The sequence below is a fragment of the Trematomus bernacchii genome, unplaced genomic scaffold (assembly GCF_902827165.1).
Source record: "Trematomus bernacchii unplaced genomic scaffold, fTreBer1.1, whole genome shotgun sequence".
Classification (NCBI taxonomy): Eukaryota; Metazoa; Chordata; class Actinopteri; order Perciformes; family Nototheniidae; genus Trematomus; species Trematomus bernacchii.
The window spans coordinates 4,783,239-4,855,327 of record NW_022987685.1 but is presented as its reverse complement, the minus strand read 5'-3'; the positions used below and the strand labels follow the sequence as shown (position 1 = coordinate 4,855,327).

At 40.7% G+C, this 72,089-nt stretch overlaps 2 protein-coding genes across 4 annotated transcripts in view; one reads left to right on the top strand and one right to left on the bottom strand.

Moving 5' to 3' along the window:
* Positions 1-23,112, top strand: part of LOC117487879 (glucosidase 2 subunit beta-like) — a 53,453-nt gene extending 30,341 nt beyond the window's left edge. The window contains exons 11-15 of the mRNA XM_034136628.1: positions 4,556-4,625; positions 5,401-5,490; positions 10,012-10,083; positions 18,716-18,815; positions 20,939-23,112. Coding sequence (XP_033992519.1) covers positions 4,556-4,625; positions 5,401-5,490; positions 10,012-10,083; positions 18,716-18,815; positions 20,939-21,076 — 470 coding nt within the window. The 3' untranslated portion in view covers positions 21,077-23,112. The remainder of the gene's footprint in view (positions 1-4,555; positions 4,626-5,400; positions 5,491-10,011; positions 10,084-18,715; positions 18,816-20,938) is intronic.
* A 19,868-nt stretch (positions 23,113-42,980) lies between these two features.
* Positions 42,981-70,884, bottom strand: elavl2 (ELAV like neuron-specific RNA binding protein 2). Of its 3 annotated transcripts, none has more exons than XM_034136456.1 (8): positions 70,627-70,884; positions 59,902-59,992; positions 58,981-59,233; positions 54,339-54,442; positions 50,042-50,195; positions 48,442-48,667; positions 47,830-47,868; positions 42,981-44,989 (listed from the first exon to the last, which is right to left on the bottom strand). In XM_034136456.1, exons 2-8 carry the CDS (start codon positions 59,971-59,973, stop codon positions 44,659-44,661), a joined length of 1,179 nt encoding a protein of 392 aa, XP_033992347.1. In that variant the 5' UTR covers positions 59,974-59,992; positions 70,627-70,884; the 3' UTR covers positions 42,981-44,658. The 3 variants fall into 3 exon arrangements, with proteins under 3 accessions (XP_033992347.1, XP_033992350.1, XP_033992349.1); XM_034136459.1 differs by having other exon boundaries at positions 58,981-59,230; XM_034136458.1 differs by lacking the exon at positions 70,627-70,884 and adding an exon at positions 69,816-69,904.
* Positions 70,885-72,089: the final 1,205 nt, after the last annotated feature.

Here is a 72,089-nt window from a genome sequence, read left to right as displayed (position 1 = left end):
CGGATAGGGTAATAACTTCATAATTAACTCGGTCTGAAAGCAGAAGTCTAGGGCAAACAATTGCAAGTCTCTTCAGTGAGAAAGTCGCGGGCCGGATTTGGCCCCCGGGCCTCGAGTTTGACACCCCTGACGTAGTGTGTTCTGTTGGTGCTGTCCGTGGTGCTGATGGAGGCTGTCCGTGGTGCTGATGGAGGCTGTATGGTGGTGATGGAGGCTGTCCGTGGTGCTGATGGACGCTCTCCTCTGTGGAGATGGAGGCTGTCCGTGGTGCTGATGGACGCTCTCCTTGGTGGAGATGGAGTGCTGATCCAGTAAATGACTTTACGCACCGTCAGAGTGTTGTCCGTGGTGCTGATGGATGGCATGAAACACACATTTAACCAAGATAAAAGTCAATATAATCAAAGAGAAGTTTGTACTTAGATAAAGAGTAATGTGCTTATCTGAGTGAGAGTAAAGCTGTTGTGTCCTCCATGCAAACACAGTCACAGTCCAGCCACTTATTTCTGTCTGTGTGGGTGTTTCGGCTTTAAGCAGCTCTAAACAAATTATCCCTGTACATATGGGCTGTGTGAAGCCTCCTCACTTTGATCTGATGCACAGAGATTTGCATCTAAAGATATGAGGGTGATGCTTAGAATAGAAAACATATAACAGCCGCGTGAGAGTGAGAGATATCTGCAAACAAGAGCCTAATTAAATCACATTAGTGGGCACAGGGGGTGTGCAATAAGCCCCCCAAGAGATGTGACGGGCATTGAAGCAATTTTTGGTAGAGGCCAAAAGTGGTAGTATAACTTCCTGTCAGTCCGTGCTGTCATTGGGCCCATAAATACTTTTTCCCATTGACATACACTGGGACATAGACGTCTGTAAATCAGCAGATATTGTGTTATTGTGAGCACGATAGGTCCGATGTTAATTGTTGGCTCCACAGGAGAGCTGAGGAGTGGCCTGCTGTCCAATGATCTTTCTCTGTTCCTTATTAAGAGGTTGATCCATAACCCCCCCCCCCCCCCCACCTGACTCATGTGTCTGTGTGTTTGTACAAGCACAGGAGGAGTGTATTGCCTCGCAAGCATTTTATGAGCTCCATCAGATTAACCCGTTAACCTTCTCAAATGCTGTAAGTGTGTTTTGAGCGTGTGCCAGCCCTGTGTCTCTGGTGATTTCTGAAATTGATTTGTGTCTCCTGAAGCTAACACAGGCTGGCAGCGCTCCAACCATCCTAATGAAGACGCAGGAGGAGATGCTCTCCAGCGTGCAGCTCCAGATATGTCGAACTCTTTTGTTTGCAAACGCTTATCCATCACACGTTTGAAAAAGGTTGTTCATCAGGGCTCCCTGAATTTAGTAGGAAGTAGTCAGAGTGCCGTACCTGTCGTCTCTGACACTCAGCACCGTCAGAGGGGAGCGTGTTGATTCGAACACGAGTCGCTTCCTTCCTGCTCTTACAGCGTGTTGCAGGATGACAGAGTTCCCTGAAGGGGACGCAAGGAGTCATGAGGAGGAGTCATGAGGAGAAGTAGGTCAGCTGCTGGCGGTGTTACATCATACATATTTATAAACAGAGTACACACACACACTGCACACTCATTCTGTTTATTCTGCTGCCTTCACATGGTAAACACTCATCACACATCAGCATAGTAGAGTAGCAGCTGACACACTCTGAGAACAACACCTCTACCCCTCAACACACACGCAGCTACAGCAGCAAACACACACATACACACTACAGGTTAAAGAAAGGAGAGGACGTGTTGATCAGCTGTGAGGTGCTGACAGGAGGATTCAGATTTAAAGTGGACCTATCATGCTATATTTAAATGATATATTGTAGGGCCATACCTATATAAGGTATATTTACACGTTTCTGTTTTCAAAATACCAAACAGATCATGCATTTTAGCCATGCCTCATTTCGCTCCATTTGCTCTTTCCAGCACTGTCTTTGCAGGGGGCTGATTCTGTGAGCTGCAGCTGACCCCCTGCAGGAGAGGATAGCGTGCTCTGATCAAGTCAGAAGAGGGGGAGAAAAATAGATCTCCGTCCTCCGTGTTTTATTATATTATTATATAGAGTCGTTATTCATTTGTTTTAAAGCTCAATAAATAACAAAGAAGACCTTTGACCGGGAATTTTCTAATTTTGTCCGGAAGATTTAAACTTTAACGGACATCTTGACCGGCATCTTGAACTGAAACTCTGCTGCACGGTCCCCTCGTTCCCTGGAAGAGGCGGAGAGGTGGGTGTTTGTCATCTGCTGGTGGACTAACCGGAGAGAATTACAGTGCTTGCCTCGACGGGGAGGGATTGCATTGAATTAAAGCAGCGGGAGCAAACGCTTGCCTCGGGGAGGGAGAAAAAAAGCCACAGGGGAGAATAAACAGAAGGGTAACCATGCGCGGGAAGTCTTCTTCACTGCTTTTGTGGCAGACTACAGCGCCACTTACAGGCCTGGCATATGTACTACAGCGTCTCCAGCGCTTTCGAGCGGCAATGGCCGGCCGTGGCCCAACCCCACATTCCCCTGATAGGTGGAGAGTTGGCCCAATAGCCGTAGCGCCACTGTCTGTCAGCACAGTGTTCAAATCTGGATCAGTTTTGATCAGATCCGTTACAGCCCCTTTTTTTAGAGATTTGGGTGTTTTCTGACACTTGGTGAGTTCCCTGGAACACCGGGGACACATATTCATGTATAAAAGACGTACAAAAGTGCATTTTGCATGATAGGTCCCCTTTACATTTTGGCCATAAAACCTAATAAGTGAATGTTCTTACATGTCAGAAAAATGGCCATCACAGATCACCGAATGATGTCTTTATATTTTCATCTTTGTTTTCTACCACAAGTCCAGAACCAAAATAGTATAACATTGAAATAAAATGGTGTAAAAAAAAGTAAAGTAGCAAATCTAGAAGTTTGAGGAAGCTGAAATGTTTGACAGTTTTTTGGCTAATGTCTCCTGTACAGCAAGGTCAAATACAATATGCATGTATCTGAATGTAGCAAGTAAATCACTTCTCTTATCTTCCTACAATGATACATGTAGGGTAATACCAGTTATGTGATGGCAGCTGTGCAGATGCTCCTGGAAAAGTCTCTGCAGCAGGCTCTGCTCAACACATGAGGCTCCTCCTGCCAGACACTGTTACTCACTCAGAACTAACACCATCAGACACTCCAACACAACATCATGCAGGGGGCGAGGTGACCTCCGTCAACTCCCAGCAGCCTCTGCACAAACAGCACAAACGCCTCAATGTTTATCCTGAGTGTTTGGATTCTGTGCATCCAAACGGAGTGGTTTCTTTAGGGGCCGATAATTATGCCGCAGGTTATTAATGCACCGTGCACCGTTTCTGCAAAGCCTCTGGTCTGAGTTAGCGATGGGTTGATAGTGTCATAAGAGGAGAGGCTTGACGTTGCAGACAGAGACTCCTGTATGTGTCTGAGCTGACGTAGCTGAAAGAATGTGAGGTTGGAGGTTTCTTCTTCTTTTCTTGGAGCTGAGAGATCGGCTGCTGTGCACAGGTGTGTGTGCAGTGTGTTCATCTCTTCTGTCGTATCGGGATAATATCAACTATTTTTCTGCATATGCACAACAATAAATAAAGCTGCAATGATAGAAGATGATCCACTGATAGTTAGTAAATTATATTGAAAATCTATTACTCTAAGTAATTTTTCACGATACAGAACACAATATGGATCTCTTTCTGGTTTATGGTGCATACCCTCCCTGTGTCATCCCTGCTGGAGGAGCTGCTGTACGCCTGGCTGCACCTCTTTACTATCCTTATATGCAACCCGGCTGCTGCAGGGGTCAGAGTTCAGCCTCTGTGGATTGTGATCTCCTTTTGTCTCCGCTCAGCCTGATGCTTGGGTCGGAGAGGGAATCTGTCTATGTGTGTGATTTTCTGAAGGAGTTCAGGGGTGGAGGGGCTGTACAAATATCCATTACAGCACATCTGCAGGAACAAGGTGCAGAGGGCGTGTGTGTGGGGGGGGGTCTTTTTGTGCAGCCACTAACATGCTAATATTTAGACCTCTGTGACAGCTCACACACAATATACACTTCCAATATCCTCCATTAGACCTCTGCAGCAGGTATGATCGTATGCATTACCCAAACATTTTATAATATTTCCTTTTTTAATCTGATGCAAAATGGAATTTAACACATGATTTCATAATTTGACCATCTAGAAAGTCTCTTGGATGGTGCAGACCTTCTTTAAGGAGGACCGTCCTTTGTAGCTCCGAACTGATGTATGGATGTTTTTTCTCAGAAATGTATAATAGTATAATAGTGTCCCATGCTAGCTGCAGCAGATGTTATGAGCTAAGAGGGGAGGTAATAACATGCTAACAGGGCGGTGCATGTTCACAGTGTTTCCTCTCACCCGTCACATCGCTTAGCAGGAGTTAGCCTGCAGGCGGACATGTTGTCATACGAGCAACAATCCTGTATTCAGAGCTAATGGTTTAGCCACACACAGCAGATGAGACAACATGCTCTGCTAATACCGTGACCTTCTGTGTGTGCAGCTGCAGAGCGGGAGGCGTCCAGTCTGAAGAAGGTGGAGGAGGCGTATGACACCATCAACATGGAGATCAGGTATGGAGGGATGAGACGCGTGGTTAGCTTCCTGTTGCTAATCCCTGAATGATAATAATGTTCATAAAGCTGCTGAGTAGCCGCTGTGCCCCGAAGGCCTGCATACTGTTCATTACAGTTCAGCTAGCTAAAGGTCAAGATACCACCCCCACCCCCCCCCAACCCCAAGGATGAATCCAACCGCTGTGTTTCCTCTCTGTCTGTCATCACTCAGCTTAGCGGCTTTAAAACTAGCAGGAAGCTAACGTATTTATTGCTCCACTCTACTCCTTATCCACAAACATGCACTTTGTGAGAATGCAAACACACACACACAACCTGCATTACCTTCCTGACCCGGAATCCCCCCCCACCTTATTAACCTGGAGCCAAACAGCCACCTCTTTAAACATGTGTTAACCCCATTAGCACCTCTGAGTTATGAATATGGAAATAAAGGCCTGTGCAGCGCCGCTGTTACCACAAAGGGCTCACTTCCTGTACCTGCCATTACTGGAGATAAGCAGATAATTGGACTGAGGGGACACAAAGGGGTTATACAGCAGCTGTCACATGACACACATCTAGAGAAATACTAGATTATTTTTCACAGAGGAAGAAGCTTGCAGTTTGCGCAGATACCTTTATAATACCTGAAGTTATATCTGTGTCAGAGGCATTTCCATCTGTGTTTCAGTGCCTAGGTTGCAGACGTAATTGTCTAAATGTTGGCATGGTGTCAGATATTAGCTTAAGTTTTGCTGCTGGTTTAAATACAGATGTTTTTTTTTTCCAGTGATCTTCGGAAGAAGCTGGCCATTGACTACGGTACAGACTGGGAGTTCCTGTTTCTGAACAGCCAGTGTTACCAGCTTAACGTTTATGAGTGAGTACTTCTTTGTTCATCTTTGCCTCTCAAAACTAACCCTTAAGCTGTCAACATGATGACTTCTCTCTAAGAGGACATGTTATGGTCATTTTCAGGTTGATATTAGTATTTGGTGCCTCTACTGGGACATGTTTCCATGCGTTAATGTTCAAAAAGGTCTTTAATTTGCACCTCTTTTCACCCTGTCTGTTGTGATTGGTCAACCGCTTAGAGATGTCCCGCCCCTTAGCCAATCGCGTTCAATGTGTTGGAAGCGCGCGTGTTCAATAGTGATTCCGCTATGTTCCGGATCCAATGGAGGTTGTTCAGGCATGGGGGGTGTTTGGGAGTTTCAGAGAAGCATCACAAAGTCTACAGAGGATGTTACTGTGAAAAACTCAATCAAAATCCTTCATAGCATCTCAGTGTATAACGTGATAGAGATTTAATCACCACAGAGAACTCCTCCTCCTCTGCGTCTCCTCTGTGTCCCTGCTGGGGAGAAGCTGCTCTCCTCAGGAGCGCTGCCAGCTGGAGCTCCACAGGCTGTGGGCGGCTGAAGACTGAAGGAAGTTATCTGCAAACACATCTCAGAGAGTTTCCCCGGCCCTCACACAGCAGGGTTTGCTTAGTTTGCCTTTTAGGAGGCAGAATGTTGAAAGGGAAGATGTTAAACCAGATAAATCGTATGCAGGCTCTGTTAGATTACAGTGGCAAACATTGTGTTCATGAATGAAATGGATGTTCAAGTGAAAAAAAGTCACAGTTAAAGAGAGGAAAGTCGAGGAAAGCTTAGAGCTACTGCTACAGTCATGCACGTTTAGAGTAAGAATAGAACATTGAACAGCTACTGAATGATCAAAGGAAATCATGTGAACTACTTTCTATAATTAATATAAGTGTGCCTCCCTGTGTGGCATTGAGCAGGAGAGCCACAGTTTTCTCAATTACACAATAATCAGACATCTTGACCAGACATTTCCACATATTGGACTCTTTTTTTAAATCGACAATCATAAATATGAATTTTTCAACAGACCCTTGGGGTACAGTCGCCCTTTTTTCCTTGTACAAATCAGTAACACAATGAAGCCAGTCCCATTCAGTGTTCCCTCTTCACCTTTCCATGGAAGCTCTTTCTGGAAGAGGACAGGAGAGGTTTGATCCCCACTTCAACATGGGGTTTGTTCTTCTCAGGACACCCCAGCATCGCTCACTAAGTCATTATATTAGGATGTTCTTTTGTTCTGCAGCGCTCCAAGGGAGTCCTGAATCTATTTTCCCCGGCGGGTGTTAGCTGTGCTGTAGCGCCTCTTGTCTTCTCTGGGCATCAGCAGGCGTTCCGTTCCCATGATGCTTTAGGTGCTCTGCCACACAGGCATGATCCTTCTCCATTTTAACACTATAATATCATAACATGAATACCAGGTATTTTGCACAAACATTTAACAAAATGTGCATAGCTAATTGAATGAGTGTTTTAAGAATGTTGTCCTTGGTAAATGAGTGTCATTTTTCTCAAGAGTTAAAGAAATTATGAAAAGAAGGAACTAGCTTTCTGTTTATGCCATTTAACACTGTTCAGTGTTAGCGTAAAAGACAAAGCTAACCAGGCTAACAGATGCATGCACGTGCACAGAGGAAGTGAAATCTTGTTTGTATGCGGGTTTAAATATATTTGTTTATGCAGAAAGTGTATGTATGCAGCTCCATGCCTCAGAGCAGGTGTCACACTCACGTTATCAGACACTGTTGGTTAACTAAAGAAGGAGCATTAGCCTTAACAAGCTGCTTTAGGACCTACAGGGCAATTTGAGGATGTTCTATATTTGTATTATTATCAGCTGGTTATTTAATGTGTTGGTCTTTTTCTTCATACGACATAGCAGATGTGTCTCAGCCTCAGATAGTTCTTTCTCTTTGTGATAAATCTAATTATCACCTTAGGATATGATAAAGTAGATCCTCCAACACTCTTTCTGTTGGAGCCTCTTTTAACACCTCAGAGGAGGAGAAGTGTAAAATATTATTCTGAGCCAGCGTGCTTCACACTAATGTGGGATCCTTTACATTAAATAGAGATATTATTTATGGCTGTATTAGAATATTCCTCTCATTGTTTTATAATACATATCACTTTGAAATCTTCACAGTCAGGCAGCCGAACTCAGTACGTGATTGATGCAGGATTAACTGGAGTACGACTGGTTTTCCATTCCTTGTTCTATAGGTATGTCAATGGTCTGCAAAGGCTAAAATCCCTACGTTTTTTCCAGAGGGGAGTTTCTATCCCACACAGATATGAGCCTCCTTTGTTTACTTATGTAACATAGTGACATCACAATGGAACACTTGCGCTTCTGTTGGCCAGAACTCAAACACATTGAATGTGATAGGCTAAGTGGCGGAACATCTCTAAATGATTGACCAATAACAACAGTCAGAACCAGCCAGTTGACCATCAGAGCAGACTGGGCTCTGGTTTGAGACAGAGGGTGAAAAGAGGGAATCTGCAGGACAAAACAATTCTTCTTTTACCGTAAAAAAACTCATAATGTAAGTAGATAAATATAAATGTGGTATTTAAATACTTTGCAAGCATATTTTTTATTTATTATTCTTTTTTGTTTAACATTCGTATTACTTTATTTGTTACATGTTAAAATAGTTTTTATAATGGAACTATTTTCTGCTCCTTTTCTACAAAGTATTCTTCTTACTTTCCTTCATGTATGTGTGGAGGAGAAATCGTCAGTAATAATGTTTGGCCTGCTTTCCGCCTCACTGCTCTCTGATGCTCTGAATCTAAATTGGCTTCCAGTTTTCGGTTTTGTTTCCAATACAAATTGATTCTTTGGAGAGGCTGCATTATTCTCTTCTTGGGTAATTTATGAGCATCCCAGCTATGTTGTTTCACAGAGGTAATAAGAAATATTTATATATATATATAGTATATAAATCTCATACTCTGCATACAGCATCTCCAGGCTGAAATATGATAATCGGTCAGAAACTTCAATCAGACTCAGTGAGAGCTGTTTACTGTGCTTCTCCATGTGGAAAATGAAGGTGGACTGGAGAATGGCCCACTTTAAATATGTTTTCTTTAAACTGGGTGAACTGGAATATCAGGAGATAAAGATAATGTAACTTGACACCAATCCTCTGCTAAAGTCAAACTCATCATGGCTGCAGTTTATACTCTTACTGTCGGAGAACTGATTCACCTTGATAAAGCACAGTCCCTGAGGCTCTTGGAGGCTATTATCACTAACATAAGAATAAACCTCTTTTTATTACTTAATAAAGTACAGTTATACTTTATAGTGGTGGTTGCAGAATTTGATGCTTTATAACAGCTGGATCCACACTGTTCCTTTTGTAGATCTGATTCAAGTCTCAGTTTAGTTGTTCTGGCCTCTTTCTTTATTGTCACTTTCAAAAGTGTTGCGTTCAGGAGCGGATGGGAGGATCCCAGCTGTCACCGTCTGATCACAGCCTTCTGTAGTTATTATAAAGTTTGATTGGTGACCTTTGCATGGTCCGCCCTCCCTGCACGTCATCATCTGTCACATATTTTATATAATGAAATATATACAGGGCTGTGATTCATGCAGCCCACTCTGCTGCACTCTTTATCCTCCGTCTGTCTTTGTTCCTCTGGATGTTCCTCAGCTCTACATCCCGTCTGTCCGTCTCCTCCTGTCACTCTGGTCTCTGATCAGTGCGTGTGTGTGCGTGTGTGTCCTCTCTGCTGGGTCCGGTTGCTTTGACGCAGTGTGAAAAGACGGACATCTGATCAGCTTCTGTCACATGTTGACGTATATAATCTGTCCTCACAGTTTTTAACCCAGAGACTCACTTCATGTTTCCTGCTACCGAGGTCACATGACCCTCACTTATAAATAGGGATACTTTCTTTAGTGTGTGAGTGTGTGTGACCATCAGTCAATGTTTCTGGATTCAGAAATGTGTTGCTGAAATTATTTTACAAACTTTTTATTTTTTAGAATGGCTTTACCCAAGACTACATAGAGCTTTTAGAGGTCATTCTATGGTACATGTTACCGTTGTTGTTTAAAGGTATAAGTATGTAACATTTCCACCTGAAAATGTGCTGGACCTCAATATTAAGTTGAGCTATTTCAAATATAAACGCTGCATTTCTTTTGTACGAAAGAGGATTAGGGCCACATGTGACATTTCTTTTCGACATCTGACCAAAAGTGATGTATTTTATTTCCGAGGAGAAAATCTGAATTCTGAGAAAAACATTGGGGATATATAAAGAATATTGCATGGAGTAAATATATATATAAATAGCATTACACTTCAATTATGTAATTTGATCAAGATATATACAGTGTGTGACGTTTGAAGACACTATGTGATGTTTCCTCAAACATCTTTTCATTTCTGTGCAGTTTCTGTCTAAAATCGTTCCAACAGTTTGCTGACGTTTATCGTCAAAGCCTGGTTTAAAGAGCATGAACAGTAAAGCACCCTGTATTAAAGCTCATGTGTTCCTCTCCTCTGCAGGTACACCTACAATCTGTGTCCGTTCAATCAGGTCACTCAGAAGAGCACCGCGGGGACCGAGGTCTCGTTAGGGTGAGTACCAATCAGCTGCTCCTCACACTCTCAGCAGCTCACCCCACACACAGCAGAGGGAGGTCTTTTCTAAACAGCTCCAGGAACCCAACACACACCATGCAATCATTTTCTTATTGATATTAATCAGATAAATTCACTTGCAGCACTGGAGAACTCTGACAGCTCTTGAGTCATTGTTACAGCGCTCATATGAAGAGTATTTGTGCGATAGATTTTTTTAAATTGTAATTCAATCTGCTTCATGTGACCCTTAATCAATCGCTAACAAATCTTTGTTAGCGTTTTAATAGCTTCTGATCAATAACAGTTTCATGTATGGCTTATTTTATATATTCTACCTGCTGAGTGAAACAGCAGGTAGAATATATAAAATCTCTGTGCGTTTACATTCCTTTATTTTAGGTAGCAATTACAGAAACTATTCACATTGAGACCTTTCAGGACCAATTTCTTTATGATTGGCTGCAGAGCGGGCACAGACAATGTAAAGGCATTAAGACGACAGAAAAAGTGTCCAAACATTTATTCTCTTGTGAGACGTGAAGCCATTAGGCCTGACTCGTCTCCTGCTGGCAGCTGAAGTGACACGTTAAAGATAATTCATCAGCAATTATCTCCTCCTGCTCTCAGATTGTAAATTAATTGGAGTCTAAAGTTGTTTTTGCGTCGCCACCTCCCACACCACCCACTCACTGGAGGAGCAGGAGGAGGAGTAGCAGCATGTTTTTAGCGCAGAAAGAGGAGAACAGCATGCTAGCTTTGAGTCATGTGACCCCACGCTTTGCTGCTTGTCACTCACCGTGTATGGCAAGGCGTGAGGACCAAACAGAGCCAGCGTCCCCATCTGAGAGCTGGTCACTCTGTCTGCAACTAAAAACAGCATTTGAATCTTTACTCTTAGTCTCATGAGGAACCCATTCTTATTTGTAAGCTTCTCCGGTTTAGCACTAGTACCAATGTACCAATTTGAAATTCACAGCAACACTGCGGTAATCAGATGGTTTTAGAGCATTTATTCTCTGTTATTGACTGTGTGCACAATGGCACAAAATCTCACATGACGACATTTTTTATAACTCAGTAGTGTCATGGCACTAATGATGAGCTACAAAAGCACCAACAGTCAGACTGCATATTAGAGCTGCAAGAGCAACACTGGCAAGAGGGGCAGACAAGTTAACCTTGAGACCCAACTCAATTAACCTGTCAGTGTGCTATTTAGCTAGCAAAGTTTAGCTATTCAGGCTAGCGAACGTTAGCTATTTAGTAGTTCCTCGTCTGAAAAACTGTAATTACAGTAATGAACAGTTCATTCAAAAGCTTAAAAAACGTTTATTTGGCAAGTAAAGGATGCTATAGGTGGTGACAATATGCAAAGTAATAGCAATAAGGCTTCAACTCAAAGTACCAAGACATGATACGGCAATGTGGAAGCACCCTAGAGCCGGAGGAGAATAAAATGTGTACACTTTCCTCGTGAAGTGTTAGAGACACGACTGAACACAACAGAAAATATTGTCGGTGTGCTCAGAGATGATTTAATGTAAAATGAATCACATGCAGACACCTCGTTGGTATGTTGTGGGTGTAGCAAGCGGCGCGGCACTGTGTCTGTGGAGGTATATATGGAGGGGACTAAAGTTCATTTTTGATCCTGACAGACCATCAGTCAGCGGGATGCATCCGTCCTCCTGATATCAATCTGCATGGAGGGAGGTGGGGGGGATTTAAACAGCAGCATTTATCACACCTGCTCCTCCTGACACCAGAAACATTCTTAATACTGGCTCGTAGTGTGTTGGTGCAGTATTAAAGGGAGGGTGTTGCTGAATTGTGATTACAACGTCAGTTTGTTAAGTGTGTCAAGGCTCATCAAAGTTAAAATTGTTCCCTCAGCGTTTCCTGCATGCGTGGTTCTGCAGCATTAAGTTTCCGAATGCTCATATGGAACAATACATCACTTCCTATTGTGGCCACACACAGCCATAACGATTTCATAAGGCCCAGCAGTCATACTGTATGCTCCCAATTATGTGTAAATGTAGATATTATACGCCTCACATTCACCTCCTGATTCCAGCGTCTCCGTTTCCCATTTAGCTTTCTGCTCGCGCCGCTTTCCTGAAATGGCCTCTGCAACAATAGCACGCGCTGCCGTAATGATAATGGAGTGGAGGAAAACGCTTGCATAGCGACAAACACTGTGGCACCATGACAGCGTCGTCCATCTTCATAATGTCCTCCACACACAGAGCTGCACAAACACACACATGTAAATCAGTTCCTGTGCTTATGTTCATATATAACACAGCATTGACTGAGGAAGAAACAGCGCTTGCATTGATTTCTCTTTGTCACATGCATTTCCAACGTGTTTTTGAGCTTATGGTAAATACTGTAAGAAGCTTGTAGAGTGCGTCGGCAGCCATTTCTGAGGTTTGTTGATGAGCAAATATTCCTTCAGATACCTTGTTGTGGTTCAAGGATTTTATAATTCAGCTTGGTTTCTTGGTTATTGTTTTTGTTTGTCAGCGCAACTTGCCGTATTTTCATGACATTTGGTGTACCTAACGTGTACATATAATGAATGACTGAACTATCAATGCTCCACTGCTGTTGTAAATTATTTTTTAGCTATAAATGATATCAAACCCATACAGTACAAATACATATTATTGTTAAGTATTTAAGTTGTTGGTTAAAGAAGTAAAAGGCAGTGGTTTTGGCTCTAATAAACATCAAATATATTTGTATTATATTTGGAAATTATTTTTCTCTTCAAAAACTGGCGCTGACAATCGATAATTAATATTTGTATTATGTTTTTTTGTTTCTTTCTTTTAATCCCTGCCTATAACATGGATTTCTTTTCATACTTGGAATAATGTGCAAATGTGAAACCATTTGTTGATACATAATGTCCTTTATTAGTTATTTATTGCATTTCCTACACTGGCTTGACAAATTAGAAAGACGACATCCCATATTGGTTTAACCTCACTGCCTGCTCACTGTTAGCAGCTGTTTATGCTAACAGTGTTCACATTAATATGTCCCATGCTCTGCTGCTGGTGAGAGGGTATTACTGCTGAGGGCTTTTTGTACATGTTGTGGTTGTTAGCAGGAAATGGCCTGAGCGCTAAGCTAATTGACAGACCGTGTACGCCCTGGGTTAGGGTGTTGGTAAAATAAAATGTATCTTAGTTAAATATTGTTTAGAAGATGTGTTCAGTGTAAAACATGCTTTTTGGTGCACACAAAGTCTTTCTATCTCACTCTACCCTTGAAATTGAATCACTGAAAGTCGGGGTAAAGAAAAGTCCTTAAAATGAGTCATATTAACAGAAATTAAATTATCAGAGTGTCAGCTCTAAGAGGCTTTAGAGGAATATTTTAACATTTTGGGAAACATGCTGATACAGCAAGGTCAGGATCAGGAGGTTTATCTGAGATTAGATTAGCATATCGCCTGGAAGCCACTGCTCCTAGTGCTTACACACACTGACATTTTTGACAACAAGATGAAATTAATAAGTGAGCCATGGTGATTTAAGTCTTAAAGAGGCCCTATCCTGCTTTTTGTGGTTTTCCCTTCCCTGTTATATTTGTGCATGTAAATGGTCTGCAAAGGCTAAAATCCTAAAGCTTTCTCAAGAAGGCGTTTCTCTCCCACACACTACTTTTAGACTAAGAGGAGGTGAAGGTGAAGGTGAAGGGTCGTCTAATAGCTTTTATTTTTGGGACCCCGGGGAAATCAGGCAGCCACGAGCTTGGGATCAGGGGTCCACATGTGTCTCCTCGTAAAGTTCAAGGAGCTCGACCTCCTGCTGTGCAGGGTCAAACTGTTTGTCGTTGTCCCGCCCCCACAGAGACGAGGACGATGAGGAGGAACAGGGTGAGCTAGAACATATCCAGGGATAAAAGTGGCATAATAATTCCTGCAGACAACAAGATTAATGAGTCAGACTAAAAGGAGGAGAGGAAGGAGGAGGAAGAGGAAGGGAAAGAGGAAGCTTTGAGTGTTTTGAGTTCCTCCACAGCTTCATTTTGTCGGTATTCAAACACAACATCTCCATCAGAGAGCTAGCCTCGCAACATAACACTAGGCAACCTACAATTTACACTGTAGCTATTATTTATGAGACATTTTTATTTTGTATTGTATATAAACAGTGTTGTCCACAGTCGTTTTCCCAGAATGCACTGGTGTAGAGAGCAGCAGTGATGGCTGCAGGCTGTCACTCCTCAGAGGGTTTCCTCCAACATCACACACTCTTTTCTGTGCTCTTATGGAAATATGTTCATTTGATCAATAACAGTCCATTCCTCATGAGAGACAGCATAAGAGCTTCTGTTGGTTCCCCTCCCTCCTCCTTCTGAAGATTAATCACTGTTTCATGTTTAGATAGAAGAAAAGTGCTGTGGCTAATTATCTCGATGGGAGGCCATTTTTTATTTCCCATCAGTCGCAGAGGGATCTGGGAGATGAATACTGTAGTAATACTGTAACATGAGCAGATTACAAATGAGACAGAGACACTGCAGCAACTTCTCACAAATACTCAAAAACCTTCAAAATACTTTCAAGGTATATGCTGCATGTTCACTACACATGTTGGAGTATAATATATATATTTACATGTTAATATTTATATAACACCCTCACTAACAGGGGGTAGGGGGAGGGGCGTTATCTTTTATATTTAACTGAAGGCAGGGCGGCGATAATGACTCTAGTAAGTGTGTTAAAGTGTGTGGTTGTGTGTGTGGGGGGGGGGGTTCACTGTGAACCCCTGATGGCCTTTCTGCTGGGTTGCCGTGGTAACGTGTGGTTGTTAATGAGGCAGAGAGCTGTTAGCTGAATACAGATGTGTGGCAGTGAAATATGAAGTGTTCACCTGCAGTTTGATTTAGCGCCTTGTGAAATGGCCTCACTGTCGTCATTGATTCACACTAATAATGGGCCTATACATATAAAAAGTGTCCAAAAACATTTGTTTTCATGTGTTTTAAAATCTGAAAAAATATCTAGTCATACGAAAACAATATTTATATTAAATAATAATGATAATGATAAATTAATTCAATAAAATGCATCCCTTAACATTTAATATTCAGGGAAACCTATAAAAATAATAATAATAATAATAATAATAATAATAATAATAATAATAACTATATACATAAGAATGATAATAATAATAAATACATTATATTTTATTACTTATTCAAGGAAAAATATATACTTGAAAAATATTATAAGATGAATATATTATCTGTCAACATTGAATCTTTAGGGAAAACTATAAAAATACTACAAATAAAGTAAATAATACAATAGAACTGAAATAAAAAGAACAAACTAATAGATGCAACGTTTGGCTTTATAAATCTTTCACAGATGCTTTTCTTCCATAAAGTGTTGAACTTGAGTGTAGATAGTAGAAAGGTTTCTTTTGGTATTGAGTATGTATGCAAACATTCTTCAATACATGAATGATTGCAGGCAGCTTCCTCCTGTGCATGTGAAGTGGAGTCAACTCTCCACACATTAGTCTGCTGAGAAAACACTGAAGGTAAATGTATATTCAGTGTTCTGCTGGCCATGCCTGCATTGTGTTCTCAGCTTCATGCGGTTCAGTGAAGACCCCCCCCCCAGCAGGAGTTTAAAATGCAGAGTGTATAATGATAGCTTCTGAGAGGTTGATTTGTGGCTATATACGAGGAGGGGGGTGAGATTATCCGTGGATCGTGGGGATTTATAACTCGGATTAATGCTGCGATTGAGTTGAAAACAGAATCACTGGCATCGCTTTAAATAAATAAAAGGGGCTTAAGTCAGCTGCAGCCTTCGTCAAGAGAAGCTAATCTGCTTTCTAATGCTAATTAATCACAATAAGCATCAGATTATAGAAATTAGTTCAACAATACAAGAGATAATTCATCATAACACCCCAAAAAAGTATTTTATGTGTTCAAAATATAGCATGACTCTTTGTTTAGTGTGCATGTGATGGTCTGCAGCTAATTTAATCACAACTCTATTTCTGTGTCAATAGAAATCTTACCGAGTAATTCAGAACATATTTAATGAGATTGACTCTGTAATGTGTGCAGGCCTGTCTACTATCTCACCCACAATGCAATGCAAATGCATGGATATCTGTGATGGAAGGCCAGACAGATTACATTATGAGCCAGATATCTGCAGGTTTAAAGCCTTTAAAAGGAGCATCACTATCATCCATCATTAGTCATTACAGGAAGTCTGCATGTGGTGAGAAATGGATAATATAAGATGCACTTTACCTGCCTCCCAGACCAAACTAATGGAATCTGGGTCAAATGAGAACAGAATCTACATTTGTGTCACTTGGATGTTAGATTAAGAGAATGCACTAAGGCCAGAATAACTGTGTTAAAGTGTGTGGTTGTGTGTCTCTCTGTCATTTGAGAGAAAAATGAGAAGCAAGTGAAAGTGTTTAAATACAGTTGCTATGTTCCTTTGTGTTATTGTATTAGACTGAGTCTGCTTGCTTTGTTCTACTCTACAATCATTTTGTTGACCAAACAGGACTTCAGCGGGATGTTCAGCATTAACAGGAGCCTCATGTTTTACATGTCACACACACTAGACAGTAGCCCAGACTTTTCTAGGACACTGACCGAGCTTTATACACGAGAGCAACCCGTCCAGTACTTCCCCTATATGTCACATTCACTGTCATGTGACTTGGCAGTAAATGTAGATTCTGAGGTTTTCACTTATCACATCATAATAATGAATGTATACATTTGATCTATAAGGAGCCCAATTACGATGGCCAGTCAAGCAAACAATAACATGATGTGATTAGAGATTGATGACTGGCAACGATGTGTAGTTAAATGAAAAGCTATAGACTGGTGGATCGATGGCTAACACTTCAACTGGTATTTCCTTGGCTTGTTAGTGTTTTATATTTCAATGCAGCCTCTACATTCACTGCTTTTACTTTTATCATTACAAATGTTTACTTTGATATAGCCTCATAAGCATCATTAGCTGTGAGGAAGTGTTTACCACAGATGTGGTATGTATTGACTGATCGAGTCTCATTAGTTACCATCTCGCCCTCTCTCTGTAGAGAGGCCTGATGCCACTGAGTAAAAGGAAATCGCAGCTTTTGAACTTTTTGTCGTTTGACGTACAATACACGACACAGAAGCTTTTAGGCATGATAATATTCTATTTTCAGCTTGGTGCCGATTCTCAGTTTTCACCGGAAAGTTGGGCGGGGCCGTCACTTTGTGCTCGCATCTAAAGTGCAGCTGAGCATCACGTACCTTCGAGCCAAACTGAGATAAACTGCATGGAAAAAAGAACTAATCATGGAGCCAGGGGGCTGTTTTCTGCACATTTAGGTTGACACAGGATCAAAGTGACATGTCAGAGTAGTGTTAATGCATCCTGCTGGCATGAAAGGATTAAGGATGCTTTTCAGAGTTGTAAATAAGGACCTGTTGAGGGCTGTATCACATATTTAGTGCAGGAAGGTGTTATCATTACTGAAGGTGATGCGCAGGGGATCAATTGTCAACTCCTGCAGCTCTGACAGGAATCCATCGAGGGGCCTCTGTCACTAACAAAGTGCTAAAACCCAATCACAGCAGCAAGGAGAAGGAGCACCTCGCTGAAATCAGAGTGGATTTAAAAAAAAGGGGAAATAAATGTTATGTATGTGTCCAATTTTGTATTTTTCTTCCCTCCGCCTTTATTCCCCCTATGTTTTGCACCTTTCATTTCTTATTTCTTATTTCTAAAGTCACAATATCAAATATACGACAAAGGGTAATATGAGATGTATTTAAATCCCCCCAAAAATATCATATAAGCCTCCTTGACACTGAAAGCAAAGATCTGTAATCTCTCAAGGAAAGGTTTGTGCACCCGAGACAGTTCTTAGAACAGTACATTTGATTATTAGCATTTTGCAAAAGCATTTACAGAATCTTTGGCAAACCATTTGGAAAAGGCTTCAGATCCCGTGCTTGCTCAAAGTGAAAATATTGATTGTATTATTTCTCCTCCGGTGCAGACAGTTGCGAGTCTATGTAGGGCAGGACATCAGTCAAATCTCCAATCGACCATGCACCACATGCAGAAAGATTTTCCCTCAAACAGGATTACACTGTTTTACTGAATCAGTCGTCAGCAGCAGCACGTCTGAGAAGCTGCTGAAGTTCAACTGAAGAAGAGAGGAAGTTATGTGGAGAAAGCTTGGTCACATGGCATCTGTCAGACCAAACTGTGGATATATAACTGTACAGCTGACAGAATATAGCGTCCGGACACAGCGCTGGCACTCTGCTCTGTCTCTCTGGGAAATGTTTGGTGAGAGCGTAATGAGCTGCAGATCGGCCTCTGTGGATACGGCTTCACTTGCCTTCCCTCGTGTGGTGCTGCACACACATTAACTCTGACTAATTAATATTTCCCCTCCATTGTTGAGCATGGTGCCAGGCTGGACGTGCTGCCAGGTCTTTGTGTTTTTTTTAATAACCAGACAAACTTTTTCTGTGCTCAGCTGCTGATAAAATACTTCATGAAAAATAACCTGACCCTGTGTTCCTGCTGTGTGTCTCTCAGGAGGTGGGGGATGTGGGCGGGGACTCCGAAGAACCCGTACAGTCAGATGGTGTATGAGAACGGAGAACCCTGCTGGCAAGGAGGCTCCCGCAGTACTACAGTAAGTGCTGCACACACACTCAGGGATAAACAAAGTAAGAGATACACAAGTGGAACATACACACTGACTGACAGATGGAAACAAAGTCCTTCATCAGAGCTCAATAAATATGTGATGCAGACCTCATTAGGATTTAAACTCATTATGGTTAATATGAGAATATTTTCTACAGGAAACACTGCTGTTACATGGATAATATTTAAAAAAAACACCCTAAAGTAATGGTTTTGATCGCTTAGCAAATGTAGAAAATGCTTGATTTGCCTTGAGTTTTTAATGCAATGTTATAAATGCTGCATGTGAACGGACTCTTACCGAACATTACACACTTGTCACAGGAGAACTTGTATTGCCATTTAGAGATTTATTAACAGGCTTGTTGTATGGATCCAGTTTGATATATCAAATTGTTGGTGTGTACTTCTCACTCTGCAGGGCTAAAGTCCTCCCTTTTTTCAGTCAGTGTAGCTTCTTTGAACACTCGTATGTCCTAAAAATGCATCTTGTGATCTCCCCCTAGCCTTAAATCAACATAATTTCAACCATGTCTCATGGTCCAAACATTATTTCACTTTTAAGAGACTGATATGAGTATGTTTTCTTAAGAAGAAAATCACCCTGTAGCTATGGTTAAGGGAAAACTTAAAGCGGCCTTTTTCAGTTTTGGTGGTGTTCCCTTCCCTGGAGTGTGTTGAATAGGTTTTTGTGAAGGCTGGAGCTAGAATCCAAAATGTCCCTCCAGAGGGGTTTTCGCCTCTTTTCCACTGCGGCATATACAGAGAGTTTATAACAACTTGGGCCTGGACAAAGAAACCTTACTGGGTATAAATCCAATGACAAGTCTTTATGTACACTCCTGAGACAGATGTGTGTGTTTTCCACATGTGGATTTGTTCCCACTCAGCATCCTGGCAGTGAGATGCTGTGTTCAGGGCCCGGTGATGGGAGCTGACATCCCCCCTCCCCCCCCCTCCTCACTTGCTCTCTGCTTCTGTTCTTTATTTCTCCGGTATTGCCTCCTCTTACAGACACTTTTATGAGATCCATTTACATTTTGTGTCAGAATTGTATCAATTTAATCATCTTATTTCCTGTGCCTGGCCCCCTCTGCACAAATCACAGTCTAATAAATGTCGTTTGCAAATATATGTACTCATGCCATCCAGGGCCCCCTTTGAAAAGACTCCAATTAATTCCTTTGATACGACCTCCTCACCGAGAGCAGGCGGCATAAATGAAGTCTCGTCAGAAGTCGGCGCTCATTATATTTGAGAAGCTGAACTCGTCTCTGGGTAGTGCTGCGGTGAGCGCTCTCCTCTCTTTACTCTCCGGCTGTGGGACCGCTGAGGTACTGTTTCACTGAGGGAAGTCGAGGTAATCCAAATTAAAGCAGCATGCAGCAAAGAGTCTGTAGGGAGGGGGAAGTGAACTGCTTCACTTATTAATTAAATTCAAAGTGCTGGGCTATGAGCTGCACTTATTGTAGCTACAGATATAAACCAACCAACAGTTTCCAAAATATAGGTCAGATTTTTGTTTGCCAAAAGAAACTTAGACCAGAGAGATGGCAAGAAACATGCATCACCATGAACAGTATCCCACTTATTACATGACTAAACACTCTTACTTCCTGTCTGTCTCCTTCTGCTCTTCCCTCCAGTGTTTAATTTCTGTCTGTCTTCTTCTGTAGTTTCTGTTAGTCTTTTGTCTTATCTTGCTTTTCCCTCTAGAGTTTACTTCCTGTTCTTCTGTAGTTTCTGTTAGTGTTTACTTCCTGTCTGTCTTCTTTTTCTCTTCCCTCCATTGTCTAATTCCTGTCTGTCTTCGACTGTAGTTTCTGTTAGTGTTTATTTCCTGTCTGTCTTCTTTTGCTGTTCCCTTTAGTGTTGACTTCCTGTCTGTCTTCTTTTGCTGTTCCCTTTAGTGTTGACTTCCTGTCTGTCTTCTTCTGTTGATTTCTCTGACATTTACCTCTTTCCCTCTCTTGCACTATTTTTCTTTCTTGCTCTGAACCAGCTGCAGTATGATCTGAAACTCAGAGAGCTAGTCTCTTCTTCTCCATCAGCAGATGAACCCGGCACCTCTCCTTCACCTCCTCACCGTTCCTCCTCTCTGCTTTCTAGGTCACACTGACATGCGGGACGGAGACAGCGCTGTGCGGGGTGAAGGAGCCTAGCAAATGCCAGTACATCATAGACTTCCAGACTCCTGTGGCCTGTCAGCCAGTGCTGAAGCAGCGGGGCATCCACAGTGAACTGTGACCCTCGGCCTGCATGTGCCCCCCCGGCTAGCCCGCGGTGACAGTCCAGGGTCCTAAGGGCCCCCGCTGACATCAGTGCTGTCAGAAATTGTATTCTTCCAACAAGCTCGCTGTAGTTAGAATATGATGATCAGGTTTCATTCATTGTTACAGCTTTACATTGTATTAGAATAGAGCATTTATTAATTAAAAACAGTAAAATCCTCCTGTGGGTTGACAATTACAAGATTACAATGTAAATAATTACATAAATGATGTGAAGCTACATTTATTGCAAGGCCCAATTACATTGCCACCAATAACCATTTTATCTATCCCCGCCCCTTTCCCCACTTCCTGTTAAAAATGAGATGTCTTTGTTCTTCCGGTTTAGCAGCATTGTAAAAAATGAATTTAAGTTGAGATAATTTACAGCTACACGGCGGTGATCGGATGGTTTTACAGCATCAATCCTCTGTTAGTGACTGTCAGATGACATACGAAAATGGCCCCAAATTGTATACAATTTGAATAACTCTGTCGTGTCTATGAGGACAAGTACCAAAGCATATCTGCCGGTCAGACTGCATACTAAAGCTGATGTGGACAGTTTATAAACTCTCACTGCCAGAAGGGTAGACAAGGTTCACAGTGTGTTGACATTTATAGAAACAAGATAACAAGCAAATGTTAGCTTTTTAGCGAGCGTGAAAGTTAGGGTTTTTGCTAGCAACCCGCTCTTTATCTATCTATCTATCTATCTATCCATCCATCCATCTATCCAGATGGATAGATAGGTAGCTGGATATCCATCTATCCAGATGGATAGATAGGTAGCTAGGTAGATGGATAGATAGATGGATAGATGTTATCCAGCTATCCATCTATCCAGCTACCTAGCGAGCTTTTGCTAAATTGGTGGCTCTCCTAATTGAAATGGGAATTTTTATTAAACATCCATCAGGTTAAACTTACAGTTTAACCGTCTACCGCTCAGGCAGTGAGAGTAATTATATATAAAAACATTGTTGACGTTTTCATTGTTGACGTTTTCTTTTTAAGAACCAAACAAAGCTTGCTGTACATTCTCAATTATATGTTTTTTGCATTACGTAATCACATATTGCTAATCAAAATAGTTAGTGTCAAGCCTGAAAAACGTTTATAACTTAATAACAGTTGATTCAAAAGCTGCTATTAGCAATTAAGCTTTAACCCGGAAGTAACCAGACATTATACAGGGTAAGGTGAATAACTGCTGTATCGGTTCACTTATGTTAAGTTAAAATGGCAGGTTAAAGAAAACCAGCAATAATCTTAGGGACATATTCCGACCATCAGGAAAAAAGCAATAAATATCTTCACATAAAATAAAATGCACTCCCTGCACTTCCTTCGTGCCATGCATGGAGATTTATTTGTCTGGGAGATTATACCAAAAGACAGAATTGAGGTGATCCATAATCTGCAGCCTTCACATTATGCAACTCAAATGTTCTTGATAATGATACAAAAAGCAAAACCCCTGCCTATTGCCACTTTAACTCTAAAAGGAGAAATTGTGTGTGATATTAAATATTTGTCCAATTGTCCCATGACAAATCAAACCAGCAAAGATGCTAGATGCTCTCTTTAGCTTAGCATAGAGCCACACGTTCTTTTTCATGATGCACATGAGCGATTTATTTTAGCATCTAACATTCTTTTTCACCAAATGTGTATTAATCTGTAGATGAAAGTAGTCTTCAACAAATGCACTATACTAGCAAATGCCAGTTTGTGTTACTAAAAGCTGCAGCTGTGACTTAGTAAGCCTCTTTTCAAAATATAACTTCATATTTTCAACTGTTTTTGACAGATTAACATCATCAGAAATAACAAATAATATCTCTTAGAAAAGTGAAATAGTATTGAGAAAACCGAAACAATTTGTTGGCTTTAGTCTTTGCTTGTTGACACGGGAACAATACAAAAAGAGGTGCACCAATGTAACTGCTGTATTAAATAACTGCTCATCATAAGCACAAATAAAGTACTTCATATTTTGGTATAATCATACTTGATTCTTGTCCTAATTGAACAGATTGCATAGCAAAGGCTCAGAAAGCGCCTGCCTTACTGGCCAGAATGGTGGACGCCCACCAAAACACACTCTTTTGTTTTTCAGCTCCCTCCTTTGAAGGGAGGCCAGTCCTCAGGGCTGAGAGGGAAAAAGGACACTCGCGTAGAGTCACATGCAGTTACTCCAGTTCAGTCCACAGTTACTCCAGTTCAGTCACGATACTGACGCTTGACACTCAGCTTGTAGCCTACATCTTTTTTTGGCACACAACACCATTTAAATGCATGAGTGAGAATTCAGTACATACAGTATGTACAGTTTCAGGCCTCAGTTGTTATTCTATGTGTACAACGGATTGTAAATGTTGTTCCTAAATATATTTCAGGCTATCATTTAATTGTATTTGCAGTTTTTTTTCGTATTTTTGACAAGCTACACTATGCTGTTTTTTGGGCATATTTTACACATACTATACAATCCGCTTTTTTTTGTTTTTATATTCTAAACTATGCCGTTTTGCTTTCATATTTTCATGTTTTTTGCATATTTTTGATGTACTATAGTATGCTGTTTTTTGGGAAGATTCAACAACTATGCCTTGTTTTTGTTTTTGTAACAAAAATGCTGTGTGTCCTTATTTTGCATATTTTCGACACTATGCTGTGTTTCAGAAAATATCGACATACTACTATGTCGTTTTCTTGCATATACTATTGTGGGGGAAACTTCTGAAGCAATTGGAAACAGGACTCAGAGAGACACGAGGAGAGCTGGAGCTTTGATGGCAAACACTGACGGTTTATTTGGAGCTTCGGCCGGAGAATTGACAAGACAGGTTGACACAGCGGTTGCCAAACCAATTCTCAAGAACTCTTCTGCAGCTCGAGGTTTTAACTAGTTCGGAGTGTAATAATCAACATTCTTTATCAGTGAGACTAAACAATTATGGACCCTGAATCTAACTAGAGCTCTCGTCCATAGAAAAGAATGTGCGCCAGGGAACCTACGTCCCTGAACAGGGACGCCTCATGGCGGCTTGTGCTCTGTCATAGACTGGCAACAACAATGCGCCCAAGCTGCTCCTCCTTAAGAGGTATAGCAGCAATACCCAAGGCCGTAGAACTATGCCATGGGAAAAGAGACAGTAAAGAGAGAAAACGATGAACTGGGTCGAAGGTTGAATACCTAAGCAAATTATTCCCTAACAACTATAACTTTTTTTTCTGTCATTTTTATCGACATGTGGTTTCGACACACCATACTGTGCGTTATTTCGACATGAAATACACGATGTTTTTCTAGAAGTTTTTCTAGCCTACTATCTCGTTTTTTTTTTTTTTTCCAACATGTTTTTGTCATTGTTATCGACATACTATATTATATACTATATGCCTTATTTCAACATAAAATAGGTCGTTTTCTTTTTGGCATTTTTTCGACATGCTATATTATGACTTTTCTGTCATTTTTAACGACATACCTGCCTGGTTTCTACACACCATACTGTGCCTTATTTCGACAAAGTACCATGGTTTTTTTTGTGCATTTTTTCAACATGCTATATTATGACTTTTATGTAATTTTTAACGACATACAACGCCTGGTTTGTACACACCATACCGTTCCTTATTTCGAAATAAAATACCATGGTTTTATTTGCATTTTTTGGACATGCTATACTATGACTTTCTGCATTAAGGCCCATTGTAAATTCAGCCTCATCTTTCATCACAGCACCTTTAGTTAATCTGCCAAAAAAGCCACATTATTGACCCGAAAGTACACAAAAAGCAGACTGAGACGCTCCTCAGGGTCCTTGACATGCTCCACGCGTTGACATTTTACCGATAGCAGTTACCGTTTTTAAACTATAGTTAGAAATGTAAGAGGTTTATTTCTCATTTCAGAACAATGGAAAGGCTCTCCTTTCACTGATTACTACACATCACCATGGTAACCTTTGATCTCTGGGCTCACACACACACATTACATCGTCACCTCAAACACAAACACAGACTGGAGTTTAATAGAAAATAATAGGCTGAGACAGTCTATCAAAAAAGTCAAATTTGATATAAGGGGGGACCCATATCAAAACATTTACATTTTACATAAGGGGGGACCCTTATCAAAACATTTACATTTTACATAAGGGGGGACCCTTATCAAAACATTTACATTTTATATAAGGGGGGACCCTTATCAAAACATTTACATTTTACATAAGGGGGGACCCTTATCAAAAAAGTAACATTTGTACATAAGGGGGGACCCTTATCAAAACATTTACATTTTACATAAGGGGGGACCCTTATCAAAAAAGTAACATTTGATATAAGGGGGGACCCTTATCAAAACATTTACATTTTACATAAGGGGGGACGCTTATCAAAACATTTACATTTTACATAAGGGGGGACCCTTATCAAAAAAGTAACATTTGATATAAGGGGGGACCCTTATCAAAACATTTACATAAGGGGGGACCCTTATCAAAACATTTACATTTTATATAAGGGGGGACCCTTATCAAAACATTTACATTTTACATAAGGGGGGACCCTTATCAAAAAAGTAACATTTGTACATAAGGGGGGACCCTTATCAAAACATTTACATTTTACATAAGGGGGGACCCTTATCAAAAAAGTAACATTTGATATAAGGGGGGACCCTTATCAAAACATTTACATTTTACATAAGGGGGGACGCTTATCAAAAAAGTAACATTTGTACATAAGGGGGGACCCTTATCAAAACATTTACATTTTACATAAGGGGGGACCCTTATCAAAAAAGTAACATTTGATATAAGGGGGGACCCTTATCAAAACATTTACATTTTACATAAGGGGGGACCCTTATCAAAACATTTTAATTTGATATAAGGGGGGACCCTTATCAAAACATTTACATTTTACATAAGGGGGGACCCTTATCAAAACATTTACATTTTACATAAGGGGGGACCCTTATCAAAACATTTACATTTTATATAAGGGGGGACCCTTATCAAAACATTTACATTTTACATAAGGGGGGACCCTTATCAAAACATTTACATTTTACATAAGGGGGGACCCTTATCAAAAAAGTAACATTTGATATAAGGGGGGACCCTTATCAAAACATTTACATTTTACATAAGGGGGGACGCTTATCAAAAAAGTAACATTTGTACATAAGGGGGGACCCTTATCAAAACATTTACATTTTACATAAGGGGGGACCCTTATCAAAAAAGTAACATTTGATATAAGGGGGGACCCTTATCAAAACATTTACATTTTACATAAGGGGGGACCCTTATCAAAACATTTTAATTTGATATAAGGGGGGACCCTTATCAAAAAACTTACATTTTATATAAGGGGGGACCCTTATCAAAACATTTACATTTTACATAAGGGGGGACCCATATCAAAACATTTACATTTTACCAGAGGTGGGAGTAAGTCCTACATGTGCAAGTCATGAGCAAGTCTCAAGTCTTGACCTACAAGTATCAAGCAAGTCCCAAGTCACTGTGGTGAGAGTCAAGCAAGTCAAGTCAAGTCATTGCTCAGGTCAAGCAAGTCAAGTCAAGTCATACGAAATTCTGATGAATAAGCCCAGTTTCCGCATTTAAATCAGTTAAAAGACAGTGGTTATGAAAATGGATTTAACCCACACTATGATCTTCATTACATACACAGTTAATCATTTGAAATCTAATTTAGACCGATGACAATCATATTAGATTAATATTAACCCTAGAACTGCAGACAATATAGCTAGGACTCAATCAAAAAGTCTGTTCAAAAAGGCAGAAATCCAGGTAAGAAAATCATATATGGCATTTGCCATTACACATATTTAATTTAAATTTCTGTTAACACTAGAACCGCCAACAGCGTCAGCACCTACATAGATATCATTTTCAAATCATTTAATTTGTTCCTCTTCATAATTTCCTTATAAACTAAGTAGGACGATTTAAAACTCAGTTAATTGGGTTAATTTAGAAATTGCTTCAGTTTATCATCATAACAGATCAAAAAGTTCATATTCATTTTACAATAAATCAAGGAATGATGCACTTCTACAAACAAAAACAACATAATTAAAACATTTAAACAAACTACTAAAAGTAGATGAACTACATTATTCAACAGTTTACAGCAACTTCTGATAACACAGGGGAAATAAACGAGGCATCTCTTTCCCTCTCTCTCTCTCCCTCCCTCTCCTGACAGCCCGTCAGTATCGGGGTTAGTCAAAATGAATCCCTTGGCGGTTCTAGTGTTCATTTACCGTTTTGTCTTCTCTTTGTAATGCTTAATCGATTTGAAACCAAGTCTGACGTAGCTTAAACTTAACGTTAGCTTTCTAGCTAACACAACACATTCACGCACCTTTCTCTGTGGGTTTTTTTGTAGTGACGAATGAAGTTGGATGTTGTGGTGGTCGTGTCACTGATCTTTATGCTGCAGACCCTGCATACCGCTGTTCTCTTCTTATTAGCGTCATCGACAACATAATCCTTGAATCCAAACTTCACTATTTTTGGAGTAACGCTAGCCGCTGCCATGTTAACTGACGTTCCTGCCGTCTAGTGGGTTGCCAGGTTTGCGCGCATGCCGCTATAATCACCCAATCACATTTTTCGAAAAAACTAAACGTAATATCTCACTACAAAAACAAACGCAAATATTTAATTTTAAACAGACAAGTCCTTTCAAGTCATCCGTCTCAAGCTTAAGTCAAGTCTCAAGTCATGAATACCAAGTCAAAGTCAAGTCAAGTCTTTTATCAATGTTAGTCAAGCAAGTCTCAAGTCCAAAAATATGCGACTCGAGTCAAGTCATGTGACTCGAGTCCCCACTTCTGCATTTTACATAAGGGGGGACCCTTATCAAAAAAGTAACATTTGTACATAAGGGGGGACCCTTATCAAAACATTTACATTTTACATAAGGGGGGACCCTTATCAAAAAAGTAACATTTGATATAAGGGGGGACCCTTATCAAAACATTTACATTTTACATAAGGGGGGACGCTTATCAAAAAAGTAACATTTATACATAAGGGGGGACCCTTATCAAAACATTTACATTTTACATAAGGGGGGACCCTTATCAAAAAAGTAACATTTGATATAAGGGGGGACCCTTATCAAAACATTTACATTTTACATAAGGGGGGACCCTTATCAAAACATTTTAATTTGATATAAGGGACCCTTATCAAAAAACTTACATTTGATATAAGGGGGGACCCTTATCAAACATTTTTAATTTGATATAATTTGATATACACAATACGTCTCCTTGCAGTATCAATAGTAATTCGGCTGACTTTTATATTTGATCCAATTGGTAGATAGGTTATATTTACACCATAACGGTGCACAGCCGATAGAAAAGGACTTGTAGTTTTTAAAGATATTACTGATTTTCTTTGAATATAAGAATGTAAATACTGAGTTGAGAGAATAGTCAGGGGATTTGGGTGATGGGAGACACATCTATGGAATCACAATTTCAATAGCTTACCATTAAATGACAGATATACCTTTCTGTCTGTGATGTTTTACAAATCAGATATTAATGTGTAGAAGTAAAACATGAGAAATAGTATAGCAATATCCTGTAAAATTATGTAAAAACATGAATAAAACTACACATCTTCAGATGTTATACATACATAAGTGTCCTACACTAATAATACAAAGTTATTATTAGTATGCTGTGTGTACCTTGTGTGCACCGCCTAGTGGTTAAAGCACGTTATTGAATTGTTTTTGTTGAATAATGTTATTTGATGAATATTAAGAGTACATACTTTCATAGGGTGAAAGTAGAAGGTCAATTATAGAAATATAGAATATAAAAAATCAAGAAGATACTGTAAGTGATCTCTACAATAAAACAGTTTAGTGCCGGATGTATAAAGATATTAATATGAGGATGTGCAAAACAGACAAACTACTTAACCTTTATTAACACATTAAAGAATACTGTAGGTTAAGGTCTTCTTTTAAATAAGAAAACAGCTTTGGGGGTATCTACAGATTACTTAACGTCTAATATATTGCTTTCCTGCAATGTTAACTATGTTGAAGCACTTATTTTAACTGATATTATACACATTAATTATACTCTTATGTATGTAGATAGTATAAGAAATGTGCAGAATATGACAGTTTAATGGTGGAGGTATACACACATATTGATAGATGTCTTGTAATGCACTGTTGAGGAACCTGTGATGTGCAAAATAGCACATCCCTTTCATGTGTGGGGGGGGGTAGGACACGTTCGATTCCTGTTTTGAATAGTGTGCCGTCGATGGGTTTCATTCCATTTCAAACTGCTGTTTGACGCTCGGTGTAAACTTCGCGCACTGCCACTCCAACATCCAATCACAGCGCTTGAAGACTAATCACGGGGTTTGTCAAGCAAAGCACATGGTGTAGTCCCAAACGATAGCTGAGGATTCTGGGTAGTGTAGTGTCTTCTGCCATCCTAAACTCCGAAAAAATATTTGCTTCTCCGAATCAAGGGGAAAAATACAAAAGTATTGTACACAATTTAAACCAATCAATGTTGTGTCTCTGCCTCCTCTCGTGGTCGATTCTTTCACTGGAAATCCAGCCGCTAAAGGGTCGCTGTCTCACAATTCGTAACATGGGTGTTACAAAGTTAACTAAATCATCCAAAATTCAATGAAAGTGATGATCAGCAATTTGATATGTTCAAATGTCTACTGTGAAGGATATCATGAAGCCTTAATGCAATTGAATCTAAAACAAAAAAGTTACGATTGATGAAAGTAGTAAATCGGTCAGATTTGACCCGAAGACAACAGGAGGGTTAAGAGTGAAGATGAAGGAGGTGCAGACAGTGGCGTCGCCTGGCCTGGGCATCCGGGGCTTTAGCCCCGAATGTTTTTTCTGTAGCCCCGGACAATTCTCCCTCAATAATATAATACATTAACCGTGCTTTACGTGAACCTCATCATGACACAAGAGAGGACGGCAGCACTGTAATTTCCCGTGTTCAGTGAATGCAACAGAGGCATGACACCAGACCAATCAGAGAGTTGCATGGAAATAAACGTGTGCTTGTGTCATTCAAGCTCGGCTCTGTGTGTGTGTGTGGCAATAGCGCATTTAGTGTGATAGAGAGAGGGGGAGGGAGGGACCGCTGCCAGCATGGACCGTGTTGTTAGCATCTGGTTAGCTAGCTGCACTAACGGACATAAGGAGCTGTTTGTTCCACAAGAAGCTGGAGGAGAGTCCTCTCCTCTCAGACTGAGAGACTCAGGTGAGCTAAAGGACTCTCTGAGTGTTTAGATACTTAACTTTAGTCTAAGTTATCTCAGTGGGTCTCAAACGGTTTGGTCACAAATTATTCAAAAGATTATTTCCGTGGCACACCTTCATATGATCATTATAGTTATAAAAAAAATAAGAGAATAAAGGAAAAACAGTTATGAAATACTATATGGCAGTAAAACAAGAATAGAGTTTAAAAGGGGAGTGATCTGTTTACAGTTCTGCTTCATATGGGTGTTGAGAGAGGTATCCATAGATCTCTTCATTTTGCTCTCAAAGTGCACCAGATTGATGCTTTTAACTTCAATATTTAAAAAAAAATCTTCCCGGGGGAGCATCCCCCCGGACCCCCCTAGAGGAGGTGAGCCCCCCACTCATAAAAAATACCACTTTACCCCTGCCTATATGCCGTGATCTGATTATCGAGTCTTTATTGTAACAGTCGCGGATGTACTGTGTGTGTGCGTGTGGGGAGTGTTGCAGTGAAAAATGCCACTGTAGTGCCGCCGCCACTGTGGGCTAAGCCCCGAATGTTTTCAGGTCCAGGCAACGCCCCTGGGTGCAGATAAACAAAGACAGGAGGAGGAGAGTTTTACAGATAAACAGAAACAGAATTGACAGCCTGGGAAGAAGCTTTACACCCTACACACCAGGCCGATATCGGCCGTCTTGCGTTGTTGGGCGAAAACGGGTTCCTTGTCGCCCAAAGTCAATTTGGTGTGTCCCGAACCCTCGGCCGTGACACGCCATATTTGGCCTTTCACGATCGACACATGTTGAATCGGCCGGGTGTCTGACACAAGCTATCGGGCCAAGAAACCACTCTGATCAGCTGTTCAGCTAGCAAATGAGAAGCGAAACGGAAGTGAGGGACGTAAACAAACGATTTAAAGCACAGGACAGCAGCTAAACACCAGCAGGTGATACTTAAAGACATCAAACATAGCCCTTAAATGTCCTCTCTTACCTCCCACACATAGCAGGGACATCTCTGATATCGGCGGGAGCGTCCCCGGCTGTCCTCTGCTGAGAGCTCCGTGATTTGTTTGGTCAAGTCCGGTTTTTCATCTCATCGTAAATTTAGCAAGAAGTGGCCATTATTACATTGCTGACTCAATAAACTACACACCCGCCAGAACACTGCGATCATCAGATGCAGGTCTATTAACTGTGATTTTATAGTATGTCTGCACTTTATGTGCTCATTTCATCATGCATGTATTTTTATATTCTAAAACATGTTTTCGATGGACGAGAGTGAAAATGGAACGGCACCCGCAATTTGTTTGTATATCAGTCTGTTCTTCTTCTCTGTCTTCCGGTTGTTGTCTATTTTGAATGACGAATACACACTACCGCCGCCTGCTGGTAAGGAGAGTTATTGCCACTCACGCATGCGCAGTTCGTACGAGCTCGGCTGTAGTAAAGCGGTGTATTTCAGTGCGACACACGGCCAATACGCAGGAGAACTCGTCGATGGATCTGTCGGTGTCGGATGTCGGCGAGTTCTGTGGTGACTGCCTGGTGTGTCAGGGCCTGGGAAAGCTTTGAGAGGAGGAGAGTCTGTGCAGAAAACAGCAGTGGGAGGAGCAGACAGGGAGATGCAATAGTATGAAGCTGCAGCCTCGGAGGAGGGTGCACTCTCAGGACCGCATGCACTCTCAGGACCGCATGCACTCTCAGGACCCTAGTTGTTTTGCAACATCGCCACCTAGCGGATTGGATGACCGCAAAAGTACAACCAGCGAGTATTGAGTCTCATACACTGCGAGTCTCTTTAGACATTGTAATGCTTGTTATTAACCATCTAAAAATGCATGAAAATATGTTTTTCTTACTGAAATTACATTATTATTATTAACAAGTTGTTAATATGTTTTTGATTTTTAATAACAAATGTATTTTGTATGTCAGATGTAAAAAGATAGTCTTTTATATTTGTCTATCAAATTTGACATACAACATAAATATATATATATATATATATATATATATATATATATATATATATATATATATATATATATATATATATATATTGTAGTAATAATGATATAATCTATTTATAATTGTAAATGTATATTGTATGTAGACATACATTTAGATGTATATTTTGTTAAAAGAAAACTGTTAATTTAGTTTTTGGGAGAAGGGGTGGGGTTAAATAAGTGTAAACTCCTTTGAATCAATTTGATACTGCTTATGTTTCTACAGTATCATAATTCTCTTGTTTCATTTCATTATTATATATATTTTTTTTTTATTGTATTACACGTTCGAAATAAATCAAATCAAATGTGTCTTTGAAGAGGTGCTAGATTACTCAAAAACAACTGTTAGTGTGTTTATGCACCAGGCTGCAAAAGATAAACATGCAATTTGATGAGAGGAATTTCAGTGCAGAATACATTTTTATTTATTGGGCACTGTGGATTCTTCACTGGGGTGAGGCGGGGTCTGCTGTTCCCTCAACCACCAGACAACAGCTCCAGCTGCAGTACCCCGGGAAGCCCTCTTCTGAGTAAAAACCCTGCAACACTCCTCGCCGTCCACTTCCCCGGTAGCCTGTGCCAACGTCCTTATAAAGGTTGTCGCAGTAAAAGCACCTGGAAATTTGGTATTCCTTCCGAAATTCCCTTTTGTGTCCCTCTGAGAAGACATTCCAGTTGACGACACCTGAAGTAGAATGTCATAAGAAAATTACAATTCAGACAGAAAAACAACAAAACCTTCCTTAATTTAGCTGACCTTACTCTTAGTCAATCAACTTCATAATACTAGGATAGGAGAAGGCAGAAGTAAAGACACTTTATAAACTTTGCAACATGTAGTGCATCGTTGTAAATCGGGCAAGGATCTCCCCTCTTGGATTGAAATATGCATCTTGAAAAAGAGAGAGCCTAATTGGTCAAACTGAACATTTTGAAATACTTTCACAGACAGACATAAATTAGGCCTAATTGTTAGATTCTGACACGACAGATTCTAACCTACAGAATAGGCCGACATAATAACTGACTAAAACACCTCATGCAATATTACAAAACATGTCAAAATGATGAGACTGTCTGATAAACAGTAAACAGGCAGTCAGCACAGTTAAGATTATTTACAATGAATTCAAATAGTAATACAATGACTATTAAAGAAGCATTTACACTGAATACAGAACTTATATTAGGCTACTGCTGATTTAATGTAGCGGACAGACAGATCATATTGACATGCTTTTGTCATCCTTTGAAGTTTAATTAATTAGCTGACTATAATTAATGATCAGGGTTGGGAAGTTTACTTTTTTAAAATGTAGGTTACAGATGACTAATTACCCTGTTAAAAATGTAATACGTAATGTAACTGACTATGTAACTATTTGTATTGATAATCTAATGTTAATTATGGTTCTTTTATGTTTTTTGTGAGTCACTTTGGATAAAAGCCTCTGCTAAATAACATAACCATAACATACGGTTTCATTAAACAAATAAACAAAAAGGCTAACAGTTGGTTTTGCAGCGAGTCATCATAGGCTAACAGATGACATTTAGCACGTGTTACTGTAATTAGTGATTAAATCAACAATTAATGTAGGACACCTAGTTGGGCTTGCCAAAATCACGCTACAGTTTCATTAAACAAATAATCAAATATGCTAATGAAGCTAATGCTATTAGCATTAGCTTTTGCCGAAAGCTATAGCTAACAAATAATTGTTTTTAGTGCCTTTAATACTGTTAGAAGCTATCATAAGCTAACAGATGTTTGTTTGTATTGCCTTAAGACTATCATAGTTAATGTTAGCTAATCACACTTCATTTCAAGACACCGGAATTGTTATTAATGTTAAACAAATAAAACTTTAAAAGCACTTCACACTACTCACACTCTCTGCGTTGTCGTTCATATTCATGTCTCCTGCTCACTAGGTGGCGATGTTGCAAAACAACTAGGGTCCTGAGAGTGCATGCGGTCCTGAGAGTGCATGCGGTCCTGAGAGTGCACCCTCCTCCGAGGCTGCAGCTTCATACTACTCGGGAGATGTGAAGCTGAGAGGAGGAGGAGGGAGGGCTGAGAGGAGGAGGAGGGAGGGCAGAGGGAGGTGTACTCGTGGCAGTGGAGGGTAAATGTTTCTGTTTGTGCTCTCACTTCCCCTGTGGAGTGCATGAGTGTAAGCGTGTCGCGGTGGGAGGCTGGGAGTCCGAGCTGTGATAGCATGTGGTTACCAGAGGCCTCCCGCAGTCTGCTCTCCCACTTCAGACCGGAGGCTACAGAGAGGAGGTAACACACAGCACACAGGCTGTTTTCAATTAAGGAAACTTGCTGCTAAACAGGTAAATCATATCAGATTCAATGTCAGTCTGTAGCTGCTAATGAACACTTTGATATTCAAGGGAAATAGCTTAAAGTAAGAAAATCATCTTGGTTTCAAATGTCAAGAGGAGCAGCACATGTCAAAAGAGACAGAAACCAAGAAATGTTAGCAGCTGCTGCATAAAAGCTAACAAAAACATACATTGCTAACAGTTTGTTGAAAGTCAAGGAAGAGCAGACTGGTCCAAGCTAACAGTTTACTGTAGTGATATAAAAACTGTTCAGGTAATAAAGAATTTAAAAGTTTTCATTACTTTCATTCTTTTGTTAATCTTGTCAAAATACTAATATGAACCTGAAAATGTGCATAATTAGAGTTCATCTATCTTTTTTGTTTGTGGTGTGTGTGTACCGTACTGAGAAGGATTTGCTCATGCTGTGCTCACTAGAAACAATCCAAACACTCTCCCGGCTCCTCTGCGGCTGTTTCCACGTCTGTAAATGGTTGTTTTTTCCCTCCGTGCAGCCCCTGTTAGGATGATAGATGAGACGAGATGCAGAGGAGATGGTTCTTCTTTCAGAGAACGGAAGGCCAGGGAAAGAAGAAAGAAGGGGAGAGATGGAAGGAGATCGGGAAACAGATGGAATAAAAAGCAGGGGGTTGTGAGGGGAGCAGCGGGGGGCTTGTGGGTAGGGGATTGTGGAGGGCAGAGTCTCTGCAGGAGCTGCTTAATGAGCACAGACTTTGTAAGTAATTATTGGTTATCAACCTGATAATAGTCATTGCTCCATTTTGTGGAGCAGTTTCCACATACTTATACAATTAGGGCAATTGTGAATGAAGTGCCGTGTCACAATAGGTCTACATCCTGTACAGCACAGCCTTTCATTTATTTTTGCATAATGCACAATGACCCGGGAAAAAGTCTGCCAAACAATGAGGGTCCAGTTTCAAATGGCAGAGTTCTAATAACGCGAGCAGGAAACGATATTGTGCGGAGAAGGCTTTGTGAACACAGCCTCAGGTTTCATGGCCCCTACAATGAGTGAAATGTGTCTCTTTAAAGCACATAGCCACCCCTCTTTGGGAAATATTGGATTTCAATTAGAGTCGAGTGCTGAGAGGGAGAGGAGAAACTGTTGCTGAAAAAGCCGGAAGAAGTCACTTTTCCAATGCGTTTGATTCACTCATCAGTTACAGCAGCAACAGCAGTCGGGATGAATAAGAGTCAACAAATTGACAGCTGGCTCACTCCCAGCATGCACTGCATCACTTCAGGGTCTGCAGCCTGTAAACACACACATCATTGATCTCAATGAGTTATTCTTCAAAGTCTAAAAGTGTGACAGATCAAAAGTACCTGTTGCAGTAGATCCATATTTCATCACAGTAGAGCAAACAGAATAACATGCAGCTTTTAGATAACATGCTGGATTATTGAACACACACACATTGAAACTAAAATGATGACGTTATTCACCTTATGCTTCGCCGTCTCGAGGCAGCTTCCACTTTGCCGGAGTATGAATTGGAGTATTAAGTGTGTTTTAATTATGTTTTTATACATTTGTACTCTGTAAAGTGTCTTTGACTTAGAAAAGTGCTCTATAAATGAAATGCATTATTATTATTAAGTGGAAAAGGGGGCGGGCGGGGGGGCTACATAAGTTGGATAAACCACAAATGTCAAAACAAACAAAATCTAGAATCTATACGTTTAAAAAAAAATTGTTATTGCTGTCAACACATCTGTAAAAGCATCAATTTAATCGTTGAGAAATGATTACTAAACATTTCTCAACCTACCTTTAAATGTCTCCAGATTCAGTGTAGCAGACATAAATGTGTTGTATTTAGCGTTTTAATATACAAAATAAATTAAACTTATGAGAAATCTTAGCAGATAAAACTGTGAGAAGTTAAGAGGAGTTCAGCTCGACAGTGAACACAACCCCAATGTGTCACAATCTGAGTTCTTCTTCGCTCCCACAGGCAGCAGTAACCCCCCCCCCGCTGTGCAGGAAGTAGGCTACACCGTGTTAACATGCACAACAGACACTGAGGCGGGGGGAGATGAGAGTTTGCATTATTCTTAGAGGGATATTAAGTCTGTGCATCTCAGTAATTATAAAGCAATTCGGAAGTGACTGATAGGTCACACTCTCGTCTCCTTATCTGCTCCCAGCACAGCTGCACACACTCCTACATGCATTTCAATATGCTAATCATCACCCAGTGAGTTGGAAACATTAACCAAAAGAAAAAGCTGGTGAGCATTTCAGATTCAGCTTCCTCCTGATCAGGATTTATTCAGGATATTTATAGCCTCCACTTCCGTGTCCGCTGCAGACTGACTCCATGAAGGAGCTGAGCTATTCTTGAAGACTTGAATTCACCGTATTGTTATCCGTCACAAAAATAAAACGTGTACAGCTGAGGTTGCAGATTCTTATTTGCGTGTTCCTCTACTGCAGAAAGAACAAAAAAAAAATCTTGTTTGACATCCTCGGCCCCAAAGGAGTTTTTTGCCAGCTGACTTAATGGGTAAAAGGAGGGAGAGGGGAAGGAAAGGGAGGAGAGGACCAGGGAACTTTGATGGAGCTCTGCAGACGAAAGGGAGGCAAAGTTAGGCCAACAGAAGTGACGTGGTGGAAACATAACCAACAAATCAGAAGTGTTTTGGTTAAAGAGGTTTTAAAGGCCAATGGTTCTTGTTTAACGCAGCAGTGGGTCTTTCGATTTTGGAAAGCTTCTCTCACTAGAGCGAACGCCTGCTGTCAGTCTCGTATTGTAGCGGATGCATTTTTAATAAAGTCTAAAACATCCTACACACTGGAGGTGTTTAAATATAAAATCTGGATGTGAAACAGCTGCTGCTTCAGCCAGGGTTAACGTCTGCCATGTCTCTGCATGCATCAATTCAAAGAAATTATGCAGAAGTCTACAGTTTGAAATAGTGTCCGTGTTGGAGGAGCAACAATCCTCCGATGCATCCTATCCCTGCAGAATATATATCTATAATTACTCTCCGTCTGCTCCTCTTCCTCGCTCCTGTGCAGCCTCTGGGCTCAGAGATGTTGTATTAATTAAGTCGCCTCGCTGCTCTCTCATCAAGCTGCCGGTAAATGGCCCCGCTCCAAGTTTCCCTCCCGGAGCGCTCCAAGATGGCAGCCTCCGTAAACAGCTCCAGATTTACAGTACTGCAGTCAGGGCTGCTGCTCCTCTCCCTGCACGTGCTGAGAGCTTTAATATGGAAATGCATTTTGGGTACACTCAATTACAGTCATCTCTGTTCCTGCTCTGACTGTGATTTACAGCTGCTGCTCAGAGTCTGCCGCTCGCACAGCAATAAACAATTCCGTGCACCTTTATTGACTTGGCATGATTAAAACGGTGTCAGTAGGGTTTGACAAGCAGCCATGCAAATGACTGAGCTCCTTAGAGATGTGCAGACTGTACGGGGGGAAGAGAAGCAACACTGGAACTGAGCTGCTTCAAATAGCTACCACACACTCAGGATAGTCATTTAAATAAATTGGTTTGTTAGTAAAGATTTCATTCTAAAAGTGTCTTTGTTTATTTCAGATTTAGGCAAAAAGATTCTGCTTTTCTGAGATGAAAAAAGGTCAGAAAGACACTAAGGAAAGACACAAAACAACCACAAAGTGTCTAATGCTGTACTAAGAGAAAAAACACAATTACGAAACAGAATAAAAGGAGTTCAACAGAGTTTTATGCAAAACTACATAAAAAGAAACCCACAATGGCTACCGAGACTTTAAACAACTGCAAAGCTAAATAAATACATAGCCTGCAAACAGATGCAACATGCATGGCAACCGAGGGATGCAACATGGTACACAAAGCTGTTTTTCCTATCAGTGTGCATGCTGCCTTTAATGTCAGGTCTGGAAGCAGCGTCCCCACTCTGACTGCAGCCCGAGTGGGTCATGCAATAATCTGAGTAAGTGAGTGTGAGTCACGCAGAGACACGCAGCAGCTCTCCACTCAGAAGGCCGTGCTCAGACACACACGGAGCCCGCATCATCCATAAACAATGATCTGGAGCTGTCTCTCCCTGTGGACACAGCGTCTGTGTGAGGAGAAAACAGCCCTCACAGAGAGACTTCAAACATCCCCGGGTAAATACTGCGAGGAGATCTCATCTCCACCGGCTGCACTGTGGTCAACCTTAAATCAGGCACACTGCAAACTCAGCGATGCAAACCTCACATAGCATGACTGTCAGGACGCATCTTACACATGCAACACAGACACGCTAAGCTGCGTGCTGTGTGTTCTGCTGACCCCCAGCCTGGAGACATAAACACATTTTCTGCCTTAAGAAATCCTGGTTAGCCATCACAGGAGAGATCAAACTCCTCTCTGATTTCCAGAGTCAACATGAGAAGCTAAGAGAAAGAAGGACAGAGGACGCCCTCCTCGTCTTGCGTGGGGGTAGAGACTGATTTCTCCGTGGCTCGGGAGAATGAGAAATGACACGGTTTCCCCAAAACCTCATCGGCCCGTTCTGGATTAGTGCAGGCTGTTATTCTAATCTGCACCCTTTTTCTACAGCACCTCATTATGAAGCGGAGGTGCCAAGGCCTCATGCGGGGGAGATATGCAGCGCTGGTGTGACAAGAAGCTGCAAACACTGTGATGTAAGAACTTCACTTAAATCCAATCACCAGACATGTTGTAGCGTGCACCGCTGAACAGGAGGTGTTTGATGTTTGAGGAATATAACGCAAAGAGAAGCATCGTGTGTGGCACCGCTGCAACGTGTGCTGAATCTAAAACAGAACGATTTCCTCTGACCTTCATCGTTTAATTAATTTCAGGCGGGTCAACATGCTACTCTAAATCAATTCCACTGTTTTCCACTCATCTGAATTAGTGCACTGATCACCTCTCATACAGACAGGTGCAGAAAATGGAGGAAGCTCCCACACCCACACACAGAGAAGGTACTTATGGATTTTCCGCAACACCGGATCATATAGGAGTCACATCAAGAGGCACTCCTCTTCCTCTCCACCACAATCAGCTTAAAGGACTTCTCATTTCAGACGCTAAGAGCCTTTCATCAGGGGACACACACTAAGTGACATGATGCTCCCTGACCTGGAGGGTCAAGGAAGGGTCAAGCAAGGAGCTTGTGCTCGTAATATCATGCCACACACGAGGCATGATATATAACCCTAACCCACCACCACCTACACATTGAGTTAACAGGAAGCTAAGCTACTTGTTGGTACACTAGCAGCATGAGAGAAAGTCCTTACAGTTACAGAGGAAATTCGACTTCAAGTTTAAATTAGTAGAAAGCCAACGCTGCGTTCACTTGCTCCTCCTATTATCCGTGCAAGCTAAACCATAACATACCCTACTTGGCTGTGGTGAATATGTCTGCAGTGTGATACTCGCCAAAAACAGAACTAATGAATCGCTAACATTTCTCTGCTGCAGCAAGCAAGACACAACATGCATTCAAACGTCCTCACTGTGGTTGGGACATGATGAGTTTGATGATGAGATAAGTAGACTGGTTTATCCTACACTTTTATGATTCAATGAAACTCATTTTCTGTCTCAAATTAAAGCTGCTGCGTTGTGGTTTATCTGCAGCGGGGGACATGATGCCTCTCTACATGTTTAATTGTTCCAGAATTACTGAGCTAGACTCACGTGGAGCGCCACACGCCGTGCACACCAGATATCTGCGTCAAAATGATTCAGATTAAAACAAAATTAAATACCGGATTGGGCGAAAAAAGGACACCTGCTAGACATATTATTATTCATCTATATTTCTCAAATCACTATAGTCCTGAACCTTTTTAATAATACAGTAAAACCAATTGGACAAAGAATGATAAACCACATGAAAAATGTCTCTCAAATCAACAAATCTCCTGAGGACAGTCACATTCATTTGTCAATAAATTACACCAGGAGCATCTTTCTGAGTAAAAAGTTCTGCATGGTCATCATCAGTTGCAATCTTGTTGGTCTACTTGGCTACTTCCAAGAAAAAGGAAATTGGTACACAAAAGAAAAAACTCGATAATTATCAAGTGATTGATCTAAATTCAGGTTGGACCAGACTTTGATGAAGCTTTAAATGCCACATAGTATTAAACCTGGTAAGTATTGTACGGTGTCCGACAGGCGTTACAACAGCCCAAAACAAAAATGTGCCAAACGCATGCAAATGAAGAAACATCTTCACCAACTTGACAACACATGCACACCGTTTACTAAAAGCACTGCATAAATGAAACGCTGCAAGAAGCTCAAAACACAACGGAAACCAGGGGACACCAAGTGATGCCGGAGCTGGGACCGCAGCGCTTGTTGACGTTCAGGAATTATAAAGTTGGACATAATATCGGAGAAAATCATGTGATCACTATGAGCCAATAAACTTACATTTTAGGAAAGACTCCAACAACAGTAACAGGTGGGCAACTTTATAATCCCTGAACGTCAACAAGAGCTCCATCTCTGTGCATGTGTTGTGAAGTACATTAAGATGTTTCTTAATGTGCGTGTGTTTTGGCACATTTGTGTTTTTAAATTTGCATCGTGTCTGAAGCTGCAGTGCATTTCTCCTAATAGAAATGTGTTGGGCCACCCTGTAATGCAAAGTGCTGATGTTCCAACTTCTAACGCATTTTGCTTTTGTGCTCAATCATGAACATTAACTTCAATCTGTGCATGAATACAGACTAAGTAATAGAGAATCAGGGTGGCCATAAATCACCGGAGCAGCCGGAGCGTCTGCAGACATGTTTACGTGCGGCTGCTGACATCAGCAGCTGTGGACAGAGTGTACCGCTATGTTTTATTCAGCGTGTCCCAGAACATGCTGCTGCAGGACAAGGGGGAGGGGGGGGGCAGTCAGGCGCAGCATGGGGGGGCATCTTATTGGAGGGACACACACACATAAATGTAGGGTAAGGAGAGGAAGAGACATCACCTCACAGCTACTTGAGGAAATTCAAACCAGTGCAGAAAAGTGAAATAAAGCATCAAAAGAATATCCACTTTCAGCTGGGAAACTTTAGCACTTTTGGAAAGAATAAAAGGTTTAGAGTGTGGACTAGAGGAAAATGACAGTTAGCTAGCTCAAGTTGCAAGTAATCGATCATTTGAAATGTATAAGCAAAATAGTTGAATTAGTTGTAACTAGAAGAAAGCAAAATAGTTGGCAAGGAAATTATTGAAATCATAGAAAAATAAACAAATAAACTGCAAACAAACAATAACAGATGCAGTTGAAATAGTGTAGTATAAAACCATAATTTAACTGGCAACACAAATGTTTTAAGGCTCAATATCATACTAAACCGCACTGATCTTCAACACTAACTTTATGCAAATAAATTGTTTATGGGAATGTTTTGAATTGACTGACACTGCACAATGATTTAAACATAAATGTATCGCTTCAAAATGGCATCCTTTCATCTATTTGCGTAGTGCAATTTGTTTTGTATTAGCTTCTCAAATAACAATATTCAGTTATGCATAATTGAAAGACATTACATGAAGGCAGAACAGGTGGCAGAATGCAGAGGGAAAGAGAGCTGATCAGATGTCAACACGTTATTACCACATGAAGAACAGAGCCATCACTCAGATTGATCTGGTGTCCTCTTCACAGTGAGAGCTATTCTGTTCTTCATGTTGTTAGCATTCAGAAGTCAGAGAGATTTTACAGCACCAGTCAGAGAAAGCCCCTCACCCTGTTTCACTGCAGCATCTAAGGAACAATGTGTTTGCATGATGAGGAGCTTCAACATGCACGATAAGATCTCTAATCAATATGGCGGACGCTTTAAACTGCAGGAAAGGATTCTAGGCGTGACTTGGGTCACATTCGGGGATCACTTCAAAGGCATAAAGAAACAACTGAAAAGAGGTAAAAAGAAATTCTCTATATCTGACTGCTTCCTGCAAGACGCTGCTTTCAAATACAAGTTAGCATTTCTAAAAGTTTAAATCTTCAAAAAGCGTATATGGTGGAGATGTGTTCAAAAAGCATGCATAGAGTACGAGCTGCAAACAAAAGCACCACCAATGATCCATCAGGCACGAGTACAAATGTTGTTTCAAAGGGACAGTCGGAGTGATCGTGCATATTTCTTTACGGTGCTTGAACTAAACACAGGACAGAAACATGTTCTGCGTGCAGAGGAAAATATAATCCGTTCACAAAGCTGCGTTTGCCCTTCAACTTATTTATTGATGTACTGAACATGGAAAAACTCCAAAGTATCCAAACACAAAGTAAATAACATGTACATCCTCTTAAATACTCAACAAAAAGAGATTCTATTCCAGAAAAAAATGACGTGAACAAAGTCAGACTATACAACTCCAAATAAATAATCATTCTTATAGTAAGAATTGAGATAAGAGATGTGGTGGGGGGGGGGACTGAGCTCATGCCGGACCCTCTGCACAATCAAATGATCAGGAAGATTACAAAAAGAAATGTCCAAAAGCGAGGGTCCGGCATGACTCAGCAGATCTGCCCCCGTCACAAGTCCTTTATAGAAACACAGAGGAATAGAAAAGCAGCTGCAGATACTAATTAGAATAATGCATAGCACACTGCTCAGTAAGGGGGGGTGTGGTGTTCAGACAACTCCCCACGTGAATAAAGCAATATACTCCAAAGACAGGTTATATGCATATATATGAATATGAAAACAAAAAAGTGGTTTATATCCATTCTTTACCACATAAATATATATCTATAATGTTTATATATAAAAAACAAAAACATGTCTATAGTTGTCTTTTTTTTTACTATCTACGACAGATTTGAAATCAAGAGTTCAACTGAGAGTAAGTCAACATCTCAAATAAAAATACCTTACATACTCCATAATAGAAAAAGAAAAGATATCTATAATATCACACTTTGCGATGAGGTCCAAACTAAAATAATACTGATAAACATAAAAAGGACTTATTTACAAAGTAATCCTCCGCCCTGTCTCCAGACCGGCGCTGCCTTCACTGGCTTCATGTAAAAACCCCTGTTAGTGGTGATGTTTTCAGAGGCAGAAGCTGCAGCTTCAGATGCATCATTTCACCTTTAAGATACCTCCACGTTATAATTTAGCATGCACTTTTTCCTCAGCATTTTTGTCCAAATGGATTCAGAGGTGCCGGTCGTGTAAGATTTTACAAACCAGCCCAGCTATTGATCCTATAATCTAAAGATAATACAAAGATCTCAAAAGGTTTGTGTTTTTTTTTTACATCATAAATCTCCCCAGAAATGTCAACCTCTGCAAACTTTCCTGTAAAGTTCAAAAGCTCACAATATGAAGATATTTCTCAAAGTCAAAATATTTTGTTCCAGGTCCAGTAAAAAGTGTCTCCAAATTTTTCTTTTTATAAAAATAGATGCATTTTAAACCCACATCAAAGAGGTTCTTAGCTCTTTGGCAAGGTACTGCTTTAAGAAGTGTGTTTTTTGTCTTTTTATCTGTTAAGTTTACAACATTATGCAGCCAACCGATAACTCAAATTACAATGAACAGAATACTTACAAAAATAGTTCAACAGAAGAACTGCTAACCACTGAAGGCAAAACGCACCTGAAGGCAACTCAGGACACAAATACAAAATAAATCACAACGCAGAACTTTACGAGACTTAATGTGCAACAAAAAGACAAACCCACCGTCCTCCTGTGAGTCTCAGCTTTAGAGACTCTAAAGGTTTTTTAAAAAAAGAATATTAAGATTCAAAGCGTAGCGAAAAAAAGAAAAAAAGAAATCACATTGTTGGACGCTAAATTTCCCTTCGTAACACTGATTTACAAAGCTGTGTTTACTAATGTAGAAAGTGAATCTTCCCGTTCCCACGGTAACACACTTGAGGGTTTAGGCTTTGTGTGTTTTGTTGGTTTTGAACGAGACTTGCAGCACTCTGTCCCCGAGGCGGTATCCGTTCAGGCTGGCGATGGCCACGGCGGCCTCGTCGTAGTTAGTCATGGTGACAAAACCAAATCCTTTACACTTGTTTGTGTTGAAGTCACGGATCACCTTCACGTTGGTGACCGCTCCGAACGGGCCGAACATCTGCCACAGGATGCTCTCGTCTGCGTCCGGCGCCAGGTTGTACACAAAGATGCACCATCCGGTCCCAGCGTGGCCTGGGAGGTTGATGCCCGCCAGGCTGGTGACGCCGTCGATAGCCATCGGGGAGAACCTGCTGTGAGACAGAGAGAGACGCAGAGACGCAGTGAGGACACAAACAGCTCTGAAGACAGCAGAGGACAGGAGACAGAGGGACGGTCCTGCAGAGCACACTCCTCTGGGGGAACTCACTAAAGGATGCACCGACGCTACTGACAGCACCAACTGTCACATATTTAAAAAAACTGCGGAGCCCTCAGAAGATACAAACTTCTTTCATTTCCCTGTGCAAAAAAAAGTGCACTTTTCACAACTTTATGAGCAGGTTTGTGCCGGTATACAGGATCTTTGCTGCTAGTGGACGGACATAATCACTTCTTAGTGAATTCACCCTCAGTGTTAACACCTTACTTCTCATAAATTAGATGTGCAAGTAATCATACAGACTCTGCAGAGGATGCACGGACGCTAAACTAACAGCTCTAAGAGCATCTGTCATATCTGGTAATATGCATTTGGAGAAAACAATGAATCGCTGTCTCTGAAAACGAGCTTCCTTGCAAAAACAGTTGCAGTGACGTCATGAAAATAAATGAATTAAGCTCCTGTGCACCAATATCCTAATGACTTCTTCCCTCACAAATAACACTTTACTACCATCAGGGTTCATACACTTTTTCACCAATGATTTTCAATGACTTCTCCATGACCTTTACCTCATTTTCCATGACCAAAAAAATTACTCTTTCTCAGCGGTACCACTGAAAATGGTTTATTTGAACATGGAACAGGAAAATAAGGTCTGCATATGAAACATGTTGTGCCTATCTAAAACAAATCAAATAGGCTTACTAGCTTCTACATGCTAAAGCAACTCAAATCTCTCACCAGCAAAATACCTCGACAGTTAAATGCCATTTTACGTTTCATTACTATACAGTATTTATTATCATTATAGTATTACTATTTCGGCGATTAGCTAAAATATAAATTATATTTGATGCAACTTTAGTTAAATTTCCATGACTTTTCCAAAACTTTGGGAAAAATATTGTTTTCCATAACTTTTCCAGGGCCTGGAATTTGCATTTTGAATTTCCATGACTTTTCCAGGTTTTTAATGACCGTAAGAACCTTGTACCATGTGCCACATTCACTTCTTCCTTAGTTAGATGAACAGGATCAGTATGTTTGCAGTGATCTACAGACAGCAGAACACACTGCTGCAACAGAGGCGTTTATTCAGAACCAGACACAGGAAGAACGTGTCATGTGCCAGTCGGCCCTTGTGCCAACAGTGGGATGAAAAGCTTTTGGGGAATGTGGTTTCTACAGTCAGGAGAAAGTGATTGCATGGAGCCTATAAATTATTGCCGCAGGTGTCGGAGGAGATTAGCTGCTCCACTAGGCTTCTGCGGGAACATGCAGCCTGACAGGTGTGCTGCAGCAGCGAGGACGCACACACACACACGTCATGGAAATCACCAAGCATTGTCGCGCTTTGAGCTCTCAGCGGATTGGACTTCAATCAAACTCGCTCTCACAGAGTGAGCTGAGACAAACTGGCATCCTCAAGAATCCTGCAGACGTCTGATGCAACAAAGTTTAAAACAGGACGGCGCTGTCCATATTAGATCAAGGCCTTCAGCCGAGCTAGAAATACAAGTGTGCAATTTTGTGCAATAGCAAGAAAGACACAGTGAAAGTCTGTCTGTTGTCGTGTCGACACACAGAGGGCACTTTAATCCTGACATGTTGCCACATCGTGTCAAGATTAAAACACCTCACCGTCCTCTTCTCAGACAGCAACGTAAAATCATTCTCTAAAATCTTCAAACTCACACATCTTGGTTCAATGACCTCTGATCAGATTAACAGGATCAGTATGTTTGCATGAGGTCATTTACTGTTTGTATTTATCAGACACTTTGTTTTCTAACATCTGAATAAATAATGTTTCTTGTCTATATCCTGCAGCATGGTGGCGCATACCCATAATGCCAATGGGCCTGTTGTGTGTTGATTTTCCTCCATGCTTGCTTAAACAAACAAGGATGTAAACAAAATGCTTTGCAAGTATGCATGCACCTGTAAATATGCAGCTGTTCCTGTGGACATATGTAGGCCTCAGCCTGATGACATTAAGTAGGCTACTTTTTAATTAATGAACATTTAAGTGTTTCCTGCACTAAGACTTAACCTGTGCTCATTCTGACTCAGAGGCATTTATCGTTATGGACAGGCACACTCGACAAGACTTTATAACTGCAATAAGGGTAATTGCACACAAAAATACATTAAAAACTCAACAGCTCCTGCATAAAACTGCTCCCAACGACACGGTGGTTTACCTCGAGTAACGGGGGCTTAAACATACAAAGAAACATTGCTATGTATGTTTTGTAGCTATTTATTTAGTAAAGCGTAAGCAGCACAGGTAGGAGGAATCCATTATTGTACTGTATTGGGGTGAACTGTCCCTTTAAGGAGGCTCTATCCTGCTCATGTTTAGGTTGATATTAGGATATTAGGAGACAAACTCCCTCTGGAGGGAGCTTTGGGATTCAGCCTCTGCAGACCATTTACATGCACTAATAGAACACACTACAGGGGAGGGAACAGTCCAAAACGCAGAAAAGAGCCTGTTCAAAGTGAGGACACAGGAGCAGCTCATCTTAATGACATAGTCTCTTCCTGCTCTAACATGCACTCATGTTCCTCTGTATAATATTGAATATTTACATTGAAAAGACAAACAGCCACACACCCTCATGATGTGTAACAAGCTGCAGTGTTAGCTTTGATCATATTGAATCAGAGCAACCTGCTGCTGTGCTGCTTCCTACACACAGAGAGAGTTATCCCTCATGCTGTCTCTGAACCTCCCTCAGGATCAATTCAAGAAGATCTATTTACCTCTTCACTCCGTACGCCATGTTCAGCAGATTGTCCAACCTAGGGCAAACACACATTCATTTCAATATTAAGAAAGACTTTCAATGATTATTACAGGATGACAGATGCCTGATATAAAGAAGCCATGTCTCCATTAACCTCTTTACTGAACATCAATATCAGCTTAGTCTTACTTAAAAAATTATTTTTAATAACGTGCTTGCTTTATTTTTAGCTGCACTTTACTTTTGCTGTTGTAATGCTGTAAAGTTCTCTGCTGCAGGACAAATAATCTGACTCTACTACATGGAAATATGCCATTTTCACCACCGATTTCCTGCACTGAGAAGCAAACTCACCCAAAACACATTTTGAGATAAATGCTTTGTTGGAAAGGGGAGACAGATTTCCAATGATATCTTTCCCATATTTATTCTGCAAGTACTCAGCAAAATATGTCACAAAACTTGATGACTGATCAACCAGAACCCAAGAGTTTCACATAAATCCATGATTGAGTGAACTGTTTGCGACTTTTGACTGATTTCAATAGAGCTGGTCACATTAATGTTCACTAACTTGAGCTCTACAGCAGGAGAAACACAGCGAAGACTTCAATGTTATTATCTTTACCTGAAGCGCTGTGCCTGATGGGCCAGGGGTCCGGGGTACCTGCGGTTGGGGGACTGGTATAGCTGGCTCAGCAGCGCCTGGCTCGTCTTCTGGCTTGGGTTGTTGGCGAACTTCACTGTGATGGGCTCCGCAGCCCCGGGGGGCTTCTGACAGTTCAGACCCTTGATGGCCTCCTCGGCCTCTACACGCCGGTCAAAACGGATGAATCCCACCCCTCTGGACACGCCTGAGGAGAAAAACATCCACACAACTTCATTCACACCAGCCATGAAGACATGCCGCAGGGGACATTTACAAAAACATTTATTTCACCCTGACAAAACACTTGATCCTGAACAACATTAGCGCTATTGTCTGTTGTGATAGTGACAGACGCTCCCCAAACAGTTCCCATGCAGCCAATTCCTGTTCATCTTATGCCTCTAGGGCGCTTCCACTATGCTGTACAATGTGTTGGCACTACCAGTTCATAGCATCCCTTTCCACTAGTCTCTGGCTCTGTTCTAACACGGCACAGGTTGCATTACCTAAACAGAGATTCATTTTTCAGCTAAGCAGGGTGTGCGTGCATAATGATTAGACAGCACATAAAACAAGTTGTCACCATCGCACACGCACCCTACTTAAACTCTTTCGCAGCATTTTGTGCTTATACAATCGCAGAGGCTACAATTGTGCAGCCCTATTAAGTTATACGAGTTATACTCTCAGGGTGATTTTGTGCATTTCTTGGTGAATAATAATGTTGTGGTCCAGATTCTGAAATAAAGAAAATTCTGCTAAAACCAAACCAAAAGACAGAAGCACAAACGTTGGCAGTGACCTGCTCATCGGCAGCAGGGAGAAACAAGACCGAAGATCGTGACATGCAGACCTCCCCAAGAGGTGAGAAATAAAAAAGAAGTAAGAAACAATGTTTGACTGAACATCTTACTAGAAATGATCGACTGCTGCTAGTAGGCATGGGACAATATCAACACTACAGGTCATGATTATCACAAATAATTCATCATAACAAACCCCTGCACAAATAATGGATAAGATAATGTCTGTTTTTCATTACATAATTCCTGATTTTTTTTAAATAAGGCTATTTCTGAGCCACATGTTTCCTGGGTCTCATTTACCTCTCGCAGCCCTGCATGTGTTTGTCTTGTCTCTTCCTGCCAACCAGCAGAGTCACACAGGTCCATCTCTCCATGCTGCGCCTGGCTGCACATTTCACTTTTAAACAATCTGTCATGATGTTTGTGCAGAGTTTCAGAGTGTTCTCTTACAGACTGATCACAGATTGTTGCATTAACAGAATCCTCCATGTTGGGAAATAAAGAGAAGCAATCCCATCATGTTTGAGGGAGGGACAGGGGCCCCAGGGGTGATGATGTGTTTATTAGTGTTTCAGCTCTGAATACATTTCATCAGGCTCACCTCAGGGAGTGCAGGGTAAGAGGAATGATGAAGTCCCACTGCTTTACACACATATCTATGAACACCTCGAGTGGAGAATTGTATTTTTGGGGCGCTCCCACAACCTCAACCTCCAAACCAGGCTGTGACAGGGTGTGTGGGGAAGAGAAGAGAGGAGATGGGGGGTACTCACCGGTCACCTGGTCCACCAGGATGCGTGAGGTAATGATGCGTCCAAACTGAGAGAACAGCTGCTCCAGCTCCTTCTGAGTCATCGTCTTTGGCAACCCGCTGACATACAGGTTAGCGTCTCTGATTGAGGCTGAGCTTGGGCGCGCGTACGACACCTGCAGAGAGCAATGATGCACGTTACAGAGTGCACATTAAACACTTTTGCACATTAAACACAATATAAACATATAAATCTCTCGTTTCATGTGTTGAGAATCAGAGCAGATGCTGTGACCCATTTCTAACAGACAGCCTTCAAACACTGGCTGTCTCTTTATGACTCTCTCTTTATGCATGTACATGTGCTAATGCAACCTAAGCTTAACTTTAAATGATTTTTATTAAAAAACAGGGTTATTGTTGTTTGACTAATACAGACATTTTTTAAATCTCTACTCTCCTAGAGTCAGGTTTGGCTAAATGAAAGATCTAGATGGGGGTTAGCTCCAGGTATTGAACTTGAGGCAAAAACGTTTTTGAAACTGTGAGACTCGTGGATGGATAGTGAAGCGTAAAACATGGAGTTCCTGCAAACAAAAGCATGGGTCCGATTTGTTTGTTTCTAATAAACTGCACAACAATGTAATTTGCACAAATAAAGCTGAAGTCAAATGTGCTTGCTGTTCCTAAAACACAATGACTAAATGTTGGCAGGTAAAAGCTCTTACACCTAACTACATTAAACCTCTGTTCATCCTGCAGCGCTGCATCACTCCAAAATCCAAGTCAATGACCGCTTACCATTATATTTTGCCAATTTGCGTGAAATAAGTTTAACGACATAAAATCCGTCAGGAAATACCCCACTGGTGATTATAAAAACTAGTTGCTAAGAAGTGTCTAAATGAGACTACTTAACGCCTAACATTGGCCGCCATTAGCTTAAAGGTGGTGACGTGAAGTCATGTGAACTTGCTTCAGTTAATTTATAATCTAACGTTAGCTTTTAATTCAAAACACAGAAATACCACATCACTGCAGCTCTGTATTGATACGTCATGTAAATGGGACAGTGAGGAATTAGTGTCTCTGTGTGTATCTGACAGAGATGGATGCAGCATCAGCGCCGTGCAGACAGCTCTCATTTAGAAATAAATTCATCATCTCTACAGACAACAGAGCGGCGACGGCGAGGCGGCTTATTAAAAATCAACACGCTCTGAAGGCAGGAGATGTGTGCAGAGCTGCAGAAATATGCAGCATAAATCAACATCTGTCCATAAAGCCACTGATGCGGCTTTCACACCAGCGCTTTTCGCTTTCTAGCTCCTAGCGAGAGCTTTTCTGGTTCAGCTCCGGTTTCCCTTTTCAGCTCCCGCTCTGTTCACACCGCCCAGAGCTGCCGCTGCTGCGTCATGACGTCACAGTTTACGTCGCTGATTTTCTCCCACAACAACAACGGGCCGGGGACTGCGTCGGGTCGATGATCGTGTTGCTTTTAATCATACGAAGCCAGATTAAATTAAATAACGACTTCTCCAACCTTATACTTTTCTCCAGAGTGCCGTGGTTCATTGTTTATTAATGTGTTTCAGCGGCATTTACCGACCGCTGCAGTGCTGGCTTCCACGGGAGTTTATTCTCCCGTTAGCTCCGGGTTAGCTCACACGGCTCTAAAGTATTCACTGTCTGACTGTCACACAAGCAGCTGATACATATCCCCAGTTCCCCTTAAGTGAATGTGTGTCAGTCTGAATTGACGCTGTTTGGCATCACAACGCTGTTATGAAAGTTTCTCTGGTATAACATGGGTGATGTTAGCATAGCAACCGAAGCTAAACTGACTACTTGCTAAGCCGTTTTCTACAGGCACTTTTTACCGGCGTATTTTTCATTATGATTCTACTTGTGATAGTCGGACATGACAACCTGTACAGCCCATGTATTAATTCCATCCGATAGCTGCTATAATAACAAACAAAACGTCTGCCTGCTCTCCACAATGATCAATAACAGCGAACGGATGGTCAAAGTAAGGTTTCCTGCACGCCTCGACGTAAGCGACGCCGCGTCATAGCTCCGAAGCTCTTGCCTCTGGGCCGACAATTTTTTGGAGCTGGAAGTGAACCGCATTCCGGAGCTATGACGCGCCGCCGCTGCGGTGTGAACAGGAAAAACCGGCGCTTTTCCAGCTCCAGCTCAGAGCAGGAGCTGGAAAAGCGCCGGTGTGAAAGGGGCATGAGTCATCCTGCAGATCAATACATCATCGAAACTCCGATGAAACAGAAATACTGCCATCAAATGTATATAACACAGATGCATTGGTTAGAATGCATGTTTATACACCTCTAAATCAAATAACCCCATATATCTTAGACTGCACTGATTTTCATTTATTCTTTTGTATTTTCCTCTTGGCTTTTTAACGCTATAAATGTCATTTTACAATGTTTTCTGTTGCACTGTATTCATATGTTATATACTGTATGTAAAGTAGGGCTGTGCAATTAATCGTATTTTAATCTTGATTACGATTTTGGCTTGCAACGATAACGAAATCGAAATAAAACGATAATTTTTGCTGCATTCCCTTTCGCAATGATGCTCTAAATTTGTCTTGCGTCATACATCCTGCCTGCGCGTGCGCTGTCGCCCCTCCCTAAAAGCCCCCTCAGCCAGGTTGTGTTGTGACTTGCAGTCTGTTTAATAAAGCCATATCAACACGTTACAACGGAAGCTTTAGTTGCCGTGTCTTTACTCTCCGGTCAGCTCTAGCGTACAGTCAACTTTTACTAACCTCGTAAAGCCGGAGCCTCTTGGCTACTTCCAGTTTCCGGATAGGGGGTTACTAATAAGAGTACTGCGTGTAGCAGTATAATTAAACATTACAGGTTGTGAGTGACAGTAGTTATCATATTTATATATGTTTAGTAGGTTGTGGACGTGCGCTCCAAAATATTTGTTGATCTTTATTGGCATTTATTATTTTGATATTATTTATTTAAATGTGGATTTGAATGTATACTTTTTAGTATTTATTGTTTTTATTGTTTTCTCAGTTGAATTATACTTAAAGTTCAGGGTAATCAACTGTTAAAAACATACTGTTCAAATAATAATTATTATTTTAAAGATGTTTTCAAAGTCAATGAATAATCGTATTTAATAATCGTGATCTCAATATTGACCAAAATAATCGTGATTATGATTTTTGCCATAATCGAGCAGCCCTAAATGTAAAGCACTTTAAATTGCCTTGCTTTGAAATGTATTGTATATAAATAAATAAATAAACTTGCCTTACATTGTCGATTGAATCTAATCAGTTCATATTTGATGTGGTGCACATTCATGCACATTTTGCAGTCTTTTTGCGTATTAGAAACGGAGTTGGTGACACTAAAACTGCAATATAGTGTTTGTGTAGCAATAATACATATGACATTTTTTAAATGTCTCCAGTACCGATAAAAAGACCAATAACGTCGAAGCTTAACGGTACCACGGTCTTTAATAATTCAGCCCCGGGGCCCGTTTAATACCGGGGCTCGGTACCCATCCCTACAACCACCTATACAAAACACTACAGGAAAGGGAACACCAAAGAAAGCACAATAGGGCTCCTTTAAGCATTTTAAAGGACTTCCCTTTTGTACTCTCAGATCGATTTTATTCTGACACAGTGGAGGCACTCAGCCTCACCTTTATCTGATGCTAATACTTGCTAACGCTTCAACTCCTCCTCACTTCTCACAGAGCAGCAGGAGAATTAAGGATGAGTGAAATATGTTAGAAAATGTTTCCATGCTCGGCTTTCAGAAGAGATGAAGAGATGAGCAGCGGAAGATGTGTTCGGTATGGTTCATAACACGCCTCATCTTCAGCTGCCAGTACCATATTCAAGAGTCAGATTCAGGAATAATCAGGCGTGCAGCTCACAGATCTGCTGCTATTCAAACATGAACTCTCCATTACAGACATTGCCGTGGCTGTGTGGAGAAGGGATACGACTAACTCCTGGTAAAAGATATCACATGGTATGAATCCTGCAGCTCTGTATGAAGCAGACGATTTTCCACACCGCCTGATGAATGCTAATGGCAGCCACCTCCCTGCACAGCACATGCTACCATAGAAACAGTTCTGCTCTACTTGAGGTGAGGCAGCGCAGAGTGTGCCCAGATTAACAATAGGTTCCCCCCCACACACATTCCTCCAGCTTCATTATGTTTGACTCCAAACAGAGTGAGCGGCATGTCTCGGATTCTGCAGAACAGATTTCAGAGAGAGGAATAAATTAATGATACACTACTTCTCACCTTGATGGTTTTGGTCTGGAGTCTCAAGCCGTTTAAGGTGTTGATGGCTTTCTCTGCGTCCTTCGGGTCCACGTAGTTCACAAACCCGTAGCCGAGGCTCTGCCCTGCAACACAAAGTCAAACAGGAAGCATCACACTGATGAACAAAAACCCCCAACAAAATATATATATATATATAACAAATGAATATGGACACAACTGCCTTTATCAAATCATGGTGAAGTGCATCAATCCTCCACTAGCAAGGCGTATTTGTTGAAAAGCTTTTTATTGGAAGCAGAGTATAATCTACAGGAAGAGGAGTTAGACATGCTAGCGAAAAGTTTCTGGATCATCAGAAAAACATACCAGCATCCAACAAAAGGAACAGCTGCAGGAATGATTCCTAAAACCCTGACATGAGTGAGCAATATCAGTCATAAACCCTAATACGAGTCCTAAAACTAGGGATGCTCCGATCGCCAATTTTGGGGCCGATCGCCAATATCAGTATCGGCCGATACCGATCGCCGATACGATCGAGTGGGTGGGGGCTATGGGGATCTTCCATTTAAAGTGATGTTTAAAACTCAGTTAATGGGGCTCATTCACTGGCGCTTCCACAAACAACATAATTATTACATTCAAATGAAGTACATTATTCAAGTTTACATTAACTTTGGATAATAACACGGGAGAAATGAGCAGAAGCGCTCTCTTTTCCTCTCTCTCTCCTGACAGCCAGTCAGTATCTCCTGCAGCTCACTGATCCAGTAATGAGTGACCCGACAGTGAAGAATAAACATATTTGTAACTAGTTTAGCTTGTTCCAGACGTAGATAAAATAGTTAAGTGTGTTAGGTCTAACTCTTAGTGTGTGTTTTGCTCCGCTCACCGGTCCGTCACAGCGGGTGGAGCTGCAGGATTTCTGCTTCACACACGTTGCATACCGCTATTTTATTGTCTTTTTCGGACACCTTAAAATACTGCCAGACCGGTGAAGCCATTTTGGCGAGCTTGTTTTGCCGCGCACTGAGAAAAGTGTCATGTATTTTACGTCATGTGATCGGCTCTCCCGATCGGCCTTTATAGAGAGCACCGATCGATCGGCAGAGAGTGAATATCGGCCAATAACGACCGGCGGCCGATCGATCGGAGCATCCCTACCTAAAACCCTGACCAGAGTCAGCATTTCAAGTCCTAAAACCCTGACATAACTCGGCAATACGAGTCCTAAAAACCTAACATGTCTTGTTAGCCGGAAATAAGGTCTGTTGTTAACACAAGCTGAAGCAACATAAAATACATCAGTTAATGTATTTAACTGGTGAAATTAAAAACAGCAGTTGCTAACAAGTGTCTAAATGAGTACAAAGCATCATCACGCTCAACTTTAGCTGCCTTTAGCTTAGCAGTGGTGGTAGGTGACCGTGACGTCATGTGACCGTGCTGTAGCTCCTTTATAGCCTAATATTAGCTTCTTATTTCAGAAACCATAAGTGGTGATAATATGTGGAGATTATCCTGCTGAACAAAACCTGGAAGTAACTAAAAAAATAAAAGTGCTTTTGCCACAGATATTATTTTCTGCAATAATCCAAAATCCAATGGAAAAATCCCATTGAAGCAGGAAGATGCTGCCGTCAGGGTCCACCCCAGAAATCCCTGAGGCTCTGTATTGTTCACCCTAACGGCATCATGTAGTCAGTGGGTTTTGGTTATTTGGCAGCAGGTGAAGAAAACAGCAGGTTAGGCCCGTCTGCAGGTTTTTTATAGAATAAATCCTCTAAACAACCCTTTCACAAACATGTCTCAAATTAAAAATGACAGGCAATTGCTCTGCTTCTCACAGTGTGTTCCCCTCCCTCTGCAGATTATCTCTAAATGTACAATAGATTGACACCCACTCTCTATGTGCAAAGAGACAATTCAATTTCCTCCACCCACTCTCTGGGTCTCTCTGCAATTCCAGTGCGGTCAAGTTCAGCAGCTCAAGCTGCTTCAGCATATTAATACAGCACAGAGGAAACTCGTGATAAAAACTTTATATGAGAGGAAATCTGGGTCAGATTCACATCATGTCCAGAGACCAGATCAAGGTGCAAACATGTCAATCATTCCCAAACATTTTAACTAGTTTCTCTTTATATCAAAAAGAAGAAAAATGTGCTTCTTGAGGGGTGATGTGTTCAAATGTCCAAATATGTTACAATTAATAAGAATTAAAACAGAGAAGCAGAGCAAATGTATATATTGTTTTTTCTAAGGTTATTACTTCAGTGCTTTTAGTAAAGGCTGCGCATGTTTCATCAAGTTTCTATATTTGCATCGTTGCTAAAGCTGCAGCGCATTTCTCTAAATGGAAATGTTCTGGGTCGTTGTAGCGCGTTTGCACCCATTGGCCACCGTACTTCATGCCTTCAGGCTTAATCACTAGCGTGACTATCTCTGCTGTGAGCAAGAGAGGTTCATAAACTAAAGTTCACTTTGCACCTCAGGGACAGTTATTAGAAGCATGCGTGCGGGTGAAATGACACTTTATGAAGCTCTGACTCCTCCTATGAAACAAACTACTGAGCTGTCTTCAGGTGGAGAGGCCTCCTGCTGGGATACAGAGCAGCCGGGAGGAAGACAACAGAGATGATGCAGCGAGCATCTCTCCATGATTACTCAACATCTGATGCAGCACCCAGATGTTGGCTGGCTTAAATCCACAGCCCTGAAAACGCAGAGACAGAGCAAGCGTCTGCAGGGAGAACGTTTCATGTGAAGTCAGAGCAGCCAGCCTCAGGAAGCACTCGCAGGCTCTGAATTAAATTAACAGACTCTTTTTTTAACCCAACTGAGTTTAAAGTCAGTTTTTCCCGCCCCAATTCTGCTGGTTACTGCGATCATCTATCCATTATTTAAACATGTCAATACCTTTCAGATGGAGGCTCTTAACATATCTGCATTAAGAAAGATCAATTTGTTTATTGCACAGGAATCTTCTAAAGTCAGGGAGCGGCATTTCTATTTCTTTATTAAAACAGACTTTTTATTTGGCCTATTACTCCTGATCAAATCAGCTGGTGCTAAGAGCCACAAACACACCATCTGCATTCAGACATTTGATAATCCAATCAGAAGCTACCACTGTTTTACTATTACTTGTTTCTTTCTGTAAAAAGATGCAATCTAGAAATGATCATAAAATATGCTTTAACTTCCCAGACATTAAGCAGTTTTATTAAACTCTGCAGCGGTGATTTGCACGGTTTATGGACAGAGCAGTCTGTACAACTGTTTCCAAGCTGTGATTACTGCTGATTCACATTTAAAGGTTTACTAGTCTTTTCTTTGCAGCAGCCTGATTTCTAACTGCTTGTTTACTTTATCTCCTTTCACTTAAATCACTCACACTACTCCTGTTAATATGCATCCCATGTACAATCATTTTAAACCATCATCACCTGTCAATTCAGCCCATCTTTCACACCAGCACACAGAATTGTGGTTGCATAGCCACAGAAACTCCCTGCAGCCCCATACACTTTCATCCTCGTATGAATTCAGAAAAGACATAAAGAGAAGCTATTCCTTTGCAGGTTATTTACAAAAAATGCACCTTTAATATAAAATGCTTCTCAGGGAAAGCCTGAAAGTGCATAGGCAAGAGAGGCCAGCAGAGAAACATATGTGTGTAAGGCCTCGAGCATTATAACATTTGACATAATGACAACAATGAACCCTCTGTTCAATGTAAAGACCCTTACATTCTTAATGCTGATGTTTCTGGACTAAACGGGTGGCAGTAGCTCAGTCTGCACAGTAGCTCAGTCTGCACAGTAGCTCAGTCTGCACAGTAGCTCAGTCTGCACAGTAGCTCAGTCTGCACAGTAGCTCAGTCTGTAGGGACTTGGCTTGGGAATTGAAGGGTGGCTGGTTTAAGTCTCCATCAGACAAAATACTATCAGACCAGAAATAAAGCGTGTGGCCTGGTAGTTGGAGAGGTGCCAGTTCACTGCCAAGGTGTCCTTAAGAGGGGCACCGAACACCCAACTGCTCCCGACAACTGACACCTCTAAAATAAAACAACAAAGTCATCTTAATCTTAAAACGAGTCAGATGTGTTTACATCCTTTAAAAAGCAACGTCAGACTGTGATAAAGAAGCAGATGGACAAAGGCCGAGGAGGAAACCTTCATGAAAACATTCTGCAGCCTCAAGTATCGGCCCAATACCAAACCGATCCCTACACCCTTGTCCGCTAGCGAGTTCATATGGATGGTCTGCCACATTAAGTGCAATTCCAAACCAACAACAACGATCAAGTCCTCCAACAGGAAGTTATCAAGCCCTCAAATAGCGAGACTGCATTGAACTCAACGCTGTTTGTGTCCGTTATAAAACACGCAGTTTACAAACAGTTCTGTACAAACCTTAACTGGTAAACTCCAAAATAAAATACATTAAATATCGTCTTACAGATGTTAACCTAAAGGTTAATTAGTATTTAATTGTTCGTAAAATTCCCGTGAACTCCCCCTGAGATGATTAATTGATTATATTAGAGCTCTACCTTCAATTTGCATGCCATGTATTTTATAAAAACATAAAAACATGGTGAAACGATGCAGCGGACACATTCATAGCCCACAGCTTCTGAGAACATTTGTGTTACCTGTGATTTTGTCTCGAACTAGCTTGCAGGACTCGATTTCTCCGATGCTGCCGAACAGGCTCTTGAGTTCCTCCTGCGTCATGTTCTGAGGAAGGTAGTTCACGATTAGGTTCGTTTTACTGTCCTCCATGCTGCCCGACTCCACCGGGGAGGAGCAGTTGTTGGAGATGGTGCTCGGCCCGTTGCTTGTGTTGTTGCACGTCGGCCCGTTGGAAAGCTGTGTCTCCATGGCACCCATGGCAGCTATAACCTGCTGCAGAGACAGGAAGCAAAGTCACAATTAAATGCAAAGAAGACAGAAACACTTACAGAGAGGACTCATTGAAATGTATTTTAACTTCAAGAAAAAAAGTCAAAGCTTCTTCATGCAACTCGCATTGCACTAATATACGGTGGCCAACAGGTGAAAACGGCTCAGAACATTTCCTAATGGAAATATTTAGGCCGTTGTAGCGTGTTTGCCCTTTTCGGCCACCGTATAAACATCATTTGGTGTAGCATTACAAGCCTTTACATTTCCGAAATAAGTCAGGCAGGCTCTTCAATTATCTAAATGTGTGTTTTTAGCATAAATACCCGCAGGAAATTGTACATGCAAAGGTGAAATATGACATTACAGTATGTGGTGCTACCACAGGTGAAATCCCTCTCTTGCAGTTACATGCAAGCCTATAGATGTGCAGCCATTAACATGTTAGCATAGGCTTTAAATAATAAAACAGCAACTAGTGAATGCATGAAGAACCTTTGTTAACAGAGCAGATATTTAAAAAAGCCATAAAGCCCTCACTACTAGACACAAACACCCAGAGATTAGTCCATACATAAAAACAGGAACCATTCACAAACCCCCAAATGCCTTGAACATGAATTCATTTTGATTAATGGTGTAGAATGATTTAAAAGAGAAGATCCACAGACCCCAGTCCACGGCTCTGGAGCCCACGAGCCACTTCTTAGCAGTGAAGCTACATCGCACAGTCTCACTGCCATGATAGTCGGGAAAGGCCTTCTGCAGACATGGACACAGAGAGCACTTCATGTTAGAGCAGTCAAAGAGACATCACATAGCAGACAGAAAGAGACATCACATAGCAGACAGAAAGAGACATCACAGAGCAGACAGAAAGAGACATCACAGAGCAGACAGAAAGAGACATCACAGAGCAGACGATGAAGTTTCAGAATAATACTCAACTCATTAAACTCATACTTAAGAAAGGAACCAGTGACAAATTCTCTGAGATGAGCCAAAGTGCGTCAAACAGAAGCTAAACTGGGAATTAAAACTGACTTCAGTCACCCGAACAAAGAAGAAACTAACATATTATTGCACTATGACTAACACGATAATAGCCATTGCTGCCCCATGCTCAAACTACCAGTCAAATTGAGTACATTTGGGATACAGCTGCACTAAAATGTTGCATTTTTGATCACAAGATAAGCTAACACAAATCATTTAATATATTCTTCTGGCTTTCTGAAATAATTCCTAAAGAATATTTTAATATGCACCAAATGTGCAGCCATAAGCACAAAGGCATGAGATTGCAACCCATCCTGAAAGAGTTATTTGCTCTCTGCTAACAAGCAGAGAGCAAATAACTCTTTCAGGATGGGTTGCAATCGCAATAGCAAAAAGAAATATAAACCTGATGTATTGGGCAGCCTTACTCTGTAACATCTTCAAATTGGGAACATATAACACTGAGTGGAGTCTGCTGCACATACACATGATGTCTGTTCTTCATCATCTAAATTAGAGTCACAGAACCACGCAGGTTGCAGCAGTAAAAACCAAACATTTTTTCCTTTTTATTCATTTGTTTCCCCTTGTTGGATACATCTCATGGAGCTGTCAACCTTCCATAACTTAAGATTGATTTTTTCCATGAAAACAGAAATGCATTTGCAGTGAACAGGAATGAAGATGATCAATATGTCTGAGGAGAGCATCTCAAACATGTATTGAACAGCGTTATTTATCTCCATATATAAACATCTATCTGCTGCAGTCAGGAGGGAGAGTGTGTGTGATCAATCGAGTTTTGGCGACTAATCCATGAGATGATTTATTTGACAGATCTGTCAAAATGATTTATCTAAAATATCAAAAACTGAAAAAGATCATAGTTACTTCCTGCATAGTGAAATACAAACATCATAGTGTAACAGAGGATCAATCAGGCTAACATGCTGCAGTTTGGGCAGATATGTGTTTTTTTCATGAAATCTATATCCCTCCTTATCATCAGCTTCCTGACTCATGTGACTCTGTCATCATGTCCCCAAACCAAGGTCAAAGCAGAGACTACATAACCGGCCCTGATGACCCATTAACACAGAAAATTATCTTCACTAGAACAAACAATAACCTCAGATGAGTAACTCATCGCCCACGTGACCAGCATGCACTGCAACGAGGAGAGGATCACAGAGACTCTGAACCAGGACAGTTTGCAGCACATGCAGAGATGTAATACATAACTTAAATTAAAAGACAGCGGCAGACCGAACAGCTAACTGCATCAATATATAGAAAACAGATCGACTGTGTCAACATTACAGATATATATACATAACACTGTAGATATTTCCCTACTTCAAATAAACATCATTCTGAAACCTGTGTAGTATTCTTAAAGGGGCCCTATTCTGCCTGTTTGATATTAGTATTTAGTTCTCTAAGTAAGTGTCCATACTTTATTGCTAGTGGAGCACGCTCATTAACTGTTCGCCGGAGTCTCGCAGCGGAGTCACTGCGGAGCGCATAAAGCAGACCCTTCACGCGATAGCAGAGCGAACAGGTACAGGAGGGGTAGTTAATCGATCGCAGATGGCGTTGTGCTCGCGGACGGATAAATAGGTCGCGAGATATACTTTGGTGGACGTTAATATACCTGGGCGGCCCGCCCAAGTAAAGTCTATGTGTGGGAAACCCTGTATATAATGTTTATGTTTTAATTTTTTTTTTATATTTATATGTACTTCTTTGCATTTACATTTCTTTTAAAAACGGCAAACACTTTGCACACACTGGTGTCATGTATCCTACGTTTACATTTTGTTAGTAGAAGTTTGGTCTATTATCGTGTGTACACTAACTTATTCTTTATATATACACACATACATGTTGGTGCAATTGGAGAAGATCAGAGGCTATTCAAATATTTTCAGGCTAAAGATCTGTACAACCTGCTCCATACAGACCTTGTAAATGGTCATTACAATACACTACAATACTCTTACTGCAGGAAATGTATTAAAATGTTATAAAAATCGTGCATTTTCTTATATATTTAAATGTTGTGACAAATGTGAACATCTAAAAGTGGTTTTACACTTCCAAGATGTAAAAACAATGCAACAAATTGTGTCCACTGCTTTAGATCAGCATAAACCAGCAGACAAAATCCTAAATCATTAAAAAAACTGCATTTTTGCTGCACCCAAAGACTTAAAAAAGGATATTTGTCAATGCAAGAGGATGTTTACTGTTTCCGCTTCATGCAGCATAAATATCGACAACAAAGCTGCATATCATCCTCTGAACGTCAGCTGATAATGGTCATTAAAGGTAAGAGACTCAGGCGTGGTGCTGCTCAGCTCTGCCTCCTGCTGCTCTTTCCATCTGCTTTCTCCAAATATAAACCCAGTCAGAGCCTGAAAATAAGCTCATACAATTGGACGTTTCTGTAGGACAGAAAGCCATTTTTAAAAGTAATATTCAGCCACGAAAATCCTCACCAGAACATACTGTGTTAGAGAAGCCGTCTGCCTTCAATCTCCATGTGTTTAACCTTTTTATTCACAAATACTGGCTGCTGTCCCGCCGGAGTAGGAGCCACGAGGCAGGAACATTTTCTCAGATAAACACTTGGAAGAGAGCGCTTGGCAGGACGCCTCTCCCAAAAAAAGAATATATAAAAGCAGCAGCCGGCTTTCAGCGTGCAGCCAGCGCAGCATCCAGATCCCCCAGAGGCCTCAAACGCACCACAGAAACACCAGCTCCTCTTACGGCTCCCAGCATGCAAAGAGCAAATCCTCCGTTACAAGTCAAATCCCATATTCAAAATGTTTAAAAGGTACTAGAATTACTCATATTATGTATTGTTTATAGGTGACCTGTACCTTCATTTTAAAAGGATTTATTTAGGGGTGAAAGACAATATAAATACTCCTGAGCGCATGTTACAGTATGTGAGTGATACTACATCTATTCCCGGACAATAATTATAATTTGGGAAATAATTCATTTGAATATGTTTTGTGCATTGAGATCACGGAGATGTTCTGAAGAAGACACAAAATTAAATATTTTCTCTTAATTTCAGCTCAACTAAGATGTAATGCATATGGTTTCTGTTTTCCTAAAATTAGATATTAAAATACATCTAACTCCAGTAAGACACATGATATGATTGCCATACATATGCTAAAATAGGTATTATTAATAACTCGGTAAATGTTAGGGATTATATGAAACAATTTGTGTAAGACGTTCTGTGTGATCAGAAGATGATTTAGAGGAGATGTGATGAACTTGTTGAACCTGAGTGAGCACTCGGAGAGAGGAGGAGGCTCTGCTGCAGCTCCGGAGAGGATTACACTGAGCGAGTCAGCGTGACAGATAGGAGAACAGGAACACACGCACGCAGGCACACATCCTTGAAAAGTAAAACGCTTGCAAGAAGGTTCAACATGTCCTCGCTGCAAACAGATATGACGCTGCAATAGGAAGAAAATGCTATCAAATATGGAGATATATTTATATGTGCATCTGAAATGATTTCCATGTCTTTTTAAAGATTAAAGTATGGAAACCTGTCCCAGTGGAGGCACTAAATACAAAAATGAACCTGAATTAAATGAGCAGAATAGGGCCCCTGGAACAACATGCAACACCTCAAAACTAGCTTTGTTTTAACCTTCCCTACATGCAAAGTAGCTATGATTACAGATTGTAATTTAAAGAAGAGCAGAGATGTCTCCACACAAAGTTGTTCCTTCAAATGCTATGCTGCAGACATGACTTACACCATAGAAAAATAAATATAGTAAAAAGGGATGAAACACTCCATATAACTGGCTGTCTGACTCCAAACTAACAGTGCATTATATCCAAATAACACTTATGGAAAAAGGAATAATTAGAATAAACCAAAAACCAAATACCGCAGTCAGTGTGGAATAACATCCAGCTGCAACACATGTGCATTATACATAACATCTGTCTGGAACTAATGTAAAAAACCATCAACTTGTGTCTATATCTTCCTGCTCTCTTATCTCACCTTTCAGAATCGGGTTAATTACCAAGTATTCTTACATAAATTAGGACATTTGCTTTGGTTTAAATGTTGCATACACAGACATAGAAAAGGGAATTATATAGGCAACATATAATGCAACAAAACAACGTACTGTAAAAAAAAGAAGACAAATTCCATAATTTAGAGTGTAGAGCTGTGCAGATTCAAAAGAGGTGGTGTTGGACAGAATAACCACACATAGAATTGCATAAAGTGTGTAATGTGCTGTGCCTGTGCCACACAATAAATAATTTCCACACCTTGCATATCTGCTTATAATTATATATATAAAAATGGCTAACTGTGCTGACACTGTGTTACCATCACAATGCTACAAACACATCAGTGCACTACTGTTGTATACAACTTTATTTAGATCAGAACTCACACTAATTATCGTTACCTAACCAACACTTATGGAGAAAGGACTTATTCAAATAAACGAGATACCACAGTCAGTGTGAAACAAAATTCACACATGTCCATCTCTAGTAAATATATCCGATCTGTCTGGAACTAATGTCAAAATATCCACATCCTCCTGCTCTCTTATCACAGTTTTCCTTTATATATAAATATATATATATCAATCAAATGACTGAACAGCCAAATCAGGCCCCGCTGCCATCTAGAAACATCCGAGGCCTGCAGAAAGAGATTTGTTGTCTTCTCGTTAAAAGAATCCATCACTTTATCACATTGTAATATATAATGGGGGAAACACATTTGGCAATTTCAGTTATTTACAACATCATGTATCTCTGTTTTCATAAAAGAAACCAATCCGATCTACTGTTAAAATAACTGCAAGTGTGTGGATTCATTCACAGCTAAATAAATATTCTACTAATTTAGCCTGACTTGCTCCATTCATTAAGTCCATCTTAGTGTTGAATAAATAAACAAGGGAATAACTCAGAGATATAATCATTGCAGGGTATAAAAATATCTTCACTAAAACTGCAGAGAGGTTGGTAATGAGGTTTTTATTTAGGAATTGTTTTTCTGCAGAAAAGGTGTAATAGTATCAAAACTATAAAATGTAACTACAGAAATATAAGTCAGTTTATATTAAAGGTCCCCTGTTATACTGTTTTCATCAATATATTATAGGTCTCAGATATACAAAACATGTGTCTGAAATGTTTGTCTGAAATACCAAACAGATCATTGCAGCATCCCATAATCCCCTCTGTTTCAGCCCTGTTTCAAAAGCGCTGATTCTGTGTCTGTTACTTTAGATGAAAATAAGGAGCCACTCCCCACACCCCTCAGAGATATTTGGTTAAAAAGAACACAGTGTGCTCTAGGAGGAGATTCAGATGATAAGGTGGGGGGGGGGAGGGTTACCTTGGTTGGTGATTGGCTAATGGTTACACAAGCCAAAAAATTGTTATGACATCATAAAGTGGACAAAATCTGATCAGCTCATTTTCAGACAGGTTTTTATATAAATAGATCAGGACAAAAAGAGAGCAAATCTTTTTTCCTGAAACTTTCAGAATCTCTTTACACGACGGGGACACGTATGTATGTATGTATAAGAGACATGACAAAGTGGATTTTGTATAATAGGTGACCTTTAAATGACCTGCCTGTCCTTGCATCTGTTTACTTGCAAACACTGAGTTATGAATGACTAGGAGGAATAAACTCCAAATGTTTGTGGCAATGTAAGAATTTCGCCAAAGAAAAGGTAAAGCTGCAGTAACACACAGTAAACTATATCTGCTTCAATATAAAAAAACTGCACAGGGACACACATGTGCAATACCACTAATATTGTGCCATATACACATTTGTGTAATTCATGTTTAGTCTTCATATATATATATATATTTATTTATTTGCTTCTTCAATACTTTCATATGTTCACTTAATTTTTAAATAATGCTACTTGTTACTATTTGTATTTTGTCTATATTCTTAATAACGCGTCTAACTTTTTGGTAAATAGGCAAGTCTATTACTTTTTTATTCATTTGATCTGTACCTCGCTTTTGTTGATTGTGTGACTAATTATCCTTTTAATGCATTTTCATTTCATATAAATAGTGCTATATACATGTTATTGCTCTCGTGCAACACATTTCACTGCACCGCTCACGCCGAGTTAACCTGTGAATGACTAGTAAATTACGCATGTCTGACGCCAGAATTACACAACATAACTTAAGACACCAGACCATAAACAAATTTGCACACCGATAAGTTTAACATATAATATTCATTCTTTTCTGCAGGTTTTACACTGTTAACCTCACTTTGATGTTGTCACTTTAACAGACATGCAAATACAAATTAAATAAAAAACTATTTATTTACAACAGCTCTGCTTCAGGACTACACACAAAATACAACACCAATAGGAGACATGTGGCTGCACAGCCTGCTGAGAGGCTGTAATGACCCCACACACACACTAAAGGCCAGGGGGAGGACATTTAAGAAGGACAAAAAGGAGTATAACCCAGATCATCTGACAGAGCACTACACACACACACACACACACACACACACACACACACACACACACACACACACACACACACACACACACACACACACACACACACACACACACACACACACACACACACACACACACACACACACACACACACACACACACACACACACCACACACACACACACACACACACACACACACACACACACACACACACACACACACCAGCTGCAAACATTTATGCATGAGTTGCCAAATATTATGATAACAGATTTATTAGGTTGAGTTATTTAGAAAAATGCCTCAAACTAAGCTTTTCAATGTGAACATCTTTGGAGACATTTCAGGATGTCATTTTGAGTTTAAGTAATAATTGTTTTTTTTACTACTTTCTGACATTTTAAAGACAAAACAACGGACACAAAGAGGACAACGCCTCAAACTATAAGGACAGACATATAGAAACATAAGGGCTTCCCCAATCTACAGCTTCAAAGATGTATGCAGAAGTTGCCATTTTATTAAATTAAAAGCCAACTATTTAGACAATTTATTCCCAAGTTTCAGTAATTTAATGAGAAAAGTATTTATGTTTTGAGATATTACAGGATTTATCTTGAGCTTAGGGAATAACTGATGATTCATAATTTTCAGACATTCTATAGACTAAAAACTTGGTTGAATACTCAGCAGATTGATAGACCTTGACAGTCATGTGTTAGCTGCAGCACTGATGACTATACATTAGGGAAATATTTCTTAAAGATTAGATTTGAAATGATATTCTCTTTTTCTCTTGACATAACTGATACTTAAAGAAATTGTGCAAAATTACTATTTAAAAAACACTAAACAAAACCTGATTGTGGAGTTTTTGATCAAATATATTTTGCATTTACACTTATTAACAACACATATTGCATTAATATCAAACATCAACTTACTTCTCACATAGCCTTAAATCAATACTAAGGAGACATGTGGCCATGTTAATTCTGGAGCACAGAGCATTCAAATGCACACAATATACTCTTAGATATCTTAAATACCAGAAATCTACACTAAAGTGTGCATGCACCCCCCCTGCAGGATGCACACAGGTAGATAACATGCTCCGCCTTAGTACAAACTAAGTAAAATATAAATATTTTCCTGACCCTCAGACTGCAGATGACTCAGTGCCTGTGGCCTCAGACATCAGCTGCTCTGTATTCAGAGCCACTCTCTGCACACCATCAGAAGCAGGAAAAGGTGCCACACAGAGACAAAGAGCACGCCTCTGTTTATATTCAGCACATTACTGTACAACACTCTGCAACGCCTGCAGCACAAACACTACAGAGGACAAACACTGATCTGTCAACAGGAAGAAACACGCCAAAAAACGTCCTCTGAACATGTGGACAGCATCACCTGCATGATTTAATTTAGTGTCAGCATCATCTCAATGTGTGCGTGCATCACATCGCACGACAAGCCATCTCCAGTAAGGAAAATAAATCAAACGCAGCGTGCTACAACCTATTTTCTGCTCAGTACAAAAGCAAAGCCTTTTCCATGACTAATCTCTAACAAGAGTTTGTTGCTACTGAGTGACATCCAACCATCACAATCAATCAGTTTACTGTAGAGCCAACTAGGCCCCGCTGTAGAAACTCCAGATGACTGCAGATACAAGATTTAGATGCAAAAGGTAACTGACTTTGTAGACTTCAGGTAAAAATGTCACTAGTTTTTCACATTGCAATATACAATATATAATATGGCAATATCAGTTATATACAATATCATGCATTCCTTTTTCTTTTGTATGTACAAGACACCCCTCAGACCAACCGCAAAAGATCTGCGAGTGTGTCGATTACTTCACAGCTATAAATACATATCCTGTTGATTCAGCCTTTCTTGGTTTCAGACTCCTAGGTCCATACAAGTGTAAAATAAATGATTAGAAGAATATACAGAGACATGATTATTACATGGATTAAAAACACAAAAAAGGAGTGCCCTGTGCCATTCTTTTAACATTTCTTCAAATGAATGGACACGTGAATGTGTGCATAACATTCCTGAACAAAGCATGAAAGGCATACAATTACTAATATATGGCACACACCTCTCAATCTCTCGACCCTGAATGCACCACCACATGAAGCTTTAACTTTACTATAAGTGCAGAGAGAGGCTGATAATGTCGTTTTAATTCAGGAATTAATTTCTGCAGAGAGTTGCAAATGATGTTACATAGCAAAAGTATAATATTAAATACAAAATAGAACTACAAAGCTACAGTGCTCAAAGCAATGTGTATTCCAGTAAAACGGTCTGAATACAAGTGTTTTCAAAATTGGAGTATTGTTAATGGCAAAGCTTCCATTTTAAATCTTAAAATCAATGCGTTTACATTATGTATATCTCTGGTGTAAATTATATTGTTTAAAAAAAAAAGATAGATTTTTTTTAATATTTAAGTTGTTGTAATTTGTAGTCTTGTACACATCTATTTTATTCGTTTAATTTAAAAGGGAAGCCCGTTGTGCTGCATGTTACAGCCGCAGAGCTGCAGGTGAACAGAGCTCTGATTGATTAACGAGACACACCTGTGCACTGCAGCACACCTGCACTGACTACCAGAAATGCTAACTCTGAAACACTGAGGAAACCCTCTACAGCACGACAAAAAAAATAAAAACGGAGCATTCATATTTGTAGGTGCATTGTGTTTGTAGGTGCATTGTGTTAAATGTTGAGAAAGTACATGCTAGTCCTGCAGAGAGCAGCAGGCGGCGGTGTGTGGGACACACTTTGGGTTAAACACACACCGCTGGAGGTTAGCTAGCACACACGAATGCAGTATTTAATTAAGCTAGCTCAACGTGAACAAGTGTATTAGCAGGAGCTTTGCACAGCAACATGTCTTCCTCCTGCACCGAGCTTTGTGACACTAGCCGCGGTCAACGATAAATGCATTCACTTTGCCTACATTTGACGCACGGTTGATATATTTTATATATTTCAAATAAAGAATGTGTACCCTGGGGGGCTCTTACCTGTAGGTGTTTGCTCGTAGCTGCGGTTATTTATGGAGATAAAGTGTGCACTCTCAAACTTTTGGTCGCAGGGGTTTGCGCAGCGGAAAAGGGGCGGTGGCGGGAACACGGCCACCCTAAGTAAACTAATCAGAGCCTCAGCCAATCAGCGTGCAACCCGGAAATACACTATGAAGCAGTGATTAGCTGCCGTGCACTGTGAGATGTAGATACATTATTTTACCTTTGGCATCATAATTATAGTTATAAAAGCTAATAAAATGAATGCTGTTAAGTGGCATTTAGCATTTAAAATACACACAGTCTCATCTCTTTCAGTATAAGAACTGTAGGCTTGTATACACCTTACAATAAGACCAGAAATCCTATTTAAACATGCAGAAATTAACTCCAAGTGCACTTTAACCTATAAATCACAAGCATTATTTAGCATTTAAACCATTGTAATCGCCTTAGTTTAAATCACGTGTTTTAAATGAAAATTCTAAATTAAATCCAGGTTGAAAATCGTTTGGATGGTTTGTTTTCAGCAGCCATAAATCTCCAAATACAGTCCCGAATATTCCCAACATGACGCGAGTTTTACTCCGGGTGCAGACTCCGTGCCTCGGCCTATGGACACAGATACACTCCGGAGCATGTCTGGCACCTTTGAGATGAGGAGGAGAGGAGATGAGGAGATGTGGAGAGGAGCACATGTGCAGCATCTCTCCGTCAGAGCACCATGAAGCATCACCAGCGTCAGTCAGTGTCGCATGCACACAGCATCCATCACAGCGCTGCAGGGGAATGAGTGTAAAAGAGATCTTACCGTTTCTACAAATGAAAGTTACGGACGTCCTGAGGAAACAATCTCTGAGTGAACCCTGGCCAATAGTCACAATGACGGCTCCGCTCTTTAACTCGGAAACATAAAAGCCAACACAAACAGGATAAAATGAGGAAATGAAATATTTATTAAATCAAAACACACAAACAATGAGCTCCTCTCAGCAGAGGCATGAAACAAAAGGAAAAAGGAAATAGAAGAAATAAAAGGAATCAAATCATTAAAAAAGCCGGCAGTGCCTGTCTCTCTTCACAGGGGTGCCACACACGCGCGCGACATTACTGAGTGGCGGCGCAGCGCGAGGAGCAGCTCTTTAAAGGAAGTAGTCCTGACCCTTGATATACAAGCCACATCACTACGTCTGTAACCCTCCGCCGAAGCTTTCGACATACACACACAGCGCGGAGGTTTACCACACACTCGTTCGCTGTACGAGCTCTGCAAGGGGATTGGCTGCAGCGATCTCGGCAGACATCCGCGTGCCATTCGTCCTCCACACCGTCACTCACTGCACTGTCAGACATAAATAAGAGATCCACCCTGCATCCTTCTATCTACCCTATAGCCTACTATACATCCATTCTACATCCAACCTGAATATTAAAGGAGCCCTATTCAGCTCATGTTCAGGTTGATATTTGTATGTTGTGCCTCTACTGTGACATGTTTACATGTTATAATGTTCAAAAAGCTCTTTATTTTTCTCATACTTCCTGTGCTGCAGCACCTCTTTTCACCCTCTGGGTGTTTCTCAATCGCGAGTAAAGCTGCTTCAGAGCCACTATTTCAAGCATACTACGTCATCGAGTGCCGCCGAAGTACTGTTCCAATGTCCAGCATACTTGGAAATCTACCGAGCCCGGCGTACTCCGTTTGGAGAAATATCGAGGCTGCACATGAGTAGACTCCGCGGTCTTAAAATCCCCACAATGCTTTGCGCACGGACCAATTTCCCCAAATCTGTGGCGGAAGATTTAAGGCGGGACCTCTCATATGACGCACACCTGCACACTTGCTAGCATGTTCCACTCTTCGTTTTCCGAATGCCAGGAAGTATTCTTGACTCGCTTCTGAAGCAAGATGCTCGGCAGACATGTGCTACCAAGCAAACGTACTCGCGATTGAGAAACACCCTCTGTCTGAAACCAGAGCCCAGTCTGCTCTGATTGGATGGCTGGACGCAGGGCCGCCCCTCCCTACACGCAGATCACACAGACTTGCGGATGGAGCCTCATCTGAAGCGCAAATGCAGCACCTTTATGCGCTTATGTGGATATATGCGCTTATTTCGCCGCTGCGAGGGTCCACCTTGCATAATAACAACAAATATTACTCCTTTTTTTATTCATATTTTTCATTTCACATCTCCACCCTGTCACCATCATCGAGGAAACTAGAAACTGACCTGATGTATTTGTGTTAGGGACGGGTCTGTTTTCCTTCAG

Coding starts and splice junctions, on each gene's coding strand:
- elavl2 (XM_034136456.1), bottom strand. CDS start 59,973: ATGGCAGTGAGACTGTGCGATGTAGCTTCACTGCTAAGAAGTGGCTCG. Junction 59,234..59,901: donor CTCCAGAGCCGTGGACTGGG/GTCTGTGGATCT, acceptor CTGTCTCTGCAG/CAGGTTATAGCTGCCATGGG. Junction 48,668..50,041: donor CCTGGTGGACCAGGTGACCG/GTGAGTACCCCC, acceptor TTTTCTCCTCAG/GCGTGTCCAGAGGGGTGGGA.